We start from the raw sequence: 70713 nt of genomic DNA, 5'->3' as shown, positions 1-70713 counted from the left end.
CAACCAATTGTGCACCCACTTTATAGTAATTTCATCTAGACCACATTTCCCTAGTTTGCTGATTAGAATGTCATGCGGGACTGTTTAAAAAGCCTTACTAAAATCAAGATATATCACATCTACTGCGTCTCCCATTCACTAGGCCAGTAACTCTGTCAAAGGAGGAAATTAGGTTGGTTTGGGATGATTTGTTCTTGACAAATCCATGCTGGGTATTTCTTACAACCCTATTATCTTCTAGGTGCTTACAAACTGATTGTTTTATCATTTGTTCCAGTATCTTGCTAGATATCTAATTAGGCTGTTGGGTTTCTAATTCCCCATGTCCTCTTTGTCTCCCCTTTTAAAGAGAGGTCCTATATTTGCCCTTCACCAGTCCTCTGGGACCTCACCCATACTCCAGAAGTTCTCAAAGATAAGCGCTAACGGGTCTAAGGTTGCTTCAGCTAGTTCCTTAAGTACCCTAGGATGAATTTATTCAGGCTCTGCCGACTTGAATACATTTAACTTATCTAAATAGTCTATAACCTGTTCTTTCCCTATTCTGGCTTGTGTTCCTTGCCTCTTGTTGCTAATATTACTTGAATTGTGTCTCTGGTCACCATTAACCTTTTTAGTGAAGACTGAAGCAAAATAAGCACGTCTATCTCTTGCTTCTGATGTATTTAAGAACCTCTTCTTATTACCTGTTATGTCCCTTGCTAGGTGTTACTCATTTTGTGTCTTAGGCTATGTCTATACTACAGCTTCTGTCGGCAGAACTTATGTTGCTGTGAATCGATCTGAACAAACCACCCCCGGGCGCCATAAGTTACACTGACTTAAGTGGCGGGGTGGACAGCGGCAGGAGAGCTTCTCCCATCGACATAGCTTCTGCAGCTCACGGAGGCGGTTTTATTATGCCAGTTGGAGAGCTCTCTCCTGTCAGCATAGAGCGTCTTCGCCAGACATGCTGCAGCGGTGCAGCGCTGTACATGTAGACATGCCCTTAGCCTTTCTGATTTTGTCCCCACGTGCTTGTGCTGTTCTTTTGTACTCCTCCTTAGCAATGTGTCCGTGTTTCCACTTTTTGTAGGATTCCTTTTTGATTTTCAGGTCATTAAAGAGCTCCTGATGGAGTCATAGTGACCTCTTACTATTCTTCCTGTCTTTCCTTTGCATGGGGATAGTTTGCAGTTATGCCTTTAATATTATCCCCTTGCGAAACGGCCAGCTCTCCTGAACTCTTTTATCCCTTAGATTTTCTTCCCATAAGACCTTACCTGACAGTTTTCTGAATTTGTTAAAGTCTGCTTTTTTGAAGTCTGTTGTCCTCATTCTGCTGCCTTGGGGAGCCTCATAATCCGAATAGACAAAATGGATGACAAGGGAAGTATCTCCATTTTGTGTGTGTGTATAACAGAAGCTCAGAGAGATGAAGGCCAAGGTAAAGGTATTTAAGCTCCTAACTCCCACTGACTTCAATGGAAGTTAAGAGCCTGAATACCTTTGAGGATCTAGGACAAGGTGACGCAGGGACTCTGTGTCTGACCCAGAAATTGAACCTAAATCTCAGTGTCCCATCCATAGGCGTTGACTTTCCAATCTTCTGGTGGATGCTCAAACCCTGGCTCTGCCCCAGGCCCCGCCTCCACTCCACCCCTTTCCCCAAGTCCCCACCCTGCCTCTTCCCACCCCACCCCACTCCCACCCCTCCCCTGAGCATGCTGCATCCTTGCTCATCCCCCCTAGAGCCTCTTGCATGCAGCAAAACAGCTGATTGTGGCGGGCAGGAGGCACTGGAAGGGAGGGGGAAGAGCTGATCTGTGGGGCTGCTGGTGGGCAGGAGGCACAGAGGAGGAAGGGAGGGAGGGCTGATAGGGGGCTGCCGGTGGGTGCTCAGCACACACTGTTTTTTACCCGTGGGTGCTCCAGCCCTGGAGCACCCACGGAGTCGGCGCCTATGGTCCTATTCACTGCCTCAATCGTAAGACCATCCTTCCTCTCTATCGAGCTATTCCTCATTTTCCTCCTACTTGATGCTTGCATAGCATCACTGAGAGGGAGAAGGAGATGCACCTATCTACAGATTTATACAGCACACACATTTATATAGATATATATAAAACACTTGCAGTTCCTTCAGAAGGAAAGGCATTCAGATGCTGGTACCCAGCCTTTAGCAGCTGGAGATGCTCTTCATCATTCAATAGCCTTGCAAAAAGACAGGAATCACACTCATCCTAATAGCCTGATGTTGCAGTGTCTTTTATTATTTTATAATTATTATTTATTACTGTAGTGGCTTGGAGCCCCAGCCATGGACCAGAGCCCCACTGGTGCCGGGTTCTGTACAAAAACAGAGAGAGGTGGTCTCTGCCCCTCAAGTGATGTTGCATTAATCTGTAATGATGTTCAGTGTTATCCAGCATTGAAACAACAACAATACAGTCCTGTTAGAGCGCCTTTCATCGAAGGACCTCCCACAGCTTTCCAAAGGTAGGTGAGGTGTTTCATGCCCATTTTACTGATAGGAAAACTGAGGCACCAAGACATGAAGTAACTTGCCCTGGGTGACTGTGAGTTAGTGACAGATCTCAAGTCACCTGACTCACAGGCCCCAGACCTAGTGATTAGATTGTGCTGCTCTCTCTCTACAGTTAGCCACACCTTTGTATGCAACATGCACTGCCGTGATCAGAGCTGGATGATTAGAGCAAAAAGAGCATTTGAATGTTTGTGGGGATTGCAAATGGCTGTTGGTTTGGCTATGTCCCTGCCCCTTCTTATTGAATGCTTATTCAAGGGGTTTCAGTCTAGGGGATGGTGACTTGGGAACAGGGGTTTGTTCATATGAACAAACAAGAGTATTTGTGCACAAACAAGTATTTTCTGTTTTAAAAGTGCCATCCAGTCAGTGGGCAGAAACAATAGCATGGAGATTTAGCTGGCTGCGCAGACATCATGAGCAGCCAGTAAAAGTGACCAGGACATCAACAATCCCTGGGTTGAAAGCTGTTCAGTAAATACCTATGGACACCAAATACACTCACAGTAAACAGAAAGGAGGGCCGGATTCAGAGCATAACTTGTTTACAGTGAGTAGATCAGCAAAGCTCTAGCCACGCAATAATCACAGGATGTATCTTGTTAGCGCTGTATTCGCCCTTTCCGTGGGTGATGAGACACAGCAGGGTGTTTCTCCTTTCTCTTCCATTCTCAAGGCTGCTGGGAATGAGGGCTTGTCTACACTTAACAGGCTGGCTGCTTTAACTGTACCAGTATAGTTAAAGTGGCAAATCAAATCCTAGTGAAGACAGTTATACCAGTATAAGAGCTCTTAGACCAGTCTAGCTCATTCCAGTTCAGGAACCACTCAGATATCTTTGAGACTAACAAATTTATTTGGGCATAAGCTTTCGTGCCCAAATAAATTCTTTAGTCTCCAAGGTGCCACAAGGACTCCTCGTTGTTTTTTCTGATACAGACTAACACGGCTACCCCTCTGAAACCTGTCAGGTATCTTTGTAACAGTAACTGCATCTATATCCGGGGCTCATACTTGCATAACTATCTTTGCAAAATAAATAAATACATCACATCCCTAGCAGAGTTATACTGGTAAAACTTTTAAGTGCAGAGCAGGCTTGAGAGCAGAATGATCCACTGGCTTCTTTGCTCCTTCCCGTCACCTTTGCTCAGCTCTACCTTTAAAATAACGGGCCAGGTCCTACCTTTAAAATAACTGGTATATCAGCAAGCTGCATTGGCACTTTAGTGATTCACACCAGCTGAGGAGCTGGCCTAGGGATTTTAAAGTATAGTCTCAAATTTGTTTTAAAACAGGTCTCCCCTGACTATAAATATGTTTTTTCCCTTCCAAAACAAGCGTGTCCTTTCTTGTTTATACAAAAATTGTGGGGACACTTGATGAAATGAAAAGGTGACCACTTTAAAACAAAGATTTTTTTTTACATGTGCCATAGAATTAGCATGTGGTACTCACTGCTACAGGAAACTAAGGCAAATAGCTTAGTTAAAATTTCAAAAAGATCAGGCATCTCTAAGACTAAAAGCAGCATCTGTAGGGTGACCATATTTCCCAAAGGGAAAACAGGATTCTGCGCAGGGCTGGCCTGAGCCCTTCCATCCCCCACCCCTGTGCAGGGCTTGCCCGGTCGCTGGCCCGAGCCCTGCCTGCCTCCCCCACTGCACAGGGCTGGCATTGCCACTCACCCCTCCCCCGCACGTTCCTCTGCACTACATCACACTTTTTTGACAAAAGTGGGCATTTGTACTGGTTGCTCTTACAACTGATCAAATTGGCCAGAGCAAATGGGACAAATGCCCACTTCTGCCAAAAAAGTCAGGACAGGGCTTAAAAAAGGGACTGTCCTGGCCAAAACGGGATCTATGGTCACCCTGAGCATCTGCAGTAACATTAGCTAGGATCAAATGACAAGGGCTATTAACCCTCATGCTTCAGGGCATCACACGCTGATCACCAGCTGAAGTCAGGATGAAATTACCTATCAGCCTTTGAAAAATGTTAAGACGCTGGGATCCCTCCTGTCACAGGGGGCTCTCTCAGCTACCCAGTGTGCTCTACAGTATAGCCCAATTCTGTCAGCTCACAGCTGGTTTCCTTGCACCATGTGTGTCTTTTATTCCTCTGTTCCTCTGCCTTTTTTTTTTTTTTTTAAACACCTTGACCATGTAACTGGCACTTTCCACACAGCCAGCCTCCCTCCCCAGCACAGCTCAGCTTCTGAACTGCCCCTTCCTTCCTGTTCCTTCTACTTAGATCCTCCCAATGACATCATTAGCCCCAGTAGTTACCACTCAGGTGCTGGCAATCTCCCAGCAGAGGGTTTAATTGCTCACAGCTGAGCCTGAAGCCAACCTCATACTGCAGCAACGTCAGCGATCCGGATGCAGCTGCTAGCACTCGGTTACATTTCCCCTACTACATCCCAAGGCTCTAGACAGATGTTCCACCCACACCCAGCAGCTGCAACCAGTGCACCTCTTGCTTCTCAGCTCCCCTTTTCTGCCAGTGATACACCTTTCATTGCAATGGGTTTTAACATTCGATGAGTATACAATCTTTCATTTGGGTGCATCTTCACTCTGCCTTTCTCCTCCCATTTCTATAGTCCAAGCTCCTTTCATCCTTTCTCTTTATTTCCACATCTCTCTTTTTTCTCCTGAAGTTTTCCTCGTGTCTCTCCCTTCTTTCTGGCTTTTAATCCCCCCACCCCCTGCCCCAACATCTTTTTCCATCTTCTCTTTTACTCACCAGACTTTCCCTTTTCCATCCTGCTTCCCTGCTCCTCTCCTCTGTGGTGCTGTGTATTGCTCTTCCCCTTGCTTTGTCTACTTCTCCATGGTCCCATTCTCCCAATCCTTTCTCCTGCCAGTCTCTTCACTTGACAACTTCATCTCTCTACCCTTCCCCTCGGGATCACAACAACCTCATCTCTTCTTTGATAATGGAGGACTGCAGTTTTTGCTCGTTCCATCCCATGAGTGCATCTCCCAGGAGGCTTTCTTCGAGTGAGGATGGATTTCCAAAAGTAGAGTGCCAAAAACCCTGGATAACAATGACTAACTCTCTGCAATTATATCTGAAGGGTGTGAATCCTAAGGTATGAAAGAGATTCTGTATGGCAGGGCCAAAGGAGATCTGGTAGTAATGGAACAGAACAAATGAGATTATAAAGAATAGCAGGAAATAGCTCTTGATAGTGAGAGTTCATCCTGCATTTTGGTAAGCCAGGGCCCGGGCTAGGATCTGAATCCATCCTTGGCTCACTACTGGCAAACAGAATCCCTGCCTGGTGGCTCTCACAGGCATAAATCTTCATGCATCAGAGCATAAGCCAGTTGCTGACTGATAAGGTTAGAAAGGAACTTTTCATATGGACTGCCATATTTGGGTTCAGGAAGGAATTTCCCCCCAGGTCAGATCGGCAGAGTCCCTGGGCGGAGAGGAGATTTCGCCTTCCTCTGCAGCGTGGGGCACAGGTCACTTGCAGGTTTAAATGAGAGTAAATGGTGGATTTTCTGTAACTTGAAGTCTTTAAACCATGATTTGAGGACTTCAGTAATTCAGCTGGAGGTTAGATGTCTGTTACAGGAGTGGGTGGGTGAGGTTATGTGGCCTGCAATAAGCAGGAGGTCAGACTAGATGATCACAATGGCCCTTCTGGCCTTAAAGTCTATGATTCTATAATTGTCCACTATAGGATTTCTTGCCTCTGGAGCATGTGGTCCTGGTTGCTGTCTGAGAAGTGGTATTGGCCTAGATAGACATCTGGGGTGAACTGGTCTGGCAGTTCCTATGGGTATTGTACAATGCAAGAAGCAATCACAGTGATGGGGTGGGTTGCTTACAGTAGCTGGAAAGAATGTACTTGTTCTGTAGGGAACAATTCTGCACTAGCCAGAGTTCCATATTCTGTTTCCATCTCTTTTGATTCTATGAACACTGACTCTGTGGCTATGTCTACACTATGAAATTAGGTCGATTTTATACAAGTCAATTTTTAGGAATCGATTTTATACAGTCAATTGGGTATGTCCCCACTAAGCGCATCAAGTCGACGGAGTGTGTCCTCAATACCGTGGCTAGCATCGACTTACGGAGCGGTGCACTATGGGTAGCTATCCCACAGTTCCCGCAGTCTCCGCTGCCCATTGGAATTCTGGGTTAAGCTCCCAGTGCCTGATGGGGCAAAAACATTGTCGAGGGTGTTTTTGGCACATGTCATCAGTTGCCCCTCCCTCCCTCCGTGAAAGCAACAGCAGACAATCATTTTGCACCTTTTTTCCTGGGTTACACGTGCAGACACCATACCACAGCAAGCATGGAGACCGTTCAGCTCACCACTGCTGTTGTGAGCATTGTAAACACCTCACGCATTATCCTGGAGTATATGCAGAACCGGGCTAAGAGACACCAGCACGAGGATGATTGTGATGAGGACATGGACACAGACATTCCTGAAAGCATGGGCTGTGGCAATTGGGACATCATGGAGGCAGTGGGGCTGATTGATACAGTGGAACACCAATTCTGGGCCCGGCAAACAAGCACAGACTGGTGGGACCACATAGTGTTGCAGGTATGGGATGATTCACAGTGGCTGCAAAACTTTCGCATGCGTAAGACCACTTTCCTGGAACTCTGTGAGTTGCTTTACCCCGCCCTGAAGAGCAGGAATACCAAGATGAGAGCTGCCCTGACAGTTAAGAAGCGAGTGGCGATAGCCCTGTGGAAGCTTGCAACGCCTGACTGCTACCGGTCAGTCGGGAATCAGTTTGGAGTGGAAAAGTCTACTGTGGGGACTGCTGTGATCCAAGTAGCCAATGCAATCACTGACGTTCTGCTATCAAGGGTAGTGACTCTGGAAAATGTGCAGCTCATACTGGATGGCTTTGCTGCAATGGGGATCCCTAACTGTGCTGGGGTGATAGACGGAACACATATCCCTATCTTGGCACCAGACCACCTTGCCAACCAGTATATAAACCGCAAGGGGTACTTCTCAATGGTGCTGCAAGCACTGGTGGATCACAAGGGATGTTTCACCGACATCAACGTGGGATGGCCAGGAAAGGTGCATGACACTCGCATCTTTAGGAACTCTGGGCTGTTCGAGCAGTTGCAAGAAGGGACTTACTTCCCAGACCAGAAAATTACCGTTGGGGATGTTGAAATGCCAATAGTTATCCTTGGGGACCCAGCCTACCCCTTGCTCCCATGGCTCATGAAGCCATACACAGGCAGCCTGGACAGTAGTAAGGAGCAGTTCAACTATAGGCTGAGCAAGTTCAGAATGGTGGTAGAATGTGCCTTTGGACGTTTAAAAGCTCGCTGGTGCTGTTTGCTGACTAGGTTAGACCTCCGCGCAACCAACATTCCCATTGTTATTGCTGCTTGCTGTGTGCTTCATACTATCTGTGAGAGTAAGGGGGAGACATTTATGGAGGGGTGGGAGGTTGAGGCAAATCGCCTGGCAGCCGATTTTGATTAGCCAGACACCAGGGCGATTAGAAGAGCACAGCTAGGTGCACTGCACATCAGAGAGGCTTTGAAAACCAGTTTCATGACTGGCCAGGCTGTCACGGTGTGACAGCTGTGTGTGTTTCTCCTTGCTGCAAACCCGCCCCCTTTGTTGATTTTAATTCCCTGTAAGCCAACCACCATCCCCCCTTCGATCACAGCTGGCAAAGGAAATAAAGTAACTATTGTTTTGAAACCATGCATTCTTTCTTTATTAATTAAAAAAAAAGTGAGGTAACTGACAAGGTAGCCCAGGTGGGGTATGGTGCGGGAGGAGGGAAGGACAAAGCCACGTTGCTTATTGTAGCCACACTAAAAATCAAACTGTTTGAATGACAGCCTTCTGTTGCTTGGCCATCCTCTGTAGTGGAGTGGCTCGGTGCCTAGAGCCTCCCACCCCACGTTCTTGGGCATTTGGGTGAGGAGGATATGGAACTTGGGGAGGAGGGCAGGTGGTTATACAATGGATGCAGTGAGGGTCTGTGCTCTTGTTGGCTTTCCTGCAGCTCCAACAGATGCCTCATCATGTCCATTTGCTCCCCCATTAGCCTCAGCATCGCCTCCTGCTTCTGCTCTTTGCGCTCACTTAATGCTTTCCTGGCCTCTGCCACTGAATGCCTCCATGCATTAAGCTGTGCCCTATCAGTGCGGGAAGACTGCATGAGCTCAGAAAACATGTCATCGCAAGTGCGTTTTTTTCACCTTCTAATCTGCGATAACCTCAGGGATAGAGATGATAGGGGAAGCATAGAAACATTTGCACCTGGGGGGAGATAAAAAGAGAGAGTAAAATTTAAGATGATATATTTCTGAGAACAAAAGGGAGACTCTTTCACAGTGAATCAAGCAATTCACCAAAGACAGCACATGTGCTTTGGGTACAAGGTCGCATTTTGCCTTTTATATTGAGCGCCTGCTGGTATGGTGACACATCACAAAGGCTGGGCAACAGAATTCGGTTTCCAGGCAGCCATGGTAAGCCTTTTGGTATGCGGGATTGGCTTCTTTCGCCTTCATAACGTGTGGGAATGGTTTCAAACTGCAGCGCCATCCTTTCCCATAGCAAGCAATGCCAGTTGGGTTTCACATTTAAAAGGAGGGGATACGGTTTTCGGGTGGATGTGCAGCACACACCTTCCCCCACCCCACCACATGGCTATTCTCTGGGATGATCCCTTTTAGCCAACCGCAAACAACCCAGCATGAACAGCGTCCTTTTACTGTTCCCTTACAAAAATTCCCCTATTTCAACCAGGTGACCATTAATGATATCACTCTCCTGAGGCTAACACAGAAAGATAAAGACCAAATGTTGCTTGAATGCGACCAAAACCCAGGACCATTCGCTGCCATGCTTTGTGCTGCAGTGATTCCAGACTACTTGCTATTGGCTTGGCGTGGTAAAGTGTTCTACCGTGGAGGACGAAATCAGGCAGCCCTCCCCAGAAACCTTCTGCAAAGGCTTTCAGAGTACCTCCAGGAGAGCGTCATGAAGATGTCCCTGGAGGATTCCCGCACCATCCCCAGACACGTTAACAGACTTTTCCAGTAGCTGTACTGGCTGCGAATGCATCCCAATTCTTCAGGGCAAATCAAACATTAAACACTATTGTTTTTAAACCCTGTACTGTAGTTACAAATGTACACTCACCAGAGGTGCCTTCCCCGGCTTCAGGGTCGGGGATCCCGACTTGGGAGGGTATTGGCTCCAGGGTGATGAAAAGGTCCTGGCTGCCGGGGAGAACAGATTCACTGCTTGTCTGTTGCGCATTCTCCTCCTCCTACTCCTCTTCCTCATCCACAAAATCCTCCTCCCTGTTGCGTGAGACTCCCCCCTTGCAGGTGTCCATGGACAGTGGTGGGGTAGTGGTAGGGTCCCCCCCTAGAATGCCATGCAGTTGATCATAGAAGCGGCATGTATGGGGCTCTGACCCGGAGCAACCGTTTGCCTCCTTTGTCTTTTGGTAGGCTTGCCTGAGCTCCTTAACTTTCATGCAGCACTGCTATGTGTCCCTGTTGTAGCCTCTCTCCACCATGCTCTGTGTGATTTTGGCATATATATTAGCATTTCTTCTTTTTGATTGGAGTTCGGCCTGCACAGATTCTTCTCCCCATACAGGGGACTGCATGGTCACCTGTGCTGCTGAGCTCGACACGCTGACCAAACAGGAAATGAAATTCAAAATTTCCCGGGGCTTTTACTATGTACCTGTGCATCAGAGTTCAAAGTGCTGTCCAGAGCGGTCACACTGGAGCACTCTGGGATAACTCCTGGAGGCCAATACTGTCGAATTGTGTGTGCACTACCCCAAATTCGACCCAGCAAGGTCGATTTTAGCACTACTCCCCTCACCGGGGAGGAGTACAGAAGTCGATTTTAAGAGCCCTTTAGGTCGACGGAACGGGGTTGGTTGTGTAGACGCATTCATTTTAAAATTGACCTAACACGGCTAAATTTGACCTAACCCCAAAGTGTCATGCTGGCCCTGGGGAGGATTTGTGCCTCCTCATTCTGCTTATATCCAGTAAAACAAGCCTGGGCACTTACTGCTTGTGGTACTAGAAGATGTAGACTTTGATATTTCATGTCCACTGTTAGAGCTGTTTTCACCCCCTCTGCCAACTGGAAGAATATTTCATGCTGTTATTGAGTGGTGCTTAAAATCAATTTCATTTGGTTTCCATCCATCTCTTCTCTCTGCTTTAGTTCTTCATTTGTATACTGGCATATTGGTGATCTCAGCCTGTCGAGGAGGGGAAGTGTGTGTGTTCATGGCCTATAACAGGCTTGGTTATTAACAGTAACTGCTACAAGAGAAGCTATCAAGGAGAAAGAAACCATGGGTACAGAGCATGTTGTTTAGGTCCACTGTAATGTGATGGTGGTGGTTTTTTGTTTCTCAAATACAGAAAAAACATCTCACTCCTTCTCTGGGTGGCGTAAGTCTTGAGCACAAGAGCAGAGTGGTAGCTATCAAACCAGCAGAAGGAGGCAATCTCTGAATAGGCTCTTCTGATTAAAAAAATCAGATAAATTGGATAAATTGCCTGAAAACTTTGCACCTACTGCTTCTCTTGTACTTGCAGAGAGGGGAGAATAGAAATAGGCAGTACAGGGACAGGAAAAGCATGTGTAGCTTTGTATAAGTCAAACACTACAGTGCAAAGGACTTTAAAGTCGTACTTAATGTAAAGGACACTTATAAGGGGAACATTAACACAGGGTTATTACTCTCAAGATAGCAGCAGATTTCCTTGTATTTCTGAATAAAAACTTGTCAGTCTGATATTCTCTGTTAAGTTGCCCTGACATCCTTCCTCCAAGGAAGAGAGCTCCGCTCACTATGCTCTCTCCTTCACAGGAGTTAGAGAAAATACTTATTAATGTAGGTCACGTCTTGTCTGTACTTCCCCACCTCTGGCTAATGCAGGTCTATTCCCGATAGTATATTCTCCAGTGCTCCATTCAATCCTTTTTTAAATGAGTCAAGTCACTGGGAATAGGATCCACAAAGTTACTTAAGTGCCTAAGTCTGGGATATTGATGCCGAAGTCACAATTTTAAGCTCTGCTACATCCACAAAATCCTGCCAAACCCATAGGCACCTAAACTCACTTGGTGCCTTAATTTGCAGGGTAAAAGTTCCCTAGGTGCTTAAGTTTCTGCCTCTGGGTATACGCACTGCTGCTTCACACTAGCTGTCCGGGTGCCTATCTCCTTCCTAGGCCGTAGAGCTATTCACAAACCTGGGGAAGACAGGCATTCAGCCGCCTAAGTTGCATGGGGCTCAATCCGGTAGGTGTGTTGCTTCCCATTCAAGATGAGAAGAAGGAGGAGGTGGTGCTGCCCACTTAATAGCTTTTAGCCCAGTGGTTAGAGAACTCACCTTGGATGTGGGAGACCCAGGTTCAATTCCCCCCACTCTGCCAGAGGAGGAGACGAGACACCTCGTTCAAATCCTGTCTCTCAGCAGAGAGTTCCTCTAACCACTGGGCTAGGGGACATTCTGATGTAGGGTTCCCTCAGTCTCTCCTGTTGAAGTCATTCAGCTCAGTCTCTCTCTCTCTCTGGCCTAGTGACTATTTAACTATTTATCCCTAGTGGAACAGTCAATAGGACAGAGAGAGAGAGTGACTCTGTAGTCCAGTGTTTAGCCCACCCACCTGTGAGGTAGGAAAGCCAGGGGCAGCCAGTCCTCCTGCTCCAGGAGTTGTTAATTGTTCCACTGTAAATAAGCTTTGGCAGGAGAGGCTGAGGGAGCCTCACATCGGCCTACCCCATAGCTCAGTGCTTAGAGTTAGCGATAGGATTTGAATGGGGAGGCCAAGTGATAAATGAAGGGGCGGGAGCTCCCATTTATGGACACCCAGCCAGCCAGTTAGCTATAAGTAGGGTGACCATATTTCCCTATGCTGAATATGAGACCTGGTAAAATTACTCATATTCAAGCGAATTCAATGGCAATCAGAATTCTGCAGTACCAATATTCAAATTAACATCGAGTTGACTGAGCCCCTGTTAAAAAGAAATACTGTGTAGTTGGATTCTTTTTATTTACCTTTTATCTTTAAGGCTGTAGAGTTCACACAGGGAGACGTACACACACACTCCCGTACACCTCTCTCACCCAGGGAGGTGACTAACCGACCTGACCCTCCCTGCCTGGCGCTCTCTGCCCTCCATGCCTTGAACCTGCCTCTCCTGGTGCCTGGCAACACGTCTTCTCAAGGCAACACATGGGCAGGGGGCACACAGGTTCACATGCCCCCCTCCCCAGATTTCTGCCAGGATTCACACCAGAATGTGGCCAGCAGCAGCCTTTTGGGACTTTGTGGGAGGGAAGGGACGGGAGCTGCTTCCAGCCGCAGGGGAGTCAGGGGAAGGGATGACTTGGCCTGTGCTTTGCAGAGCTCATCTCTTCCCCCCACCTCCCCACTCTCCTATGGCTGGAAGCAGCTTGTCCTTTCCTGCCTTAACAGTGTTGAAAGGCAGCTAACACCTCCAGGCTGCTGCTGGCCACCAACATACATACACCAACATAGCCTCCTCCTGTCCCCCAGCTACAGCGCAGGCAGGAAGGGGTTAAGTCCTAAGGATGCATTGTGCACCAGGGCTCAGGAAACCTGACTGCAGGGGCTTCAGCGAATCCGGCCAGAGAGGTGGCTCAGCAGGTGAGGGTATCTAGGGGACAGAGCAGTCCAGCGCTCCCTGGGGGCAAGACCTAGGGCAGAGGGCTGGAGAGTGAAGAGGGTGCTAAGCCCCTGCCCAGGGGGCTGCTGTGGAGTCTGCAGGGTTGGGGTGCAAACAGGCTGGAAATTGCTCCCCCTGCCACTCCAGAGCTTAGCTGAGGAGCAAAGAGGCTTCCTTGTGTCAGTACTGTGCAGGGCTTTTGCACATGCAGAACTCAGCTCCTCCTGGCCAGCACCCTAAGCCGGAGGGTCTTGGGCTTTTCGGGTCACCGACCCAGCCACAGGCACTGCGGGAAGGAAAGAGTCATAACATCTGCCAGCCAGGCTGTTGGTGAGCTGAGCGCTCCGATCAGGGGCTGGTTCTCCACACAGCGCTGGGAGCGGGAGGTGCCCCAACAGGGGATGGGAGGCATATGGAGGACAGTGGGGTTGGGGGGAGTGAAGGGCAAAGCAAGAAGAGGACAGCAAGAGGGGGAGCACATAAAGGGCTGATGGGCGACACCTGGCGCCTGCCCGCACTCACCAGCCACCGCAGCTCATAGCCAGTGCTGGTCAGAAACAGAATGCGGGGGGGAGGGGGAGGGAAGGCCCTGGCACACAGTGGGGGCTGTGCTGATGGCCAGCCCTGTGCGCTGCAGCTTTGCCCCGCCACCAGCCTTGCACAACCACCCCCATCGCCGGCCACTGGACCCCCCTCCCCACTGCTCATGGGACCCACCAGTACTGAAGGGAAGGGGAGACAGAAAATATGGGACAATTTGCCAGTTTTTAAGAAAAAGTTGGGAGACCCGCAGGAGGGCTTAAATACGGGACTGTCCCTTTAAAAACAGGACATCTGGTCACCCTAGTATAAAGTCCCTCTTGGTGGCTGTTCTCTGCTTGCTTTACCTGTAAAGGGTTAACAAAGTCCCCCAGGTAAAGAAAAGGCACCTGACCAAAAGAGCCAATGGGAAGGCTAGAACTTTTTAAAATCGGAAAAGAAGCTTTCCATTTGTGTCTGTGGTTGTTCTCCGGAGAGCAGACACACAAAGAAGCAATGCTGTAAGCAGCTTTAAGCCAGGTATAATCATAAATTATCAGATCATATTTAGAATTACTTATCTGAAACTCCCAAATGTGTAAGTAGATCAGGAATGTTTAGAAAGACGCGATTAGGGTTATTTCTGTTTATTTCTTATGGCTAATGGACGCCTCTGTGCTAAGCCCAGATGCTTTGGTTTGCTTGTAACCTTTAATCTGAACCCCACAAGAAAGCTATTTTGGGTGCTTAATTTTTGGAATTGCTCTTTTTAAAATCTAGAGAAAGCCTAAATTCCAGACGTATTTTCTTTCTTTTTTGTTTTTAATAAAATTTACCTTTTTTAAGAGCAGGATTGAATTTTGGTATCCTAAGAGGTTTGTACATGTTGTTTGATTAGCTAGTAGCAACAGCTAATTTCCTTTGTTTTTTTTCTCAGCTCTTCCCTGGAGGGGGTTTGTGTGAAAGGGCTTTAGGGTACCCCACAGGGAGGAATTCCCAAGTGCTCCTTCCTGGGTCTAAGGGGTTTTTTTGCATTTGGGTGGTGGCAGCGTTTACCAAGCCAAGGTCAGAGAAAACCTGTAACCTTGGGAGTTTAACACAAGCCTGGAGTGGCCAGTATTAATTTTTAAAATCCTTGTAGTCCCCCACCTTCTGCACTCAAAGTGCCAGAGTGAGGATTCAGCCTTGACGGGAGCTCCCTTCTCCCACTCTGTCAGAGAGGGGGAAATTGAACTTAGATCTCCTACATAGAATCATAGAATATCAGGGTTGGAAGGGACCTCAGGAGGTCATCTAGTCCAACCCCCTGCTCAAAGCAGGACCAATCCCCAATTAAATCATCCCAGCCAGGGCTTTGTCAAGCCTGACATCCCAAGCAAGTGCTTTAAACACTGGGCTAAAGTTATAACATGGGTAGTGCTACCTCCTCCTCTAGACATACTGTGTGGTGCAAGGCCGGCACCTAACTCATTGCCACAAGAAATGCCTTGGATGCCTGAGCAGCCGGACTCCAGGCAGTGTCTCCCCATTCATGGATAACTAAGCAGAGATAGGCACCTCCTTAGTACACACCCTTCTTCTCAGCACCTCCATTGGCTAGCTGAGGTGGCTCCCTACCTATCATGTTGGCTTTTATGGGTCATGAACTAAGGTGCCTATTTCTCCCTATTCATTGTATAGGAGTTTAGACCTCTAAGTCAGGCTTTATGGGTCAGCTGAAATCAGGAAGAACAAGCACTCTTGCAGGGAGGGGAAAACATGCATCTCACAAGATCTCCAGCCCCTTTCATTTGTGGACCAAAGAAGAACACTCTGAACAATTCCTACTTCTCCTTGGTGTTTACACCTTTCATATGCTTGAAGGGAATTATCATATCTTCATTGGGATCCTCCCTCAGGAAAGCACTAAATTTTGGCAAATCTAGATATATTTAGGTAGTTTAGTCTTTTCACATAAGTCAAATTCCTCCAAAACCTATTGCCTAGTCCAGGGAAATGGTTCATGTTCTAAAGGAAAAGACTGAGGGCGTATTTACTTTTATGTTAAGGATAATTGGTGCCACAAGTTTTCACTGAGAATTCTGATAACTTATCTTCCCCGAGGTTCTAAAATTTGGGTATTTCATTTATATTTGAACTACTTAAGACTTTAATTCCTTGGTAACTAGTGACCAATTTGGGAAGAATATAGAGAAATGCATGTTTAGAACATCCCATTGGAGGCTGCTTCTCCATGGGAATTGAGGCTTCTTGCTCTCCTTTTGTCTCTGTTAATGTTGACTGTGGCTTTTATACCTGTAAACCCTCATCATCCTAATAGGCCAAATTCAAAGATGACAAATGGTGTAGCAGATTACATGTTGGTAAGTCAGCGCAAGCTGGTTGAAGTGGATGAACTTACACTCCAACAGGGCAGAAAGAGAGGGTGTAGCAAGAAAAGCAAGGAGCTGGAGAGTGTAGATGTAACAAGGTGGTCTGCCCCATTAAGGGTCAGGGGGCCTAGGAGCAGCCAGCCTTGTTCTGTTATCACACCCAGCTGGGAAGGAGGCAGGAGATCCCTATAAAGGACTGAGAGAGCTCAGGGAGAGCTGTGGGATGGGGGTAAGCTCCTGTGAGTGGCCCTGGAGCAGAGGGAGGCAGGCAGAGTGAAAGGCCTCTAGGCCTCTATGGATAGTTGTTGGTTAGCAAAATAACTTTGTCATGTGTTTCTTTGTGAGTTTTTGCTTGAGTTAATAAACCATTCCCTGAGGGACGGACCTGAAAGAGATCTGGACATGCTGCTGATTCCTTCCTGGGCTGGGAAGACAGGCCAACAGTTACAGTCAAATAAAGCAAGGAGAGCCATCCAGCTACTGACATCCAAAAGCTAGACCCCATCACACTCGAGGTTCCAACACCCAAGCATGCCAACACACTCTCCTGCATCCATGTGATGACAAGATGCCACGTGGATGGCTCCTCACATGACACATCTACACTCATGCTGGCACCCACCCACCAAGAGGACACACAGACCCTCAGGCACCCACCAGATGGGGCTGGATCCACAGCCCATTGCAGCCAATGGGAGTCTTTCCACTGACATCACTGGGCTCTGGGTCAGGCACATAAACAACCTTGGCAGAGTTTGATTTTTGACCATATAATTTTGACTGAAAAGATCAAGGTTTATTTTAAAGCATTTTTAATTTTTATCAGTTTAAATGTTCACAGAAAACTGGGAGTGGGATCAGATCATTATTTAATGACAGCTGATGCTGCAATTCAAAAAGTTAAAGCTTTATAAGCTGTGAAAACATGATTTGTCAACATCATGTGTCCAAATACACAAAGTAAATATCCTTAAGTCAACAAATCAGACCTGTTTTTACTGTCCAGTTGCTAGTCCCTTTATAGAAAGCCCAATTCAAAAGTCTAAATAATTTAATAAGGTCTCAAGCAGCATTTTCTTATTATTTAATTATTATTTAATGGAAACATGTTCTCATTGGTCTGTGCAGGTATAGTAAAATCAACATTTACCAATAAAAATCTAATCTTTCCTATACAATATACAGTCCTACCCATAGACATCTCCCAAACTCCTGAACACATGTGATCCTGGGAAGGCTGCCTGTGGGCTGCTATGATTTTATTTAATTGTCTTTAGGCTACCCCTGTGTATGGCACTTCAGTAATGTCGGCTAGGGGAGGAGCTGCTTTATATTTCTGCGTATAGTTATTTACCTTTAATAATTTTTAAAGGAAGAAAGCAATTCGTTTTAGACTCAGAGATACATAACAACCCCACTCATGTGTCTGACATTTTGAAACGCTCAACACCTCCCAGAAGACAAAGTCTTTTCCTATTTGACATAGCAATAAAGAAAATAAAGGAAATAGAACAAACCTCTTATGGGTTCTTATTGGCAGCTTCTTGTTGGGTTCTGATGGGTTCCTGTTGGCAGCTCTTAGCTGTTGCTTTAAAATTATTCTTATTGTATGATTCCCCACCTCCACCCCCTTGCAGGCTTGCCAATCCTCCAGGACTGTCCTGGAGTCTCCAGCATTAAAGATTAATCTTTAATTAAAGACGATGTTATGTGATGACAAATTGGCAACCCTACCCCCTTGCTTGAAGAAATGTGTTTAACAGCCCGGGCTAGGTGGGCTGCAGGGGGCCAGGTGGTGGATTCTGGGAGTGGGGCCCCAATCCATGAAGTGGCAGCCCCCGTTTGCCCAGGGAGGAGGCGATGCCAGCTCCCAGCTGGGTGGGAGGGTTCCGAGGATTGTATTTGGTCTCCTGCGCTGGCTGGGGCTGCGGTGCTCAGCAGCAGCAGCTCCCGGGCTGGGTCTCTTCTCCTTCCCCTCTCGCGCCTCTGAGCGCGGGAGCGAGGCGGGCAGCCCCGGCAGCGGGCTGCGCTCCCGGGCCGGCGCCGAACGGGTGCGGGGAAGGGCGGGGAGGGGACCCGGAGGGGCAGAGTCAGTGACGTGCCCATCAGCCCCCCCCCAGCTCCAGCCCCAGCCGGAGACACTCGGCGCCGCGCTGGTTCCAGCGGCACAAGGCAGCCGGGGGCTCCTCAGGCAGCGCCCTCTCCGCCTCGCGCTCTCTCGCTCCCGGGGCGCCCTCCCTCCGCTCCCCCCGGCCGCCCGCCCGCCTTGTTTTCTCCTGGCCGGGCCCCCCTCGCAGCTGCCACCCTGAAGTTTCTGGCCGTGCTCCTGGCCGCAGGGATGCTCGCTTTCCTTGGTGCAATCATTTGCATCATCGCGAGCGTCCACCCTGCGGCCAGCCCCGCCGGGGCTCTCCAGGGTGCTGACAATGACTCCAGCGCCGCCGCCGCCGCCCTGCTGCCGGCCTCCGCCGCCGACAAGGGGCCGGGCGCTCTCCACGGTGCTGGGCAGAGCTTCTCGGGCGGCCCCCAGGACTCCCTGCTGGAGCTGCTCTCCAGCAGCGCCCGGCCCCGCCAGCAGCAGCAGCAGCAGCTCTTCAGCCGCTTCCTCTGCACCCCGCTGCCGGCCGAGTGCCCCTCCGACAGCCCCCCGCCGGGGGACGGCCCCGCGCCCGCCGGGGACCTCTTCTTCCTGCACGCCGCGGCCGAGCAGCTGAGGCAGACGGCGCTGCAGCAGAAGGACCAGATCCTGGGCCACCAGGAGACCATCCGCGAGCTGACGGGCAAGCTGAGCCAGTGCGAGAACGGGCTGGAGCGGAGCTTCCAGGACAGCGCCTCTCTCTGGGGCGGGCCCCGGAAAGACACCATGGGCGACCTGCCCTGGGACTCGCCGGCCATGGTCCAGGAGATGGAGGATGCTGTCCGGTCGCTGAAAGACAGGATCGACAAGATAGAGGCAAGGCGTGAAACTCCCCCCCCCGATCCCGTCCCCCCGCAGCCCCGCGCCCTCCCCTGCCGATCTCCCCTCTTCCCCCTCCTCTCCTTCCTCCCCACTCCGTGCCCCTCAGCCTGTCGGCTCCCACGGCTGAGCCTTCTCCTCCCTTGCTTTGCACGGCCCTCTCCAGGCTTTTCCTAGATTGCCAATGCCTGAGGGGTTGGGGGGGGGGCGGTTTAGTGTATTGGAATACTTCATGTAATTAAATCAGAGATGTAATGTACTGTGGTAAATCAGAGCCAGCCAGGCAAGCCCTGACTGTTGGCTCTGGGAACTGTGGGCCCATGGGTGGGTGGCTGGCTGTGTGGGCGGTGGTGGTGAAATGGGGACACAGTATAATGGATTGAATATGTCTGAGTGTGTGTTTGATTCCTTGCCACCTTTTCTCTGGTTTCTCCCTACTCTTTGATGTGAGATTTCCTCTGATAAAAAGCTTCCATCGAAATAAAATAAGTAGCTTTCATAGAATTCAGAGATGGAAATTATAGGGATATTGCGTGTGTGTGTATATATACAATATATAATACATAAAAATGGATATTTCATGCCCTCCTCTCACGCTTCCAGATGCCCCACCAATGTTGGATTGTTCCCCACAGAATATTCCAGCCTAGTTTTAATTGACTCTCAGGGGATGGGGCTTTCATCACTTCCCTTCAAAGACTATTACTTATGTAAAAGACCTTAGGATATTTTATAGGTATCCATTGAAACATTTTGTAGACATCTCTTCTTCATAAATGCGGACGTGTGTCCCTTTCAACTCCACCGTCGAGTTTATTTTGAACCCATGTTTTCTCCATTCCCTACATATCTATACTATTAATTGCCCAGGGCCAGAGCAGGCCACCAATGCTCCCACAGAGTAGTACCTCACTCTGCCCATAGTCCTATTGCTGTGGGTGAGGGTAGCACCATGGAATTAGTAGGGCTAGATTCTGCTGCCTTCGCACATAATGAGTAGTTCCTTAGTTATCCAGTTATGTCACTGATTGCAATGGGACTGCTTGCAGAATAAGGCTCTGTACTGCTCACTGGGAGCAAAGGTGGCAGAATATTTCCTAACAATAATGAATATTGCTTACAGAAGAAATAATGAATTATGAAAGTGAGGCCATGGACATCAAGAAAGGGCTCTGTGTTATTTTCTGCTTGCCTGCAGTGCTATTCCTCTTCTTGTCCCTGCTTTGGGGTCACTGCCAGTGTTTCAGTCTCCAGTCTGGTTACAAGGGGATGAAAGCCAGCCTTACATAAAGACATACAACAGCTGTTCCCCTTGGTGGGTGGGTTTGGGAGGGTCTGTGTGTGGAAACTGAATTTTCATGTTGTTAGTGGCCGGTGGCAATCTCAGAGATGATATACACCTTTGCAAAGTGAGTTAAATGTCTCTTTTCTTTCTGAAATGCCCTCTGGCTAGATCTCAAGCTGGGAGATACTGTTGGATTTGTGTACCTTCAAGGCGTGAAATCCTGGCCCCATTGAACTCCATGACTTTGATGAGGTCAGGATTTTACTCAAGGTGGGTAGCATGTCGTCTGGGTATTTAATGAGGAGACATGTTTCTTATAGCGAGTAAAGGGTTTCCCCTTCCCTGTGGAATGAGCATGAATTTGCCACTCAGAACCCAAGGATCTTCCCAAGATCTGTTTGGATCTCAGGAGATCTGTCAGAGGCCAGGGCCATCTGTATAGAAACCTGGATGTCATGACTGACTCCAGGGCCCACTCATCCCCCTGCATCTGACTCCCTTGCAAGGGATTCCCCACCCTTTTCTATCTATGAATGAAAAGGGGGCTCTCAGCATGGGAGAGTGAAAAGTTAACCCAGGCTGATGTCAGAGCCTATCCTGACTCACCTGTCCACATCAATGTCTCTCAACCCCTGGAGGGCTCTCAGTGGATTCACGGGGGAGAAGAGTGTGCCATGAAGACAGCTCATCATCTTCCACACAGGAAGGGGGAGAGCTATATGTTGGGGGAATCCTATAAGCATGGAATCTAGAGATAGGTGGACAGGGATGATCCCTCTCCCAGAGACAATGTCATCAGGAATAACTTTCTGTGTGCAAGAAAGAGAGAAAAGGAGAGAAACACACTTAGGCACATACAGTGAGAGAGGGAGAGAGGCTGATACACACAGAGAGAAAGAGCTAACACAATACATGAAGCCACTCAGATTATCCGTGCAACAGATATGAAGAAAAACACAAGAAGAGATAGAGACAAACAAAGACACAGAGAGAGACAGATATGCAGGATGGCGAGACAAAGAGAGAGGCAAGGGCACACACGTAGGAACAGACTATGAAACACGATGGAATTACAGATCCACACAGACATGCAGAGTGAGAAGAACTAGTGAGCTCCCAGAGAACAACATGCACACAGAGGAGAGAAAGAGGCACACATAGGAACCGAGGAAAAGACTGTCACACACACAGTGCGAGACAGACACACCAAGACACACATGCAAGGAGACAAAGACCCATCTAGAGAGAGAGCCAGACACACCATACCCAAAGAAACCCTTCAGAATGGAGAGACACATGGGCAGAGGGTCAGAAAGATGCAAAGACTGAGTGAGAGAAACACACAAACACAACTGGACACATACAGAGGGGTAGAAAGGAAAAGTCTCTCTCTCTCTCTCTCTTTCACACACACACACACAAACACACAAACAGAAGGACAGTACAACACACAGAAACCCAGAGAGAGAGAGAGAGAGAGAGAGTATACATGATGGTGGATGTGCATTACATTTCATCTCATTGAACATCATGAGATGACAAGGTGGATAATGTGATGCCTTTTAGCTGTACCATTATGTGCCATGACATAAGTCACAATTCTTTGCCTCCAAAAAGCAGCTCCCCATATCAGGAGCTGGTGGGGTGTTGTATAATGTATGAGCTATTTTGACCTGTTTCCTGTGATTTCAAATGGCAGTTGCAAGGTGTCCGGGAGGTTGGGGGGCAAGGTGAGGGAAAGTACTGTCATTGGTGGACCTTCCTTCTTCTGTTTCTTTATTTCTGTTTGCACTGACATAGTAAAAAGAGGGAGACAGATATGCACACAGAGGGCCAAATTCTGCTCTCAGTTGCACCAGTGAAACCTGAATAGCTTCAGTGAGTGTACAAATGAAAGCAGCATTTGGCAGAGAGGCACAAACGTAAAAAGTATCCACTTGATGTGGCTAATATCAATGCATCAACAGATGATGGCAAGTGGACCAAGAGTGTGCTCTGTATTGTATCTTCTGGGAGTCAAGAGTGCTTATACTTTGCATTAAATTCTCAGCACCTCACAGACCCAGGCCAAGGGATCAAGCAATTGAATAAATAGGGTAGTATGTCACAGACAGGTTGGGATAAGGCTTCCCTGGCTCTAACCTGAAAAGCATGTCAGTTAGAACTTACTGTATGTGATGGTCCAATATAATATCAAACCCTAGAAGTCAGAGGTGGAAACAGTCTATTAGATTACACCTAATCTCCGTGCTGCAAGGCTGTTGACTGTAACGTACTATCCAGTTGTTTGTCTGGTGCAGTACGAAATGTCGGAAACTACTGAGCTTCTCCACTTCCCCTGGGAGGCTATTCCAGAGTCTGAGATTTCACTGTTCCTACAGAGCCCACACAAAGGGCTTGCACTTGGTCATACCTAATTAGGGTGACCAGACATCCCATTTTTAAAGGGACAGTCCCGTATTTAAGCCCTCCTGCAGGCATCCCGACTTTTTCTTAAAAACAGGCAAATTGTCCTGTTTTTTTCTGTCTCCCCGCTCCCGTCAGTATTGGTGGGTCCTGCTGCTGGCCAGATCTCTGCTTGCCAGCCGCCCACCCCCTGCAGTGGGTGTGGGCATCCAGTGGCCAACGATGGAGGTGGGTGTGCAAGGCTGGTGGCGGGGCGAAGATGCAGCGCACGGGGCCAGCTGCTCCCCAAGCTGGTCCATCAGCACAGCCCCTGCTGCATGCCAGCTCTCAGCCAGCAGGGCCCCACCCCCTGTCCTGTTTCCAGCAGACAGTGGCTGTGCACTGCGAGCTGCGGTGGCTGCTGAGTGCGGGCAGGTGCCATGCAGTGGCTGGTGACATGTCCCCTCTGCTGCCCACCCATCGGCCCTTTTCATGCTTCCCCTCTCGCTGTCCTCTCCCTGCTTTGCCCCTTCACCCCCCCCCCAACCCTGTTGCTCTTCCATATCCACCCCGGCCGGACACGTCCCATTCCCAGCACTGTGCGGAGAACCAGCCCCTGGTCGGAGCGTTCAGTTCACCAACAGCCTGGCCGGCAGGCTCCTTCCTTCCCCCACTGGCCCTGCCTCTGGCAGGGCCAGTGCTCTGGGAAAGTCCAAAACCCTCTGGCCCAGGGCGCTGGCCAGGAGGAGCCAAGCCCTGCATGTGCCAAAGTCCTGCACAGCTCTGGCATGGGGAAGCCTCTCCATCCCTCAGCTAAACTGTGGATTGGTGGCAGAGGGAAGGGAAAAGCAATTTCCAGTCCATTCACGCCCCGACCCTGCCGGCTTCACAGCAGCCCCCGGGGCAGGGGCTTAGCATCCTCTTCATCCCCCTGTCCCCCCATGCCCTGGGTCCTGCTCCCCCAGGGAGCGCAGGACTGCTCCATCCCCTAGGCACCCTCCCCTGCTGAGCCATCTCTCTGGCCGGGTTCACTGAAGGCCGGGCAGTCAGGTTCCCTGGGTCCTGGTGCACAATGCATCCTTAAGGCTTAACCCCTTCCTGCCTGCACTGTAGCCAGGGGACTGGAGGCAGCTGGCCTATGTTGGTGGCCAGCAGCCGCCTGGAGGTGTTAGCTGCCTTGACACTGTGCATGCAGGAAGGGACAAGCTGCTTCCAGCCACATGGGAGCGGAGGTGTGGGGGAGAGAAGAGCTCTGCAAAGGCACAGGCCAGATCATCCCTTCCCTCCCTCCTGCTCCCCTGTGGCTGGAAGCAGCTCCCATCCCTTCCTCCCTGCACAGTGTGGAAAGGCTTCTGCTGGCCACATTCTGGTGTGAACCCTGGCAGAAATCTGGGGAGGGAGGCTTGTGACCCTGCATGTCCCTGCCCAATATGTTGCCTTGGGAAGATGCGGCACCAGGTATCAGGACAAGCAGGTCCATCCCGGGGGCTCAGCCAGGCATGGAGGACGGAGAGCACTGGGCAGGGAGGGTCAGGTCATTTGGTCTCCCCGCTCCCATGTACAGGAGTGAGTGTATGTCACCCCTCCCCATGTGTGTTGGGGAGGAAGGGGTATGTGTGTCACCCCTCCCCATGTGAACCTTAAAGCCTTAAAGATAAGACGGTAAATAAAAATAATCCAACTACTCAGTATTTCTTTTTAACAGGGGCTCAGTCAACTTGATGTTAGTTTGAACGTTTGTACAATTGATTGCCATTGAACTTGCTTGAATACGAGTAATGGTTACCAGGTGTCCCGTATTCAGCATAGGGAAATATGGTCACCCTACACCTAATACAAGACAAAATATCCCATTATGAAGCAGAAAAATGATAGTCCCTCTTGACACAGCTTGATTAGTCAGCCTCTAACATACTGCATTCAATTTTCGGCACCTGATGCCAAGAAGAGGGCAGAGGAAGAGGAAGTCGTCAGCAACCTGGAGGAAGCAACCAAAATTATTGGGGATCGGAGTGATTGACCAAAGAAGGAAGATTAAAAGAGCTGAGCACATAACAGACCACAAGTATTTGAAAGGTGTTGTTTTTAAGGAGGGGGAGGAATTGTTCAATGTGGGTATCACTAGGAGCAATAGGATGGAATTGAGCAAAGGGTAAACTTCACCTGAATCTTAAGAAACATTCCTTAAGGGCAAGATTTCTTAGCCTGTGGAACAGTCTTCCAAGGGAAGTAGTGGAAGCCCTAGCAAGTTGGCACTTTTAGATAGGATTGGACAAAGCTCTAGAAAATAAACTGTATGGGGAATATTCTGCAGTAGTTGGAGATGAGGGGAGTTCGACAAGATATGGCCTAATACGTCTCTTCTAATTATGATTTCTATGCTTTTCAATCCAGATTGTGGTGCTGGGTTGTGTCTCTGCACCTCAGCTTCCAGTTTTATTTGCTTTCTGCTAAGGATTTTTTTTTAAAGATAAAAATTCTGTCTGTGTGTGGGAGGGGGATAAAGTGGGGGGAAAGGATCAATTGGTGGGGATATGTCATGTCAGAAGTCTTTCTTTGGGACTGACAGAGCTCTTGGCACTGAATAAGGAATAGAAAAAGAGCTGTTCCCTGCCCTCAGGAGCTTAGTCTCAATAGACAGACAAAACCAAATGCACTGGGAGACTCATAGGAAGGTTCTGTCTTAGAGCATCTATCTGGTAACAAGCACATTAAGCGACAGTCTTTTTATTGACATGGGTTAACATTTGCAGGTTTTGCAGGAGAAGTGAGTTTTGGGAGGGATTTGAAAGAAGATTATTAATATAATCTGGATGCTGTTAGTGTGGCTGTCAGACATAACAGGATTTATTGGTGCTTTAAAAACCCCTATTAAGTAGTTTCGTTCTTAATTTTTTTTTAAAGTGATTTAGCTGTGGTGAGACAGGCTGGCTTGATAATCCTGGAGGCTGGAATCCCCTATCCCCAAAGAACAGGGGCACAACAGACAGAACCAATAACACTTCCCAGGCACACCACCCTCAGCAACTGTGCACCCAGCTCGCTCTGAAGAGACCCCTGCCAGCTGAGGGTAACCTTGGGCCTTTCAGCCCCCAGCCTTCCTGCTGAGACTGCAGATGGAGAAGGGAAGAACAGCGTCCGTTGTGTTGGATTTGTGTGGAATGTGGACACCTGTCCACTATGGAAATGGAATGGGTTACCTAACTCATTTCACATAGGCCATCAGACAGCCATCGTCAGATGGGAACAACTCTTCCGACACTACCGACCTCAGGCTAAATTCAAACAGGTGCCTAGAGATAAAAGCTTCTATAACCAATTGTTTAATCCCGCCAGCCGCTCAGTCTGCCAACCGAGTCTTCCTTTCTTCTTCCTGTGCAGTATTTTTTTCTCATTTTCTCAGTTTCTCTCCATGTTTCTCTAGACACACACACGCATACCTATGCTTGGGCATCTGTTCTTGGCTTGCAAAGCCAGTGATGCCAGAGGTACCAGTTAAATTATTTTAATTTCAGCCCCAAACTTAAGAGAAAACAATTAACCTTAACCCAATTTGCTGCTTTCAGTCTGTGGAGTCTCCACTCCAGCACCCATCTGAGATGGGTAAAGGAGGAAGGGAAACGGACAGGCCAATCCAGAGTTTTATAAAGGAACTAACCCTTATTAAACCACAATACTATTCTACACTAATCACCCAGTAACCGCCATGTCATTGTTGTAAACTGTAATGTTTTGGCCCATTACATAAATTACTAGCATACCTTTGTCTAAGGGAATCTGCTATGGAGAAAAACGGGCACATCCATCCCATTTCAGTTCATGGCAAAGCAGAGACATTGGGCCTCTAACCAGGAAAAAAAGATCCTAGGTGGAAAAAGGCTATTTTGTCACATCTGGTCCACTCTCCACCCCCACCTCCACTGTAAGGTGGTTCTCTATGGTACATCTGTAGTGGCTTTGTCTCGGTAAGTTTTAAGTGACTTCAGCACCAGGGCTTTCTACCTCTTCCCCTGGGAAACTGGTCTGCAGTCTAACAAGCCTCTCTGATAGGAATGGTTTCTTGTCATTCATATGGAGCGAGTGTACTGAGGCAGTGCCCAGCCCCAGGCTGCAGAGTGGCTGTAGAAAGGCTGTGCTCAGGCTAATGCAGTCCTAATGCTACAGTAGCACCTGTGGCCATCTCCATGGGGGAGAGGAGGAAGTGAGGATTGGCGGGGCGGAGGGGGTGGAATCCATGTAGGAGCAGAATCTCTTTTGCTATGTGTACGTACAGTGCCTAGCACAATGGAGCTCTAGTCTCAGCTGGAGCCTCTAGGTCCTACTGTGATAACAAGAATTCTCCAGCCCCATTTTTTCCGCAAACCACTTCAATCCCACCTGTCTCCTGCATGCCAGTGTGCATGGGTCCCCACAAAGCTGAGCTCCCTTTATGGACCTCTGCTACACCCCCTTGCACAGTGGAACCACAATGGTGTTGCTTCCAGAGGAGTCTCTGCAAAGACAGGAGGAGGACTGGTCCCATGGCTCCCAAGTGATGCAATCTAGACTGAGAGGTTTCCCATGAGTATACGGGGCATTAGTCCTTGGTCCTGTCCTCCTTATCTTAGCAGTTAAGATGAACATATTGGAGGAAGAGAAGGGGGGGGGAGATTGTAACAAAAGCAGTGGGAACAGATTTTGTAATGCATTAGTTAAACGAGGGGCTTTGATCTCCTTATATAAATGAAAGTGCATTTGCTTGACAACGAATAGAAACCAATCAAGTCCCAAGACTCACAGATTGCCAAGGTGTTGGCTTCCCTCCGCCATTCCAGACGTTGACATTTAATGTGGTTAATATTAACTGGCAAATTTCAATCTTTTTGTTGGTTTGGCAGCACAAAAGCATAACGAAGCCCCCGCTGCCCACCCGCCGCTTGCTGCCTTCGCTTTGGCAGGTGGGTAGCACTGAGCTGAATGAACAGCTTTTCAGAATTCATTCCGTACATTCCCTCCTCCCAAAAGTGGAAAATGACATTAATGCAGCAGTTACGGCTCTGAAGTCATTTGGTCTGAGGGGAAAGGTGCTAGACTGGCAGCCCTGGAAACTGAAATTGCCAGCACAGGGCACAGCTCAGCCGGCGGCAGTGAAAATTTCCATCACTCCACTGTATCTTAATGCTGACTGTAGGGGAAGCCCTTTATGTTTGATGTGGGGAGTTCAGTGTCCATGGCCCTGTCAATCCTGGGCCTCTCTGGTGAGCTGGGCAATTAAGCCCCCGATGGGATGATGGTTTTGTGCTGTGAAAATCTGTCCCACTAGGAATGGGATTGAAACACCCCTCAGCTAATCCTGCACAAGCCACTGACCACATGTCAGGAGGTATTTATTTCCTGGTCCACTGGCCTGGGACCAGGCTGGAACTGCTGACCTGGAGGTGAAAGGCTGCGGGAACCATTCACCATCCAATCGTTTGGCAAATACATTTTTGTCTCTTCCCACAAAGAGTGAGGCTAACATGATAGTTCCAGGGAGAGCTGTAAATGATGTCCTCATACTCCGTAAACCTCCTGTCTTGCTTCCCACCTGGGCCAAGCAGAGTCCTTATAGGAATGGCCAGACAGATCCCACTAGTCAATCCTAACTGCTCCTCACCCTCTCCTAGAAGATGAGCTAACCCAGAGGAGCCTGTCCAAAAATCATGCTCTTTGCTGCCAACCCCAAGCACAAGCCAAGTTTTGAGGTGCAGGGGCCCTTGTTGGCATCTCCCAACCTAGCACAAACCTTCCCATCTGGCTGACCCCCCCACCTCCATGTGAAAGGTGATGTAGAGCGGAACCCTCTTTAACACTCCCAGGGACAAGCACCATCATCCAAAACCCCAACCAGCTTCTGAAGCCCTCTCTCCTTGTAGCCCCAAACTGACCCTCTCACAGCTTCGGAAATCTTCCCTCCCCGCCCTCCAGAGACAAACCCCCTCCCAGCTGCCAAAACCTTATGCTCTGCTCCACAGTGACAGTTTCCACTGTCTCCTGCCCAGTTGCCAAGCCCTTCCCACCCACCACTGATTTCTGTTGCTTTCTGAAGTTGTCTGGGGCTCCGCAGGTCTGATTTTGCACCGCCCCCTGCTAGGGTTGATTGAGGTTCTCCGCTAGGGAAGTGGGATGACATTCTTACTGTCCCTTTCAGTCAGCACACAGGGAAAGTGGTGACAAGTGAATGCTCAGTGTGTGGGCAGGTTACGAGGGCTCATCGTCCCATATGCTGGCAGTGCCAGAGCCAATACTGCAGTCTGGTTCTCCTTAGATCGGATACAAGATCATCTTTGTGACCCATCCAGGAATCAGTGCAGTCAGGGGAGAGAACAGATAAACTGAGCTAGAGAGATCAATACAAAAAGAGTCAGAAAAGGTAGGGGAGAGAGACAAAAATAATTAGAGAGAGAATGTGGTATGAAGGGAGCTAGAGAAAGAGAGAAAAGTTTCAGAGAGAGAGAGAAATGGAGGAAGCTGCCAGAAGAAAGAAAGGACGTTACAGAGAAAGAAAGGAAAGAAGGAAAAGAAAGAAAAGGCAGTCAGTCAGAGGGAATGAGGGAGAGAAACAAACCTTTATTGATCAGTGTAGGGCAGATTGTCATGATGCTAATAACAGTGACAAGAGCTCTTTTCTATTAACAGGTGGAGCTGAACATATAAACAGGGACATGGCATTTAAATCCAGAGCTAGAACAATCAAAGGGTGTAGCAGACAGTATCTCTGCAGCCTTTGTAACATCCAAGCAGCCTAAATGGATTAGAAAAGCCCTCAAAATCCGCAGCAACAGTAATAGTAAATAAATAAATAAAAGCTGAAACCAACAGGGAGCACAAGTAAATAACCCCACCAAAACAAAGCAGGGCACCCCCCCCACACACACCTGATCATAAATTATTCCTCTCAGGGGCATGTAAATGACTCATTCAGCTTTCCCTCCTCTCCATCCATCCCCTCAGCTTTCTCTTCTCCTTTCTGTGTCTTTATCAATGTGTCATTTTGCCCGCACCAAAAGCACCATGTGCCCAATGGGGAGTAACTAGAAGTAATGGCACAAATTTGAGCAAAGGGAAAATGTGGCTGGAGATCAGAAAATGTGTTCCTAACAGTGAGAACTTCAAAGGCTATAGAATAGTCTCCCAAGGAAAGTGGTGGGAGCCCTGTTGTTTGGGACAATTAAAGCTAGAATGGAAATACCACCAGGGAATAGATTTTAGAAGACAATCCTGCATTGGCTGGTGGCAGGGGGTGGAACTAGATAGCATAATAGATCTTTTTCATCTTTAATGCTTACAATTCTATGACTGTAATTGCAATTAAAGCATCTTTTGCCCTGAAGGAGGCCAGGATAGAGAAGTACTCAGCAGGCAGTTGACTAAAGAGAGAATTCACCCCCCTCTAACCATCACCTCTTTGCTGATGGATCATTTTCTTGTCAATTCATCTGTATTTTAAAAGTATATTCTATGCCTCATTTTACCCACAGTGGGGATGTTTTTTCCCTTGATAGAATAACCAGAGAAGTGATGCAGTTTGTGATGGTTTTTTTTAAATGATTATTATTCAGAAAGAGGTTCCGTTATCACCGGCTTAGCTAAAAAAGCACAGCAGAGACAGCTGGTCTTCTCCCACCTACTAGGTCGCTAGGAAGTCCATCTCTCTGCATGAGTCTTTGCTGGACAGTCCTGGAATTGTTGCTCTATTATTAATGCTGTTATTATTAATGCAAAGAAGATGAGAAAGAAAGTTGTTCACCAGTAGCCCTCCCTGCTCTTTCTCAGGAAATAGATTGTGTGGAATATGCCTTCCTGATCCTAGACCATCCCAGTTCACTATTCCAAAGAAAGGAGACACCCCAACATGCTGACGGGCAGGACTCCATCCTGACTTCTGGTCTGAGAGGAGACAGATCTTTGACCTAGCAGAACAAGACAGAGCAAGACCCAGTGGTTGGAGAATGAAGTCAGACAAATTTAGACTAGAAATAAGGTCCACATTTTTAACAGTGAGGTAATTAACCAGTGAATAAATTACCAAGGAATGTGGTGGATTCTCCATTGCTTGAAGTGTTTAAATCAAGACTGGATATCTTTCTCTCAAATGGAAGTTATGAGCTTGATTCAGGAATTACTGGGTGAGGTTTTCTGGCTTGTGTTTTGCAGGAGGTCATACTATTTGACCATGAAGGTTCCTCCTGGCCTTAAACTCAATGAATCTAATGATTTACTAAGGTGACCTGCAAAACTTAATATTAAAATGAGCTTGTGCCCTTTCTTTGCTTCTTTTGGATCAGAGCCGGTCGGCAAATTTCTGACCAAATATTTTTTCGTCAGAATTTGCTCATTCATCGAGTCAAAATGTTTTGCCAGGTAGGTTTCAAAACTGCCTCATTTCCCACAAGATTGCCCCCTCCTGGCTCCTCAGCAGCCTGCCTGCTGGACTGCCCAGGGCTGGAGACCCCAGTACTTCCTGGGTCTGCAGCTTCAGGGTATCTCGCCAGACTGCCTTGGGGCTGGGAAGCCCAGGGCTTCCAGGGCCCATGGCTCCATGGCAACACACAAGGCGGACTTCCCCGGGGCAGGGACTTCATTTGCAAAGAATTTTGTTTTCATTCCTAATTGGAATGACACCAGATTTCAAAGTATCTAAAGCCTGTGTGAAAGGGGACTCCCTTTCTCCACCCAGCTCTACTGATGATGAATAAAGAAGGCCTGAAAGTGTGTGTGTGAGAGGTTTCTGCTTGTTTGTTTACATTAAAAATTCAGGTCTTGTTTGCCCTGGAAAACTCTTGAACTAGTGACTTCACACAGCCAGTAGAGAGGAGAAGGCGATTTTAGTCAGACTGTTTAAAAACCCTTTGGACCAGACCATCATCTGAAGAGCTGGCTCTATAATTTTAGTTTGTTTATCGGGACACCTACATCACTCCTATGACTAATGAAGATTTTGATGAAGGAACATCCTTGTTAAAGTTTCAACACCACCCAACACTTCAGTCAAGATCTGAGAGCTCACAACATACATGATCTGAGACCCGCAAGAGCTCCTGCACCAAAACCAGGAAGGGGGGCAGAGAATGCCAAACACTGATCTCCCTTTCAGGGGAAAAAGACCGTGTGTGGATTAACTACAGGAAGAGACTATTCTAGCCACCACTAACTGAAGAGAGCAGGAGTGAGGAAATTCAATATGTACCTGAGCATGCTAGTGAGAGCTTAGGGAAGAGCTGGGAGGAGGAGAAGGAGGTAGAGGAGCTGTTCCATTTGTATAGGTTTGCTTGAATGGAGTCCACTTTAACCCTACAGCCTGTTTGCTTATTTCAATCTAATTACACAGAGCTGCTTTGTTTTAAATTTCCGGGCATGCTAATGAATTCTTTTGTTGCTGCTTAGCTTGAATAGCTCCTATTCCAAGTCTGTGATTCCCTTGGGAGTTACTTTTGTTGCCAGCAGTGGGAAAACTGCATGCAAGACATTCCCAGATAGGGTCTCCTACCCGTTTAAACCTTCCAGTTAGACTCCCAGACAGAGGGCCTGACTCTCCTCTCACTCACACCGGCTTTATGCCAGTGTGACTCCACTGAGCTCAGCAGCAGGACTCCTGATTTGCACCAATGTGAGGAAAATCAGAACCAGGCCTGGAATCTTCTGTGCCCGTTTATCAAATTGAATAGACTTCTCTTAGAACCCTGAGAGAGCTGTTCTCATGTTAGCCAAAGGGGCCACTACAGGGGTGCAGGAACCTCCTTCCCCTTCCCCCTGAGCCAGAGGTCTAGGATGGGAATCCAGCTGGGATCTCTCTTTGGCCCAGCACAGCAATGTATGTCACCCTTATAAAAATATAACTGCTGATAGATAGATTAGATAGATAAATAGGGCACAAGTCAAACAACACATCTGTCTATCCAAGTGTCAGCACTTTGCACAGCGGTCCAGTGGACCTTGGTTTAATTCCCAGCTCTGGTCTTTGTTCCACAGGCTGAAATACTGTGGAACAGTGTTCTTAGCCCCCAGTGCAGGAAAAGGGCCTCGTGTCCCCTTAACAGCCAATCCCCTTCTGGCCAGTAAAGGGTATGTCTACATAGCAAAAAAAAGAAACACAGAAGCAAGACTCAGAGCCCAGGTCAACTGATCTGGGCTCACAGAGCTCAGGTTGTGGGGCTAAAAACAGCAGTGTCAATGTTTGTGCTCTGGCTGGAGCCTGGGCTCCAAAACCAGGCGACTGGGGAGGGTCTCAGAGCCTGAGCTCCAGCCTGAGCCGGAACATCTACACTGCTACTTTTAGCCGCACAGTGCGAGCCCCATGAGCCCAAGTCAATTGATCCAGGCTTGGAGACTTGCTACCCCTGGAGGGTGAGGGGAGGTTTGCTGTGTCGATATATTCCAAGAAGCAGAGATAAATGATGGTGCAGAATCCTCAGGGCATTGACAGGGAAATAGAAACTGTCCTGTAGCATGGGATGAAATTATGCTGGCATTGGATTCTGGAGTCCAAGGAAAGATGGATTTCAACATGTTAATGCGTCACATACTGGTATCTACTAGCCACACTTCTGAGTCTCAGTGTTCCTCCCTAAGCTCTGGGTGCCAGAGGAGTGGAGCACAGAATGGAGCTAGCCTGGGTGGGGCCCACTTTGCGTGTGAATAGAAATGCTTGGCTTAGAGGGCACTGCTGGAGATCCCCATTTGGATTCTGGGCAATACCAGTTCTTCCCAGCTAGGGAACTGGAAGTGCTGCTGGCAGTGATAATAGAAATCAGCCAGAAATCCACTTTTGCTGGCCTTTGCAGAAGCTTCTAGGCTGTGAAAACACAGGAAGTCACCACCCTGTGACAGTTTCCAATGAAGCAAAGCAGAAAATGGAGAATTTTCTCTGGATCCCTTTCCTAGCCCACATGGTGGTGAGGTGCCTGTTGGCAGTGCAGTCTGGGCTCAGACCAAGCCAGTTTGCAGTAAAACAGCCTACAGGCCCATCAGTTTCTTTAACATCTAAGCAGGGTGGAAGGAAAATAACTTGTTTAAAAGGTTTTTTCTGTTGATGACAAATGGATTTTTGAACAGTGTGAAAAATGTGTTTGAAATGTTTCCAGTTTTCCCACTAAAGAATTTAAAAGAAAAAAATCATTCTGAGTCATTTGGTTGATGAAGTGGAAAATTCCACACACACAAAAATTAAAACAAATTCATTTCATTCAAAATATGTATAGAAAATAATTTCCTTTTTTTCAACCAGCTCTACACTGAAACTCTCACTGAACATTAGCATTCAGTTTCTAGTCTTTAGGGCTGTGGAAAAGACTTCAGAAGACAGACCCAATGCAGTGTGGAGAGAAATGATAATGCTATGTGGGGGGGGGGGTGGCCTAGTGGTTAGAGCACGGACAAGGACTTAGGACATCTGGGTTCTATTCCCAGCTCTGCCATTGGCCTGATGGGTGACTTGGGTAAATCACTTCACCTCTCTGTGCCTCTGTTTTCCCATCTGTAAAATGGGGACAGTCATGAAATGTGCTTTGAGATCTACTGATGAAGAACATTAGACATTGCTGCTGCTCTTATGTTGCAAATGCTGCCCCAATCCTGTCAGCACTGATGGTCTTAAGTACAGTGGAACTAACTGCTGTGGGTTCTGCTGTGTGTTGGGGTGGGGAGGCAGGTCATGTACGGTGACCCTATGTCAAGGTGTGGGCAGGTGGAGGTGCAGTGAAGTGGCCTGCAGATTCATAGGAGCACAGGAATTGCCAGACCGTCTATCCCAGTATCTTGTCTCTGACCGTCAGCAGCAGCAGGTGCTTCAGAGGACAGTGCAAGAACCCCAGCACTGCATGCCCAGGGGTCTCATCCTCAATCACAGTCCTGCAGAGGAGCAGCTGTGGCCCAGCCCACCATGTGGTGTGTACAGAGATTCCTTTTCCATTCCCCTCTGCTCATTGATCCTATGCACAAAGTAGACTTTTGGTCTTGAGAGTGGCATTAAGAGCTTCTGTTCCTGTCACTGGGGAGTTGATTCTAACCCTAAAGATGTCAGTTTCAGTTATGAACTATTTCATGTCTGGTCCTTTTATCAGATCTCTAGCTACTCTGGGATTGTGGGTGGAGTTGGGGATTTTTGGTGGGGCGTAGGGAGGGCTTCATCACTCCCCCTGCCGTGCCCTATCCCCAGTCAGACCTCGGAGCACAGCAACTGACAGAGCGAGCACATGGCCTGGGATAATGGAGCCTGTTTTATTGTGAGGAAAAGATTTGCTTGTGTATCAGAATTAGCCCCCGAATTTTTCCAAAAGGGCCAGAGGATCTTTCACTCCCAACTGGACAAGCCACTGGAGAGGGGCAGAAGCGACGTTGGTGTAACATCTCACTAGAGATGAGTGGAAGGGACTTTCATGTAATGCTTCATTGGAGGTGGGTGCAAGGCGCTTAGTTTAACATCCCAGCTGGTCAGTGAATGGTGTTTTGTATCCTTCCTCTCTCTAGTCTAGGTCTGTAGCAGGAATTATCAATTGAGGGATGTCTCAATGAGGAAGGTTTTTCCAACCATCAATACTTCTTGCAAATCCAACTCGAAAAGAGGCAGGAGGCGTTGATGGAAAAGCAGGACAGATGTACATGTGTATAAAAACAGACCAATATGCCACAGGCAGGGGCGGGGCAGGCAGGCAGAGATGGATTGGTTACCTGTAAACAGACAAACTAGGTGGGGGAGGAACCTGTGCTCCAGACACCTGGAAAGAAAGCAAGAGACAGAGACAGTGTTTGATCTTTCAGGTCAGTTTCCCTGCCCCTGGCACGTTTTCCTTCCTCGCCTGCCACTTTGAGCCGATATCAGCGCTCACCTGAGCTGGTCGTACCCCCAAATGCCCTCTCCCCAAGTCATTAACTAAGCAGTGATTATCCACAAGCCTTGAGTGCCATGACCTCATCTCAGGCCAGCTCTGGGGGGCAAAGGCTGAGCGTCACAGCTGTTCTTTCCCACCCGACCCTGCGTCTGTAGGAGAGCACTAAGCTTAACATAGCGAGAGGGATACACGGGGGAAATAAAAGAAGTTTGTTTCTCTGGGGGAAGAGCATGGGAGATAGCATGAGGCAGCTCCTCAATTCCGCATGGGCAGGAGGAGGGCTGGAACGGGAAGAGGGTGGAAGGTGACCACAGTTACATACACACACACATACAGGCACTCCGGCCCTGGCATCGGTAGCCTTGAGAGGATTTGTGAAGCCCAGCGCAAAGGGAGGCAGAGAGCGTAAGCTAGTCCAGAGAAGAGCTGATATTGGAGGGGGAATGAATCCCGGCAGCAGCCACCTCGCCTTCACCACGCTAGCGTTAAGAGCAGGAGGCGTGTGGGATGGTGTCGAGCGCTGACTCCCACAGCACCATCTGCCATCACCGAACTGATTACGTACAGGAGGCAGCACATTTTAGGCTAAGACAATACCCTGCCCTTGCGAACAGTGTCAGCTGGGGATGGGGTTGAATAGGAGGGTTTCTCTGGCTGAACTGAGCCCTTCTGCCAGAATGGACAGGGGCATAGACAAACGCTGTGCAGCAGGGCCCCCCAAGGGCAACACCCTTTCATTCAGCTCTCCCCTCTCACTGCAGCTTCCACCACCACTGAGTAATACCATCCCCTTCTCCCATCTGGCCTGGTGTCCGCAAGGGAGCCTGCAGGATGATGGTTGGGTCTTTTGAAAATGCCGTAACATCTTGGGACATGCCCTCAATGTTCCTGACCAGGGCTTTGCAATAGCCAAAGCAGAGCCTGCCTCAAAGAGTCCAGTGCAGGTTTTACTCTGAGCCTGGTCCATGGGGAGGTAGGACTTCAAGAGTTTGGGGTGGGCAGCACAGGCATGATCTGTAAATCTCAGCACTGGGATTTAAACTCCAAGCAACTGGAGACACTGTAGGTGCGGCCACTGCACCCCAAGATTCTGTTATACAAGTTAATACACACCCTGGTGGGGAGCTTTACCAGCTGGGGCCTTATCTCCTGTTGGGGTCCTCCCCACTCTTTGCCGTGTACTCCCTGCTGTGACCTCACACACAAACACAGAGAGAGACCAGCGACTGAGCTGAGCTAAGAGGATTACAGCACCACTTTGTGATGTTACAATGACAGTCGCCTGAAAGTCGGAGATGAGAGCGGCAGGGTGGGAGAGGATCTCTGATCTTTCCTTGCTCAGCCCCAGCCACTGTTATAGACTCAGAGCCTTTAAGGTCAGAAGGGACCATTGTGATCATCTAGTCGGACCTCCCACACGTCGCAGGCTACAGAACTTCACCCTCCCTCTCCTGTGAGAGACCCCCTAACCACTGGCTGAGTTACTGGAGTCCTCAAATCATGATTTAAAGACTTCAAGTTACAGCGAATTCACCATTTACACCAGTTTAAACCACCAAGTGACCCATGTGCCGCGCTGAAGGGGAAGGCGAAAAAATCCCAATCTGACACGGGGGAACATTCCTTCTCGACCCCAAATATGGCGATTTGTTGGACCCTGAGCACGTGGGCAAGACCCACCAGCCACACACCTGGGAAAGTAATTCTCTGTAGTAACTCAGAGCCCCCCCCCCATCTAGTGTCCAACGCTGGCCATTGGGAAAATCCTCACAAAATTTCCAGTCACAGCCCCGTGGTCTCCTGAGAAAGTTTGTCCAAAGACAGAACTGACATCCATGGAAGTCCCTTTCTCTATTCAACCCCAAGGTAACAGGGAAGGATCATGAAGGGTAACCAGTTGACGTGCTTAATGTCAGATATGTTTGTAATGAAACTAATGGAGTCTCCTAAAGGTGAGGGTCACATGAAGACGGAGGCCCTTAAAGACCAACCAGTTTGACTTGGAAGTCCAGGGCTTTATCCCCAGGTGACTCTGAAGTGATGGGGCTGGGTAATTTGTTTCCATCTTTGTGGTTATGTTTATCCCTGATTTTTGTCTTTCTTCCTTTCCCTCTCCCCTCCCCATTCTTCACCTCTCTTCCCGAGTGCAGCAGGAGCTCCCAGCACGAGCCAACATCTCCACCACCTCCTCCCCTGTGCTGACCCGAGATGTGCTCCACACCGAGATGGAGGAGCTCGAGGAGCAGCTCCTCTCCAAGATACTGTCTCTGGAGAAAGAGCACTCCTCCGTTACCAGCAACAATGACCAGCAGCAACAAGAGGTGGAGAAGGAGCTGAGTGTTCTCCAGAGCCGGGTCTCTGAGTTGGAACAGGGTCAGTACTGGTAGGGGAGAGTCTGATTAAACCATGATCTGCTCCTGGCTGATTCAAAAGATCCTATCCCCCGCCTGCCATCTATGCACATGACGGTGCCTCACCATTCTTAATCAGGAGGAAGGGTAGCTTTGGGCTAGAGATGAAATACCGTGTCACTCTAACGATTATTTATCAGTGTATCTGACTCTGTACAAATAAGTGGAAACACAGCTTGTGGCCTAAGGAGATTACAATCTAACCTGGACTCGGGCCAGGTTCAGATATAGGGCACAGAGTCTGAAGGGCCAGACATTGAGCAGTAAGGGTGTTCTTTCAAATCTCTCCTATGCACTGTGCTCATTGGGCTGTTGCTGCCTGGCCTGTTTGATTGCACCATGCCCTTTCAATGCAGCCTTGTCTATGCCACGAAACAGAACCACCACTGACAGTGGTTGTCAACAGTTGCAGCTGAGCTGGTGCTGTACATGGAGGCAGGATGGTGCTGAGCTGCAAGTGCTGTCAGTGGCCTTTGTCAGCGAGGGTTCCATTCTGTAGGGTTGATTTCAGTGTTGGATTGGTTTAATTTTCAGTGTTTCCATGTGGGACAGTCCCTCTGCAGCTCCCACTGTTACTCACCTGTAGCCTGTTTCTTTCCCCCCTCTCCTTTGTTTGCCCAAGAGCACCCAGTAGCACCAGACTTCAACCCTCCAGATGCCTACAAGGTGACCATCCCTGTACGGACCAACTACATGTATGCGCGCATGAAGAAGAGCCTGCCGGAGCTTTTCGCCTTCACAGTCTGCATGTGGCTGAAGTCCAAGGCCTCCTCTGGGCTGGGCACTCCTTTCTCCTATTCTGCCCCTGGACAAGCCAATGAGATTGTGCTGATGGAGTGGGGACACAACCCCATGGAGCTGCTCATCAACGACAAGGTCAGGAGGGGTTAGAGCCTCCGAGCAGGGAGCATAGGCGGAAGTAAGCGTATATGCCACCCTTTCCTGGGGAGAGGGAGCGGGGGGAGGGAGGAGCCTCCCACCCTACTCCCATTGATCGGGATTACTTCCATGCTTCCCCTTGTCCTGGAGAGGGGAGAGGCGTGACTACCAGATCCTACTGTTTCTAATTCAGAAACCTTACTTACCCACCCCTGCTCTTTGCTTCTCCCTGCTCCTTCCCCCTCCCCTTTCCTACCTCTCCCTTCCTCTCTTATTTGCCTCCTTTCTGTTTCCCTCTCTCCACCTCCTCCCTCCTGAGGGGATCCTCCTCTTTCCAGGCACAGTCCTGAGGATCTCTCCTCGCCTCCTCCCTGCGTCTCCCAGTTCCCCTCTACACTATCCCTGAACATCAGGCTGCTGCATGTCAGAGCCAGTGGGAGAAGGTCTGTGCAGGACTCCTGACCTGCTGCTGCAAGTGACTGCTGGGAGAGATTGTCCCACAACATGCCAAGGGTGCGCAGTGGCTTTTAAGGCAGCCCCATGACACCCCTGGTTTGGTTTTGGGTTTTTTTAAGGTTGCCCAGCTGCCCCTAAATCTGAAGGATGGGAAATGGCACCACATCTGCATCGCCTGGACCACCCGGGATGGTGTGTGGTGGGCATATGAGGATGGTGAGCAGCGCGGGTCCAGTGAGAGCCTGGCCGCCTGGCATCCCATCAAACCCCACGGGGTGATAATCCTGGGCCAGGAGCAGGTAGGTTGCAGTTGCTGCATCATCTTGGGAACAATTAACCTGGTATTCTGTGGAATATGCACAGCCTTCTGGGGTATTTGTAAGCCGCAAAAGCAGAAAACTGGTGTCCCCTCTAGCACTCTGCCCAGACTGCAGCTACCACCCTATCTGGAGCTGGTCAGGACAGCTCCTCAGCTGATCAGAGGGACCACTGTTGACTGATGCAGTGTCCGCCTCCCTCATCCTCTCCTCAATGGTGCTGGGAGGGGGTGGAGGGGAGGGTACTGAGCATACTGCCCGTGTCAGCCCTGCACAGCAAGAGCCCGGGTTCTTTTTGGAATCCCCTCCCTGATTGCTTCCAGGTTCAAGCTCAGTTATAGCCCCCGGATGGTTGTAGAGCACCTGGGAGTTTGGGTGGGAGTTCGCTTGGCAGTGCCATATTCAGTCTGCAGCCATTGTTGGCTGGGTGTGTTTACAGTAACAGCGCCCCTCCAGATCACCTGGGAAAGGGGATCCCCCAGAAGGGAAATCTGAGGTAGTCACGAGTAATGCAGTGGCCATATTCATTCATTGTATTCGCTCTACCCTTGTCTGTCTCTCTCTCACTTTCTCTCCATGTCTCTCTCTTTCGTTTGTTCACTCTTGCCATTTAATTTCCTTTGTTTTTTCTCCATTTCTGTTTGTTTCTTCTTTTTCCCTCTCTATTTCACCTTTTCTCTCCTCTCACTTTTCCTTTCTCTCTCTCTCTCTTTCCCTCCCCCTCGTTTCCTTTGTATGTCTCTCATTCACTGTCTCTCCCTCTAACTTTCTACCATTTCTCTGTTAATGGGCTGATACACCCCACCCCCAATGTGCTGGTGCAGGATACGCTGGGCGGTCGATTTGACGCAACCCAGGCCTTCGTCGGTGAGATAGCTCAGTTCAACATATGGGACCACATCCTGACGCCCACGGAGATCCTGGGCCTGGCCAACTGCACCTCCCACCTGCAAGGCAACGTGATCCAGTGGGACGACGAACTAGTGGAGGTCCTTGGGGGTGCCACCAAGTGGAGCTTTGAGATGTGTGAGGAGAGGATGAAGGCATGAGAACCCCCCTCCACCCCCACCCATGGAAAGGAGCATGACAGCGACTTCCCCTGTCTCCACGTCACCTAAGGAATGAGGCGGCAGGGATCCCCTTTTTCCCAAATAGAAACATCTTGAGTTCTGAATCCACTCCGGGAGGGAGGAGGGAGGAGCAAGAAAACCATCTGAACTCAAAGAAATTTGACGCTGTTTGTTTGATTGTGCCAGTTAAGGCCTATTTGACTCGTAACAAGTGAGTGGCAAGGCCCTCCACCAACCATCCATACAATAGCACCACCAGGGGTGGCTCTGGTGTGAGGATGAGGGAGCCATAGGTAAACTGGGAACTCCCGAGCCAACATTTCTCCTCTCTGTACATCCTATTGCTAGCATCGCATAGTCTGGCGTGGGTACTGGGTGGAACTGCAAAGGCCATGGAGCCTAGCTGGCGGGGCATTGGTCCTGGGGAAGCCACTGGCTGACTGGGAATACCCAAGCTAATATTTCTCTGGTCACTGCATGTTCCACTGGGAGTGTCATAGTGAAAAACCCTCTTCCAGATATTAGCTCCATGGTCCTGCCAGCTGGGATTCCCCTTGGATTCCCCCCGTCTGCTATAGATACCAACGCCTGGGTTCCACAGAGGACTCAACAGGTTTTGTTCATTTCCCCCACAAATGGGCCAAACTCATCCTGGGTAGAACTTAATACTTTAAGGCTGAGTTTCTCACAGCTGCCCTAGGGGCATTTGGATGCTCAAATCCCATTTAGTTTGGGCTTCTCCATCCTGTCGGCAGATCTGAGAAACTCAGACTTTTAATATTCACTACATGAAAAAGTCTTGTAGCCTCTGAACGATGGAGGACAAGAACAAGCCCCTGATCGATTCTCAAAAGCTGTCCCATTCCTGTTTCCTTTCTTAAAATAGGAGTGTTCATTCCCTCCACTCCTCCCACATCCCCTTTAAATCCCCTGAAAGGGAGACTGTCAATGCAAAACTCACAGGGCCAGATTCATTCCACTGGCCCAAGCCCTGGTGGACAGCTCACAGTAGGAGGAAGTCAGCCTGAAATACGGGGGTTGGGGGGGGGAGGAGGGTGATGCAAGGAACTCCCTGCCTGGGATCAATCCAGTCTCAGAAGTGAATGGTGCTGGGTAGGGGAAGGGTAAAAGCAGGACAGGGTAACAGCTGGTGCGGCCTCAGTGTGCTGGAGCTGCGGGCAGACTGTGTGGACCCCCTCCCCCCCGGCCCTTCCTCCCATAGAGCACACATTGGGGACACTAATTGCCTTCTCCTTGAGGTGCTCTCTCCCCTCAGCATGGTACTGCCTGCAGAAGCAGGGGGCAAATCTGTCCCACAGACTTAAAACCAAAGCCTTGACTGTGTTACACCTGCTAGCTCCTCCTAATATTGCAGCCAACAGAGTTAGAACATGCAAAGGGCTTGAGTACCCCAGAAAGTTTTGCTGGGTTAACTGTACCCGCATAGTTAAAGTAGCAAACAAAACAAATTAACCCTGACCGTAGTGTGGATGCAGTTATACGGGTATCAAAATACTTGTACTGGTGTGGCTTATTCTGGTTCAGGGAGTGGAATAAGCTCTGCTTGTATAAGGCACTTTATACTGGTACAACTATAACTACTTTTGTTAAAAAAAATCACACACATCCCCATCCAACATGGTTATCCTGTAAAACTTTTAAATGTAGACCAGGCCTTTGACTGGGATTTGCAAAGGAACCTAAGGGAGCTAGGCACTTGGTTCCCATTGAAATTCAATGGGATTTGGGCACATAACTCCTTTAGGCTCTTCTGCAAATCCCAGCCTGATTGGCTTATTCTCACTGATGCAGTTTGTTTGCTTTTTGCATGGCACTGAGCTGGGACCAGGAAACAAACCTAGTCAGTTTCACTTTCTGCTTTAGTTTCACTTCCTAATTCCCATACTCCAGCCTGATGCTGTTGTCAGGGCCAGCTCCAGGCACCAGCTTTCCACGCAGGTGCTTGGGGCGGCATTCAGAATGGGGCGGCAGTCTGTGTCCCGCAGTGGCAATTCGGCGGCAGCTCCGCTGCTCTTCCCACCGCAGCAGCTTTTGGGCAGCAGCCCGCCGCTCTTCCGGGTGCAGCGGCAATTCGGCGGTGACTGCCTGGGGAGGCAAAATTGGTAGAGCCGGCCCTGGCTGTTGTGTTTGGGTTTCCAATAGTCCAGTCCTCCTTGAAAAGCATTGTTCCCCCCCACCCCCACCCCCAATGCCCTGACATTTGTCATCGTAAATTTTGTGAGGCCGTGCTTTTACCACACTTAAATGCTGGGCCTAAAGCTACTTGACAGCATTGCCTTCAATCTATTACTGTCCCTACCCATCAACCCCCTCCAATCCTAGTCAATCAAATACATCTTACACCCTCTTGGAAAGCAGGTAGTTACAGCCAATAGGATGGGTGGCAAAGCTAATGCCAACTTTACTGATAATTTTTTTTATGGATAGCTATATTTATATAATACGACTCAAACTCCATCTCATCAGCAAACCCTTTTTAGTCCTAAGAATACAGTAAATGCAAACACACACACACATTTATACTATATAGGGAGTGGTGCTAGCCACATGAAAGATGCATTTATCAGGCACTGTTGGCTTCCTCCCCTGCACTCTGTCCAATAAGCCATCTCCACTGGAAATACTTCGAACATTCCAAACCTCTGAAGCAATTTAAACAGCTGCCTTTAAAAACCAGCCAACCTGCCAAGAAATGTTCCCTAATTCTCCCCGCTCTAGAGGTGGAATGTTCCCCCCACCAAAATTACAAAGCTGGAGGCTCAGGATGCCCACCCACGGACAAGGTCCAGTATCTTGTGACACACCAAAGTTAAAATCAGATGCTTTTACCACTGACAAGGAGTTTTTGTTTCCAGCTCTAATAGATCAGGAGGTATCTTGACCTCAAAACCATGACGTGATGGTGTATTAGAAAGGCCTTTTAGAGGTTTTAGAAAAGCACAAGTTGACCTTTCCCTCTGGGCGGTAAAAAAGTAGATGGAAACAGCACAAGGAGCTTTCTCTGCACCAGGGGAGAGGGATGGGGGAGCTGGGAGGCCGCACGTTTGCTCTAGGCAAGGAGAGAGAGGGGAGCGCTCCCTCTGCTTTTCGCAGGGGGATGGAACTGTGCTCTGTCCTTTACTTTCACCCCTGCCTTTGAGACATGTACAGTTAGACTCCTGGTATGCAGGGAACCTGACTACAAGCAGAGGGATACAAGGTAGTTCCAATAATGTTGTTAGCACCTCTCCACCATTTCTTAAAGCATTTTTCTGTGGCCTAAACAGGCTCTCTGAGGGGGTAGGGTGCTCTGAGTGTTCTCTTGGTACTGAATTAGGATGACCTGAATAACTCGCTCAGCGCCGTGCCACCCAGGAATAATGTGGTCATCCCATGCTGATCAAGCCTCTCTACCACACCAGCATGCGTTCTCTTTCTATGCTATATATTTTCATATCTGCTGTATGTATGGAGAGATTGAGCCAGATTCAACACTGGCTTATGTTAAAGCAGCTCCATTGTAGTCAACTGAGTTTCATTTGCACCAGGTCCAAATCTGATTGGCTGTAGCGTAGAAACTGGTGTGTTCTCTCTGAGCCACTCAGAATGCAGCTTTTCAAACCTGGGATTGCAGCTGGGTGTGTTCCTTTGCTCAGCCTTCTTTCTCCACCCCCCAGCCATGCAGGGATTTGGGGTGGGCATGTCCCACTTGCAGCCAGGACTGGGAAGCATGCAGACAAAAAGCAAACTGTGATCCCAAATCTTTCCCCCTAAAACAAGTTCAGGGCCTGATTCTTCTCTCTGGCACCAGCCTGATGTAACTCCACTGACTTGACTGAAGTTGCTTTGGAGTGTCACTGGTAGAGTGAGAGATGAATCAGGCCCTTTGGGGTTTGAAGGCTTCTTCTTGTATTTTATCTGACCCTGAACACTTAGATGCTGGGTCAGTAACCAGCTGTTCCCCACTCTGCTGCTGGAAAGGCCTCAGTTACAGCCCTCGGTGGGGAAAAGTGAAGCAAGCCGTTACACCCTGGTCTCAGGGTTGCAACTGGAGTCTCTTCTGAAATAGAGCCAATATGTTTCCTCTTTCCATTTGGCCAACAATCTGCATTTCCCCTTCTTCACTGACTCCCCTTGGTAGGCTGCGGGCAGAGGGTATTTCCCTTGGTGGGAGTGCTCATGGTTGGCCATTGCACTTGCTTTGCTAGACTCTGTGCTGCCTTCTGGTGGAGGATCTTTGGGGCAGAAAAGGTTCTGCATATCAAGTTCAAAGGCAGTTGGGAGTTGGGAAAGGGCCAGCATGGCTGGGTTAGCTAGGACAATGCTTTCCTGGGCTGCCCACCAAGTGGTGGGTGCCACCTCTGTAGTGAGCTAACCAAAGGAAAGGGGGAAGAGGTGCTCCCTGGGGCATGTTTTCCAGATCAACATTAGAGAGCAAGAAGGAGAGTAGGTGGAATCCAAGATGAATTCCCTGGGGCCAGAGTACAGAAAGGAAGGGAAAACAATATCCCAAAGGATAGATAGTCCAATCTGAGTAGTCATGCCTGCTCCATAGCCCCGTCACTTGCTAATGACATGTGGAGGTAGCCTGTCTGTGCTTCTTAGCTGCTCAGCAGGTGTGGGAGGAAAGGGGAGTTGAGGATGGACTTTCACCAGAGCGCAGGGAAAGAGCCAGCACCCTTATAGGGGAAGCAGCTTGGGGGGCACGGGATTGAAAGCTGCTGGACTTGAAGCTGCAGGTGGGGGAGTTCATTTTCCTTTGGAGTGCATGACCACTCAGTGTTTCCAAGCTGCGTGAAGCCACTGATGTCTGCATACACTGTTGGGCGGGGGGGCGGTACTTTGGGGTTTTGTGATTGCTCGTGTCGTGTTTTGCTTTCCCCTCCTCAAAACCTTCCACTTTCCATGTCTGGTGGTTCCACCTGCAGGATCTTTTCCATTTTCTCTCTCAACTACACAGGGTGGGGAAGTGGGGGTGCAGGGGAGACAGACAAATACATTGTTGTTTCCTGGATTATTCTAGTGTCTGTTCTGACTGGATCTCCTGCCTCTCCTCTAGCTGCCCTATGTTCACACTGAGATGCAGCTAACGCCCTGCTGGAGGGAGGGACGTATGGGGGGGGGCTCAAACACAATCATGTTCAAATTGTAAAACACTGTGATCTTAGTGCACCATGACTGGGGGGGGAGGGGAACAACTACGCCAAGCCGCTCCCTCTCTCTCTCTCTCTCTCTTTTGTACATCCGTGACATGAGATTCCACGTGCGCACGCGTGTATATGTATCATATCTATTTTTCTTTTGTAAAGCTGTGAACAATAAACGTGACGTTTATGTTTGATTCCCTCTGGGGGCTTAAGAACCATCCAGTGACTTGCCAACTTGAGGCAAAGGTGGTGGAGCTGCCGAGACACCTAGACAATGGCTAGTGAGCGCCGCGTTCCTGGTGCGGATTGGTATGAGGGAGAGGCCCTGGAAGCTAAACTTAGGGCATGGCTACAGTTGCAGATGTAGAGCGCTTTGAGTTAAACCAGCCTTCGGAGAGTGCAGTAGGGAAAGCGCTGCAGTCTGTCCACACTGACAGCTGACAGCGCATTGGCGTGGCCACATTTGCGGCACTTGCAGCTGCATTGGGAGCGGTGCATTATGGGCAGCTGTCCCAGCATGCAAGTGCTGCAACGTGCTTTTCAAATGAGGGGTGGGGGGGTGGGGTGGAGTGTGACAGGGAGTGTGTTGTGTGTATGTGGGGGGAAGAGAGTGGGTTTTGGGGGGGGCTGAGAGCATGTCAGTATGCTGTCTTGTAAGTTCAGACAGCAGCAGAACCCCCTGCCCCCGGCTTCTCTCTCTCTCACACAGCATTCCACACTAATGGTTGCTTTGTCTCGGAGCAAAGATAAGCAGCCAGCTGTCAGAAACGGAGCTTTCAAAGGACATATCTGCATTCCTGCAGTGATTCAAAAACAATGACAAGAGTGGCCACTTGACTTAAGGGGATTGTGGGACATTTCCGGAGGCTGATCAGAGTGCAGTAATGCAACACCTCCTTTCACCCTGACACCCGAGCGTTTCAGCCAAGATGCAGCAAGCGTTAATCTTCTCGCCGAGGTGGAGTACCAGGAGCTCTCTAGCTGTGGAGTCCGGGCGCTCTACATGCCTTGCCAGTGTGGTCGGATAGTGAGCGAGGGCACCTGGGGCTGCTTTAATGCGCTCTAACTCGCAAGTGTAGCCAAGCCCTTAGATTACTGGGACGAAGGCTTAAATCCAGGGCTTTTATGACAGGCATGGTAGCTTTCTCTGTAATGCTTCCAGTTCCTCACAAAGGGCAAGCTAGACAGAAGGACAATCCGGGACTCAACACATGGATGAGAAAACATTATAAAGAAGAAGGGGCTAATGTGTGTTGGGGTAGCACCTGGGAGCCCTAGTCCTGGACCAGGACCCCATTGTACTAGATGCGATACAAACACAGCACAAAGAGAGGATCCCTGCCTAAAGAGCTCACAGTCTAAATGTAAGGTTTCAGAGTAGCAGCCGTGTTAGTCTGTATCCGCAAAAAGAAAAGGAGGACTTGTGGAACCTTAGAGACTAACAAATTTATTTGAGCATAAGCTTTCATGAGCTACAGCTCACTTCATCCAAATGTAAGGCACCAGGGCACTTTTGAGAAAGGAGAGAGCTGCTATAGAAGTGGTGGGCCTCACCTTAACCAAAGTGGAACCAGGTTGCTGGTGCAGCAAAATGCCAAGATTTATTTAGCCTACAAGCAGAGAGAAAGCTGACAGTTGTCAAGGTGCATTCAGGGTGGAGCAAGGTGTCTGTTGGGGATGTCAGGCCTACAAAGTTGACTCTCTATTTGATACTAGGACAGAAATTTCAGCTGCCATGGAGGAGAAGCAGAGCTGGATCAAAGAGAGGGACTTTCTAGAAAAGTAACAGGGTGTCAGATAAAGGGGCTAATTAAAAATACGTGCACTGTCACAAATAAAAGCTATAAATATCCATAGACCAATGTGGAAAGCATAAAGACAAAACAGACATGAACTAGATGGGAGAGGCGCTTGTTATAACAGACATTTCTGAAACAAACAAAATCAATGGGATACTGTTGTGCTTTGGTATAAACTATACAGGGAGAACTGACTAGCTAGGGGCCCAGGTGGAAGAGGAACAGATTCTATAGGATCAAAAGAGAACACTTCTGCACAGAGAGGACTATCTGATGAAAGCGGTAGGAATACAAATGCTAGAATACAAATCTACGAGGAGGATGGTGCTGCCAGCCTCTCGATCAGAAAATAGCATTGAGTATGTGTGTATGTGTCGTGCTCATGTGCTCCCATGCTGAGGGAGCTCAGCTGAGCAAGAAATCTAATCAAACAGTAATAACGGGTGTTTTTAGCTACCCACAAGTAAACTGGTCATACCAGGGACAAGGTTGACAGGAGAAACTTCTTAGAACAGCTAGTTTGAAAGCAAACAATGGCTGGGTCTACGCTAAACTTTTTTCCTTAATATTTCTCACCATTGCTGTCACTGGCACAGCTCCACCAGGGGTAGCAATAGTGGGGGTGCTAGTAGAGATGAGGCAATGGCATCTGCTAGAGTTTTACCCATAGTATCATCCGAACCTGCTCTGAGCAGGGCTAGATGAGATGGTGGTTAAAATACTGGCAGCCAGTCTGCACAAGCTCTCCACTGTTGCTTCTGCTCATGGAGCTGTGTCTGGTGCTAGCTCGGGTGAGAAATTTTAAGGCTACGTCTGTGGCAGCCACAGCCAGGGAGAGGCTATTCTCAGTTTAGGCCCTGACTCAGCGAAGCACTTAGGCCCAGATGCTCAAAGGGATTTAGGCACCTAATTCCCATTGAAATCAATTAGCATTAGGTGCCTAAATGGCTTTGAGGATCTGGCCTGTAAGCATGTGCTTAGGTGCTTTGCTGAATTGGAGTCTTACTCCTCAGCAACCCAGAGAAGCTAGTTCAAGACGTAGCCATAACTGAGCCATTAAGTAATAGGGATCTTCCATATAACTCGAGCAGCATCTTCTAGGGAGACATCATCCGAAAGTGACCACTGTGGTACTAAATAGTAGAAAAGGGGATTTAAAGAAATAAAGAGGAAACCAGTCAAAAAGACACTATAGTCAAAACCCCAGGACACTACAATCCTTAGACTCATCCTGGAGGCTTCTGGGATGATATCCTGGCTCCACTGAAGTCAACGGCAAGCTGCCCATCAAAGACACAGAAGGCATGCATGCCGCTGTGCTGGGGTGTCTGCCCCACACAAACCCTGAGCAGGTTAATGTGGGCAAGGAGACGCCAATTAACCTTAGATGTTGCACCTGGAGGGGAACCAGAGACTGACAGGGCCTAATGGCAGATGAAGCCAAGCTTGGGGAGGAGCTGGGCTAGCATTATAAGCCTGGAAGTGAGCACAGGAAGAGGCTGCAGGGAGGACAACTGCAGTCACTCCCTGGAGGGGGAAAGGAGTTAGTCAGGGACAAGAAGGAGATCCAACAGAAGAGTAAGACCTAGATCCTGCCCTGGACTGGGAAGTCTGGCAAGAGGCTGAGAAGGGTGAGTAGCCATGGAGAGCAGAGGAATCGCTGATGATAAACCAGGGATAGGCTAGGAGATAGAGAGGTGGGATAGGAAGATACCCGGTAAACAGCAACTCAGGGTCTGAGTCTGCTAGTCATAGGGTCTCTGGGTTGGAACCCGGAATAGCGGGCAGCCCCAGGTTCCCCTACCAGACACTGGCAAAGGGGTCCAGGGCTGGGAAATGTAAACTGGAAGACTGTCTGAGGCAGCATCTGGACAGTAGGTCTGGTGGGACTACATCATGACCTAGTCAGAGGGCTGAGTCACAAAGAGGGAGCATCCCGAGTCATGGAGAGGGGCCACAGCATGAGCAACTGACAAACGGGGGTGCCAGACAGGGAGAGAGCTAATTCCTAGACCCAGCCACAAGGAGTTGCCCCTGTAGTGAGTGGACCCCGTCACAGCTCCTAGACAAAAAAGGATGCTGGAGAGCAAGGAGCAAAGCAGTCTGGTTAACTGGCAAGGTTGTAGGGGTTATTGGAGCCAAATAGGTATCCCTTCAGACCTGGAACTCCGACCTAAGGGAAAACAATAGAAAGGAACAAAAACTGCCACAAGTAAAATGTGAGGTGGAAATTAGAAAGGTTAGAAGCAAGTGGAACAGCAAATAGCCAAAGGCATAGAAATCAATAAGAAATTCCTTAAGTATATTAGGAACAGGCAACCGGCAAAAGATCAGGAGCATCTGTTGTATTACTAGAGAGTAAGGGAAGCAACTAAGGAGGATAAGGCAGAGCAGCCTTGATTTCTTTGCCATCATCCTTCACTGTATCCAGCGCTGCAGAGATATTTCACCCAGACCTACTTTATTCAGGTAACCAAGATGAGGCGCAATCAGACTGAGGTGTCGAAAAAGGAGGGGCTGGGGCAAACTGATCAACCAAAGAAGAGCAAGTCACCAGCACCCAATGATATTTCATCAGGGATCTCTGAAGGAATGGAGGAGTGACATTGAGCTGCTAACAAAAATATGGCAGGTTTCAGAGCAGCAGCCATGTTAGTCTGTATCCGCAAAAAGAAAAGGAGGACTTGTGACACCTTAGAGACTAACAAATTTATTTGAGCATAAGCTTTCGTGAGCTACAGCTCACTTCATCGGATGTCATCTCATTAAAATCAGCCATTGCACAAGAGGACTGGAGGTTTGCACGTGTACTTCTCTTGAAAAAGGTGCTATGAGTGATCCGGGCAAAATTACACTCACGTCACTACCAGGTAGCGTTATAATATAACTTAGATGAACATGCTCTGCTAGGGACAAACCAGCACAGGCTGTGCAAAGGAAAGCCATATCGCTCTCACTTTTTGGAATTCTTTGGGGATGTCAACAAAAAGGTGGATAAAGACGACCTGGTTGATATAATTTATCTAGCTATTCAAAAAGCCTTTGACAAAGTCCTCTCTATGCAGCTATTAAGGGAAATAAATAGTCATGGCATGAGAGATCAAATACTGCAATGGACTAGAAACTGGTTGAGAGACAGAAGACAAACAGTAGGGACAAATGGTCAATTTTCAACATGGCAAAATGTTACTAGGAGGTGCCCCAACGTGCTGTGCTAGAATCAGTGTTGTTCGTTTATTTAATAGTGATCAGGAAAGGAGGTGAAGGGTGAAGTGGCAAAATGTGCCAATGACACAACATTTTGTTGGTTAGTCAAGCTATTGAAAACAGAAATTCCAGAGGGACCAAAAAAGATAGTCGACTGGACAGCATGGTGACAGATAAGTGCAAGGTAACTCACACGGGAAGGCATCACTGGAACTACTTATACACACTGCTGTGTTCTAAATTAAATGTGGCCACTCAGGGAAAAGATCTGAGCGCCACTGTGGGCCACTCAGTGAAAATCTCTGCTCTTTGTGCAGCAGCAGCCACAAAAAAAAAAAATTAAAATTAAAATTAAAAGCAAACAAAATGTCAGGATGCATAAAGGAGGGAATAAAAAAGTCAGAGTGAAAATGTTCTGATGCAACTATATCAATTGACAGCACACGCTCACCTTGAATACTGGCTTCAGTTCTGGTCACCCCAAATCAAAAGCCATAGCAGAAATAAAAGAATCCAGAGCTGGGACACTGCTCAGAGAGCTGGTGGAAAGACTTGTACATGAAGAGAGATTGAAAAGATTGGTGCTGTTTAACTTAGAGAAGAGGCGATTAAAAGAGGACATGACAGAGAAAGAGAGAACAAGGAATGGTGTAGAAAAGATAAAGTGAACTCTCTTCTTTACCCTCTCTCAGCAAGTCATTCAATGAACATGAGAGGCAACACTATTAAAAGTGATCAAAAGAAACATTTTTGTTTACTGGCACATAGCTAACTCATCACCACAAATATCACTGAGGCCAAGAGTTTAGGATTAGATCAAACAAACGGTTAGACTCGATCACAGACCATACGGGAACCTACAGGGGGAACAAAAATTTGATAATGGGCTCTTCAATCTAGCAAACAAAGGTACAACAAAAGCCAATGGCTGAAAGTTGAAGCTAGACGATTTCAGACTAACACATTTTTAAGTGAGGGAAATGAACCACTGGGACAATTTATCAAGGGTCGTGGTGGATTCTCCATCACTGGCAATTTTTCGATCAAGATCGGCTGTTTTTCTAAAAAACCTGCTCTAGTTCAAAGAGGAGTTAATTCTGGGAAGTCCTATGGCCCATGTTATACAGGAGGACAAATTAGATGACAATCATCCTTGCTGACTTTATAAGCTCTGATAAAGAGACTCTACATTTACAAATACAAGGGACATAAACCCTCATGCTGCAGGGCATAAGCCAACCACTAATTGGCAGGGGGCTAGAAGAAACATCCCCTATTTACTATCAGTATTGCCACAGCCTCTAGAGGCCCCAGCTGCGTCTAGAGCCCTATTGTGCTAGGCTCTGCACATGCACATAATAGGCTGCCCCTGTCCTGAAGAGCTGATGGGCCGGCTATTCATTATAGACTTGCTTGGACTTTCCTCTGGAGCATCTGCTACTGACCCCTGCTGTTGACAGGATACAGGACTAGATAACCAGTGGTCTGCTATGAATTGAGGTTACAGTAACCTCTCTGCTCTGGCGTGGTGTCAATTTTATCTCTGTGGCGCTTGTTAGAGGCAGAGAGGGAGTGCTCAGCACAGGGAGCAGACGACTTTCCATTTGGGAGCAGGGTAGGGCAAGCATTACGCTGTGTTCCAGGCCTTCTGTGAGACAAGATCCCACCAGCCCATTTATCTAGGCAGGGAGCTCCCAATGTCCTGAGCTGGAGGATTCACACAGTACCTCCGTATCCGCCCGCTTCAGAGCTGCCTCTTCTTCAAGTGAAACTCGACTATGGCATTTCTGTCGGCTAGCCAAAGAGGTCCTGCTGTCCCAAGTGAACCAAGATCACAGCTCCTGCTCTGAAGTGGCTGGAGAGATCTTGCTGCCCTATGCATGACTGAATCACAGCACCTCCCACTTGCCAAGCTGAGAGTGCGTGGTGTGGGAAACACTAGATCACAGTGCCCTATCCTGACTGGCTCGAGAGCTCCCACTGCTCCATGCAAAACTGTGTTTCTAGCACAGAGAGCACACCTCTGAGAGCTGATGCTCCCTAAATGAGAAGAGAGGCCAGCACCTTTTTGAGCCAGCCAGGGTTTCCATTGCCCCAAACTAAACACAGTTCGAGAAGCTCCTGTGGAGCTTATAGAGTCAAAGATTATAAGGTCAGAAGGGACCTCTGCGATCATCTAATCTGACCTCCTGCACAGCACAGGCTATAGGAGAGGCCAAGTTCAGGAAGACGAGAGAACTTTAGGATTTCCCTCCACACTAGAGCAGAGACACCAACAGAAGTCTAGCCTTTGCTTACAGCCATTGATCAGGAGGATATCATGAACATTGAAAGAAAACTCCCATTAGCTGGAGGATCCAGAACTCACCCTCTGTGGGGTTAATAATTTAGGAGCTGACAAGCAGGCAATGCCAAAAGGCAGTGACTATTTTTCAACAGGGGCCATGAAATTTTTTTTTTTAAATCAACATTTACTGCAATTAATGGTTAAATTTCCCATTCCAAAAAAAAAGCAATTCCACAAACACCATGACACAATCACCTCCCATGCTGCAGAATATATTGATTTTTTTCTTTATTGAACGTCACTTTATCTACAAATTGGTAAGAGACTTTGGTCTGAACTAAGACTGGGTGGAATGAAGGAGCTGATCTAGGCCCTGAGCTCCAGAGAGACCCCCAAGTCCCGCCCCCCTCCCAAAAACCCAACATTTCAGAAAAGGAGTCTCCCTCTATATGTGGCCACTCCACCCACCCCACTTGGAAACATGCACATGTGAGTACACGTGTTCCCAAAGAAGCACCTATATTTTGTGGCTGCCAATGACTAACTCTTGCAAGTAGGCCCCAGGATACCCTGAAAAGCATCCTCTCTGGCCACTTTCTTTGAATGCCCAAAGGAGCCTAGTCCCATCTGTCATATCCTGAACCTTCATACAGTGGGATCTATTCACTCGGCAGCATCAAAGATTGAGGGGGGAAAAAAGAAGAAGAAATCCTCTCTAACTTGCTGCTTAATGACAGGGGTGGGTGAACTACACAGGGATTAGAGCATTTAAAAAACAAGTTTCAGAGTAACAGCCATGTTAGTCTGTATTCGCAAAAAGAAAAGGAGGACTTGTGGCTCCTTAGAGACTAACCAATTTATTTGAGCATAAGCTTTCGTGAGCTACAGCTCACTTCATCGGATGCATACTGTGGAAACTGCAGAAGACATTATATACACAGAGACCATGAAACAATACCTCCTCCCACCCCACTCTCCTGCTGGTAATAGCTTATCTAAAGTGATCACTCTCCTTACAATGTGTATGATAATCAAGTTGGGCCATTTCCAGCACAAATCCAGGTTTTCTCACCCTCCGCCCCCCCTCACACAAACTCACTCTCCTGCTGGTAATAGCCCATCCAAAGTGACCACTCTCTTTACAATAAGAAAAGGAGTACTTGTGGCACCTTAGAGACTAACCAATTTATTTGAGCATGAGCTTTCGTGAGCTACAGCTCACTTCATCGGATGCATCCAATGAAGTGAGCTGTAGCTCACGAAAGCTCATGCTCAAATAAATTGGTTAGTCTCTAAGGTGCCACAAGTCCTCCTTTTCTTTTTGCGAATACAGACTAACACGGCTGTTACTCTGAAACCTCTCTTTACAATGTGTATGATAATCAAGTTGGGCCGCCCAACTTGATTATCATACACATTATAAAGAAAGTGGTCACTTTGGATGGGCTATTACCAGCAGGAGAGTGAGTTTGTGTGAGGTATTGTTTCATGGTCTCTGTGTATATAATGTCTTCTGCAGTTTCCACAGTATGCATCCGATGAAGTGAGCTGTAGCTCACGAAAGCTTATGCTCAAATAAATTGGTTAGTCTCTAAGGTGCCACAAGTACTCCTTTTTTAAAAAACAACTGACTCTAGAGTTCATGGCATCCCTGGAGAGGTTACAGCAGCTGCCTGGAAACAAAATCGCAATAAAAAGATCTTCTTCCTCCCAGTGATCCTGTTCCTAATTATCTATTCATTGCAAAAGAGACGATCTCCAGCTTTTACCCATCCTTGGATGGCCAGGGTGCTGCTACTGCCTCATTCCAAGAGAACAGTGACATTAAAAAGGGGGAAGAGGTGAGTAAAACATCAAGTGGTGAAAGGAATTGAAGTGATTGTAAACGAGTGAAGGACAAGAGGCAGCATTAAGTTTCTATCCTTTATGGTGGTGGAAAAAGTTTCCTAATGTGAATCAAATGAGACCCACTGCAGTATCATCTTCCTGAGTCTGCAGACAGACAGCTCCAGTGCCTCTACTGCTTTGTCAGGAAACAGGAAAATGATATTAACAAAGCTCTGATCGGTTTCATTGCTGCTATTTAGAAACCTGTGGCCAGCAGTTAAATTGTCAAGAGTCAGGGCACTCTACTATTGCTTGGGAAAGGCATAAGCAGCAGCCTAGATGAGCACTAAAGTTATTCAGAGGGGAAGAAGACCCATGTGGAGGCTGGGGATAGGGGCATCTGACTACACCTTTCATGTTCTCTCATGCTCACCTCTGTGCCTTCTTTTGGGTGGCCCCTTCCCTCTAGAAATCACTCCTGGACAGAATAGCAGAAAGAACTCCTAGCCACTTATCTCTGGGGAGAGAGAGCTCCTTCTTCCAGCTGCTAGACAGGGGTGGCGGAAGCTTCAAACACATGCTAGCCAAAAGCTGATAGGAAAGATGGAGCCTGCAAGCAGAGTGCGAGGACAGCATCCCAGTAAAAAGGCCTGTACCCTGCCTAGCAGTTGGGCTTGGGGAGCTAAATTTCTCCTCGGGGTGTTGCTGTTGGAGCTTGCTGGTGGTGACGCCATTCATGTATTGACTTTGGGCTAATCTAGCCCAAAGGCCCTATTAAATTGTTCAACCTCTAGTTTAGAAGGGAGTCAATGCTTGGCTACCTGGACAGTAGAGCTGATCAACATTTTCTGAAGGAATAGTTTTCCATCCGAAAATGCTGATTCCACATAATCAAAATGTTTCACAGGAACATATTGATTTTGTCCAAATTTTCAATGGGAAATCATTAAAACTGTTTGATTACTTAGTATTATATTATAGTTAAAATGAAATGTTTCAACCTTATTGAAATGAAACATTTTCATAAGGTGGCGACAAAATATTTTCAGAATATTTCATTTTGCAAAAAATGCTGAGCTTTCAACTATTCATCCCAATTCAGGACTAAATGAAATTTCAAAATCTCAGAATTTCTGACAGGACAGAAATTCTGTTGTTTTTTTTACCAGACCTACTCTATAGCGAGAGATGCATCACTTTGGGGACGTAGAGGATTTCATAGACAATTACGGGTATAGAAAACCCTCAAAGCAAGCAGAAATGAAATGTATAAAGGTCTTTGCTGAGGCCGGGGGGGGGGGGGGGGGGGGAGGGAGGGGGAGAGTGGTTAGTGTCACGCCAGCCCCTTTTTGAACCATAACACCCTTCCCCCACCCCTCCTCACCCCCCCGCCCCCCAGATTCATACAGGCATTTTTCTCCTCCCCAACATGAAAGTCTTAGGCTTCTCCCAAATGAGTTTACAATGAGAAACTCAAAAGCTTGAGATTTTCCAGACCCTTCCCAGCCGCACTCTCTGCTATTTAAAAGGGGTGGAGGCCTAATATCAAAAATGTTTTTTTAAACCCGAAAACATTACATCCAAAATTTAAGTGGGTTCAGATAATGGTAGAGCTGTCTGATCAGAATGCACAGTTCAGGGTCTTTAGGTTTTGATGGCTGATTAGAAAAGTCTCCTTCTCAAGCCAAAAGCCTGAGGTTAGGTAGCAATGGCCCCTTCCCTACAGATCTGGTGTCCAGGGGCATCCCTCTCCCAGGCCACAACCGTCCATAATCATGCTAAGGAAGTGGCATAGCCATGGGTGAAAGTGGGTTAAAGCTAAACAGGAACAAAGCACTCATATTCCAGACTAAGAGAGTTATTCAGGAACAGCTATTGGTCTGTAAATTCACAACTTGCCTTAATCTTAATTAACTTTCAAGTGTAGACAAGCCCTAAAGTATTGGTTTGCAACCTTTTTGGGCTCACTACCCATTTGTAAACCTTGATGGCCTTTGGCAATGCTGTAAATAGCTCATAAAGCCCTCAAGTGGCCCCAGAACTGCCCTGATCTATTTGAAGAATTGTCTATTGAAAATATTACACTCCCCACCTCCAAGGGGGAAGGAGGTGACATTGCAGCACTGCTGCTAATGCAATGATCTTGTTGCAGAGGACTAATGAACAGGGATGTGAACCTCAAGGTAATGTCAGCACGAGAAGACAAGGTGTTGGGGTGGCATAGAAGTGTCATGACATCACAGCATGGCAGGTCTGCACATTGCAGCAGCATGAAGGCGTCTTGGAGTGGGTAGTGCTGTGGCACAGTGATGCCCAGGCATGATGCCCTCACAGTGTTGTGACGGTAGGGCAGTTTTATGAATTGCCAGTCTCAGTGGCGCCGTGGCATGGATAGTGTTGTGGCATGGACGTGTCACAATGCCATACTGTCATGGCATGCATTATGCCATGGCATGGCAATGTGATGGCATGCAGGTCTCACTGTGCCATGCAGAGGCTGCTCTAGCTATATATCAGCTAGGCACCTGCCTAGGGTAGCAGATTCCTGGGCAGCTGCCAAGGGTGGCAGATTTGATCCAGCTGGCCCCTCCATCATGACAGAGGGGCCGCCGCGCCAATTTGACTGATATTGCAATACCGCACTCCAGGGTGTGACGCCACTTGTAGCTACCTAGCAAATCACATTTGGCCTGGCCGCACCTTTGTCATGACAGATCGGCAGCCGGGTCAATTTGAGTGTTATGGGGCACATGGAAGTGTTGCCTAAGGCTGTAGATTTTGTTGAGCAGCCTCTGGTGCTATACTGTCATGGCATGGGTGGTGCCAGGGCATGGAAGTGCACGGTGCAGCGGTCTCCCCGCACCCTGGCGCCATGGCGTGGAAGTGCACGGTGCAGCGGTCTCCCCGCACCCTGGCGCCGTGGCGTGGAAGTGCACGGTGCAGCGGTCTCCCCGCACCCTGGCGCCGTGGCGTGGAAGTGCACGGTGCAGCGGTCTCCCCGCACCCTGGCGCCGTGGCGTGGAAGTGCACGGTGCAGCGGTCTCCCCGCACCCTGGCGCCGTGGCGTGGAAGTGCACGGTGCAGCGGTCTCCCCGCACCCTGGCGCCGTGGCGTGGAAGTGCACGGTGCAGCGGTCTCCCCGCACCCTGGCGCCGTGGCGTGGAAGTGCACGGTGCAGCGGTCTCCCCGCACCCTGGTGCCGTGGCGTGGAAGTGCACGGTGCAGCGGTCTCCCCACACCCTGCTATCCCAATGTGGGTGGTGCTGTGCACACCACTGGCATGGCACGGCAGCCTCAGTGTCATGCTCTTGCGGGCAGGGTTTTGCTATGTGGGTGGCACTGTGTTGTCAGGGTGCCGTGCCAGGGCTTGGGAGCTATATCCCGTGACGCTGAGGGGCTAGTGCCTGCTCTGAGCACAACCCCCCAAGAACCTGAACCAATGACACAGGGGCTCCCTCCCTATACTCTGAGCTCACATGTGATCAGGCAGGTATTGGACGCCTACCACCCCAGCCCCGAGGAGGAGGAAGGACCCTTTCACGCCATCGACAAACCTTGGAACCAATAAGACGTTTCGAATTTTCCAAACCAACCAATGAGAAAGGGGAGGCGGGACTTCCGGCGCTGGTTGCTAAGGCAAGCACGTCTCTCTCCCTAACAACCGAGCGAAGCTGATATTTTGGGGTTCAGAGCCGAGGAGGCGCAGGTGAGACCGAGTCCCTCCCCCGCCCCCCCCAGCCAGGGCTGTCAGCGGGCAGACCCCCGCCCCCCAGCCAGGGACTCCACCCAGCCGGGGCTCCCGCCGCAGCCAGGGTCCAGCCCCCGCCCGGGATAGCGCCGTCCCCTCCCCCCAGTCCCTTCTAGGTTCTGGTGATAGCCCCTCCCCCGGCCTGTGCGATCTGCAGGGCCCCTCCGTGTTGGGGTGTGGGGAGGCTCTTGTCCTTCTATGGCTTGATGGCCCCAGCCACCCAGTGGGGGTTTCCACTGTGCTCTGTGCGGGGGATGGGGGAGGGGCTCTGATGACCCGCCCTCGCCCATCACCCAGTGAGGATCCCTGCATAAAACACCAAGGCCCAAAACATTCTCTGTGTGTGTGTGATTATTTTTCCTCCATCCAGGCCATCTTTGCCCTCTACCCCCCATCGCCCCCATGACAGGTGGGTCCGATACCTGGAGCAGGGGGCGTGTGAAGGAGGTGCAGTGCTCAGAAGTGGGTCTGATGCGGCAAAACAGGAACGGGTCTCCAAGGACGCTTCCATGGGGTTGTTGTAAACCAGCTCTATTTAAAATTAAAAGACTTATGGGTGAAATGCCTCTCAACAGCATTTCTTCCCAACCTGTTTGTGTGTTTAAACTGTCTGCTGTATATGAAGGACTCGGAGCTGGATTGTGTATGTCATGGGGCCTGGGGTTGTGGGTGTGACGTTTGGGAGATAAACCTGAAACACCGCAACAACTCAAAGGAACTGCCTCATTCCAGCCATCTAGTTTGCTATCCTGTCTTCCACCATCTGTGACTCAGTGCTGACTGAGTATTTCAGAGGGATGTGTAAAACTCCCACAGTCCCTTCTGGGAGAATCCGTAGCACTAGTACTTGTTACTTCAGTTAGTGTGTCTGTAGACTGGCTTTACTATGGCCTCAAAGAGGTGCTGGGTGTGTCATTGCCCAGTGATGGATCATTAGCTTGTCAGGACCTCTTATGATGCTCCTGTTTTCTCTGAGGGGATAGGTGAGTGTCTTATGCCAGATAGGAGAACCAGAGAGGAGACCAAGGTGAAATGTTCTGAATTTGCCCATCAGAGAGTGCTGTAGGACTGTGTCACCTTCTGAGCGACTAGCCAGGCACAGGCCCAGAGAAGTGGTGCAACAAAGTCTGATGTGGCACTTCCCTGATTGGCAAACCCTGGAGTTGAAAAAAGAAGTCGAAAAACAAACCAAAACAACCTATTAACTATTTCCATCCTGAAATGCACACAAAATCTGTTCCTGTTGCATGCATACTTTGGCCGCATTGCAAACTGTATTGTGTCCTGAACTGGACAACAGCCTAAGGCAGGGGATGGTTGATGCTATGCTCTCTGTTCGGCTATTGGAAAGCACTGCTGTAATTTCACTGTGTCCTGCCCCCTCACTAGCAACCAAGCTGCCATCAAGTCAGAGCCCTATGTCTCTTTATGGAGTTGTGCCCCTGAGAGGTGCAGCACATTTGAAGTCTTGACTATGGAAAGTGACAACTTTTTGTAAGCTCTTTGTCTCTGTAATATCTTGTAACAGAGTTCTCCGGGTTAATTTATATACCCTGGAAAAGGTATGGAGAAGCAGTAAGCAATGGAGGAGATGGCAGGATTCACATCTTGCTTCTCATAGTGATCAAACTGAACGTTTTTAAAATTAAACTTTCTTCCCCCCCCTCTTTTAACCAGTTGGGCAGAGAACCACCTGCTTCTGCTGAAACTGTGCTCTCCCTGATTCTTGAGAGTTCCATCCCTCTCGCCCACCTGCACTGCAGCATCTGGCTGGTCCTAAGTAGGCACCTCTGCCCCCTCTCAGGGTCACGGTGGAAGGACCATGGCAGACACCGGGGAGGGGAAAAAGGAGGAGGCAGATTATAAAAGACTTCACAGCTTCCCGCTGATCAGGGTAAGAACAAGGGTGGGCATGTATGATCATGAGAATGTCAAGGTACAAGGATGGGAGATAAATGTATTTCATTCGTACCTACCCTCCAAACCAGTTTGTCCTCAACTTCTGAGTAGCTACAAGAATATGATCGTATCATACCAATTCTGTCTGAGGACTGCACCCTCCTACCATTTCCCCATGTTCCACTCTACTGTGAGGCAACTTAGAAGCAGCCTGTTCCAAAGTTTACTAATGTTGCCACTCAGTCAGCAACAGCGAGCTAGGGCAATAGAAAGCAATCCCTTTCTGACCCCACTCCTTCAGCGCTGAACATGCTGCCTTTACAGCACTCCCACCACATTCAGGGTACTCTGTGCAGCTTGGGGTTTTTCAGAGGAGCTTAGAAAAAAGACCTCTCTAGGCAATGAGATAATGGAACAGAGGGGAAACTATGTGTAACTTAGATTTCCCTGTAGGGCTTATTGCAGTAATATCCAAGGGCTGCCTACCTACTTTTACCAAAATATGAGCACAAAATATTATGATCTATGAGGAAAGGTTAAGATAAATAAATCTTAAATTCAGCTTGGAATAAACAGGTGCAGTTCCATGGGAGTGTCAGGGCTATAATCACCAGTGTTGTAAATAGTAGTATAAATTGTTCAGAAACTAGTTGTAAGTAGTAACGGAGCATAACTTTTACCTATTTGGCATTGAGTGGCTATGCAGAAATGAGTGCAGCTGACATGTTGAGGCCGTACAGGAGAGGGTGGGATGTATAGGAAAAAGACATTAGAAGGAGAACAACTAACACACCTTCCTTTTATCTTAATTCCCCCTTTAGTTATTTTTTTCTCATATACCTCCCTCTTCTCAACCCTTTATTCTGCCCTCACTTACTCTGGTCTCCCATTGACTACGCTGATGCAACTGAGAGCAGACCTTGACTCACTGTATGTGTCACGCTTGTCTTGGAAACACAAGGAATGCCAAATTGTTACAAGTCTCGTTGCTTTGTCACTTACACCCATTTTCTTCTCCAACTCTCCCCACTGCTCACAACACTCCTGAATTTGGCCCTAAATATGTCTAACTTGGCTATGTGGCAATGAAGCACACCAAGAAGGGAAAGGAATGGTTTAGGAGGATCCCAGAGGTACAGCTAGGAGTGAAAGGATGAAACTGAGCGAAGGGAAAGCCTCAAATAGCTATCACTGCAAGGTATGTTAGGCTGTGGAATACTCTCCTAAAGGAAAAATTGGAAATTTCATCACTTGTAACTTAAATCACTGAATCTTTGGAATATAAGAAGGGAACAATTCTGCATTGACTGGGAGGGAGGGATGAACAAGAGGTGACCTAATAAGCCTCTTCCATCTTGAACATTTGCATTTCTCCAAAGGCAGAGCTATTTCTGATCTCAAGCCCTTGGCATTTGAGCTCCTATTGGTGATGCTCTTGCGTCCTCTGTGGTACAGATCAGAGGAGCTAGCATGTGTGATTTGTAGGGCACAGCTGTGGCATGATGGAGGGAGCAGGTGACACCAGTTTATCTGCTCTTCTGTCTTGTGCCCAGCTCTCTGGGTTGCTGAGCTCCCTCTTGTTTGCTTGTTTTTCCCAGCACACAGACATGCCAGAGGAGATGCGAGTGGAGGCCATGGAGCTGTGTGTCACCGCCTGTGAGAAATACGCCACCAACAATGAGGTAACAGTCAGTGCTAAGAAGGTTATTTTGCCTGGACATGCTGGTTGCAATCACTCTGTCTATGTGTCTCCATACTTGGAGAATCTTCTGGAGCAAGAGTAAAGGGGGAGGCAGAAAGGAGGTCAGACACTCTGGTCCCGATTTTTTGCTGCTTTGTTCCTGCACTGGGCACAAGGAGAAAAGGGATGGGGGAGGAAGGGTGATTGGAGTCTCAGACTAGGCTCCGAGCATTGAGAGAAGCTTCAGGCCTGTTCTAACTTAGTCTGCGTCCCATTGGCTCTTGTAAGCCAGTTTTCTGTATTCTGAGCGAAGTGGGAGAGAGGTCTCTGATCCAAGTATCACTTGGGGGCGCTGCACAGGTAAGGGGGTTTTGCTCCCTCCTGAATTAACATACTTGGTCTAGTACATCCCGTTATCCCTTGGACTCAGATGATTTCTGGCTGAGCAACAGGGGACAGTCTGCTTATTACAATGCATGTTCAGTGCTTGGAATGAGTAAGAACTAGAAGGGAGAGTGGGGGAGTTTTTCATATCTTCCATTTGCCCCCCAGGCTGGGAAAAATGCCTTGTGCCACTCTCCAGCATCTCCCCACATCTCCCATCCCTTCTCTAGCTGATGCGTGGTGTAGGGGGAAGGAGGTATTTACAGCCTGGCCCAGTCACAAAAGTTGTGTCTTGCTGATTCACTGCAAGGAAAAAGGAATTCCCTCAAAAACAATAAAGAATAGTGATCTGTTTGTCCTGTCATACTCATTCTTGTGTGACTTAAATGGGCCAAGTCCTGATTCAAACCAGTGTGAGTGAGAGGAGAATCAGGTTCTAAATACAGACCTCTAATATCTCCTACTGGGTTTTCAGAAGTCTGCAGCAAAGGAGTCTGGGTACTCCTCAGTGGAGCTCTGCTGTACTGTAACCTCACCCTAGCTCTCACCCTCCTCCTGAAAGTCATGTTAAAGAGAGGGCAACAGTGGGGAATTTGTATGCACAAACACACCCCTCCCATCTCTCTGACCTGCTGCTCCCTCTGCATACTCCTGGACTCTTTCTCTTTATTCCTCAGAGTGCTGCTAAGATGATCAAAGAGACAATGGACAAGAAGTTTGGCTCTTCGTGGCATGTAGTGATTGGTGAGGGCTTTGGCTTTGAGATCACCCACGAGGTGAAGAACCTGCTGTACATGTTCTTTGGCGGCAGCCTGGCTGTTTGTGTCTGGAAGTGCTCCTGACACATCTCCTCATGTCCAAGGCTCACCACAAACAAGGGATTTCTTCATTCCTTTCAAGGTTTTTGTACAATCTTGAGGCAGGGCTTTATTTTTAATAGGAAAATTTGGGGATTTTTTTTCATACGCTGTGTCTGTGCGTGTGTAAATCTGCTGAGCTATCTAATCCAAGTTCAAGGGGTATCTCACTTTGATCTTGTGTGTCTCGTTGCTTAAACAATAAAGTTAGGCAGGAAGGGATCTGGTGGGTAGGTTATCCCGTGGGGTGCTGTTTATGAAGCCATACATCAGAGCTAGGAGTGTGTGTGAAAGGGAAAAGGGTGCTAATCCAGCCATGCCATCTTCTTCTCCTGTCTTTCCACGCTATTTTCTCTCTTCTCTGAAGTCCCTCCTACAGCACGGAAAGGTGATGATCAATGTTGACAGTATTCCTCCCCTCTCATTTTCTTTCTGTCCCTATCTAGGATGACCTTTTGGAACAGGTCATGTGAAGGATCCTCCCCCACTGTCCCAAACAGTGCTGGGGGCTAAATCTGCTGTCCTGCACCTCTCTCCCACTCTCTGGGACAAGAACATGACAGCTGAGCTGCCTGGGTGTGAGAAGAAAGTGACAATTTAGAAATCCAAACCCAGTGGGTGGTTGCTATGCAAACTGACCCCTCCTTTTCACACCCACTGAGCAGCGGCATAGCTCTAAAATGTTTGCAGTTTCTGGCACACGGGGGAGTGGGTGAAAACTCAATACAGCATTTGAATGCATCCTTAAGAGAGGCAAAAACTCTTTGCACACCATAGGTGCCAGTGTTGTGCACACTCCGTATCTTGTTTAGAGGCAGGTAGTAGGGGGGGGCTCCATGTGAGCTGCCAGTTTGTCAGTCATCAGAGATTTAATATACATTTGTTCTTGAGTCTGTTTTATCTTTTTGAAGCTGTGGGGAAGGTGTTAAGAGAGAGAATGAACCTACTTGTATTTTACATATATGGCTTATTTATATGAATATGGGGATTTTTTTTAACAATAAAAAGTTTATTACAATGGTGGCTTTTGTGTTTGAGGTTTTCTCTTTAGAATCCATCAAGGTGGGGGCACAAAGGGAAGGCAGCCAACTGTGACTTAGTTCAGACTTCATGCTTGGGATATGTCTTCACTATTCTGCTGTTGGCTGGGTGACTTGTAGCAGTGGGAGGAAGGAGTTCTGTCCTCTTTAATTTTGGTTTTGTGCTGGTGGAAGGATTCAGTGCTGAGGGAAGGTTGCCAGATCAACAATGCTGGAGAGCAAAGTCGTCTGTTTATCTCTAGAGCAGGTTCAATATGGGCAGCAGCAGGGCAAACTACTCACGCTCCACACCTTCTGCCAGTCTGCCTCAGTCCTGATCTAAAGGGGCAACCTCTAAAGAGCATTTGAGTCTCTGTGGATCATTGAATTGTTGGCATTCTCAGACAAGAGCCCAACAGTGCTACAGTCCCTGCCAGTTCTTGTCTATCCACAAGGCCTTTGGAAAGAAAAAAGTGGAACTAATTGACTTGCGTTTTAAAAAAAAAAATCCCCATTTGTCCCCTAATCTCTGTTTTGCTTTAGATTGTGAGCTCTAAGGACAGGGCCCATCCTTTCTTGAACATCTGAAAAATGTTTGGCATACCATGGGTTCTATTGTAAACAAATAATCTAGTAATACAAAAGCCATCAGAATTTATTTTTTAAATGAGACTATCTGTGCCACTTGCAGTAGGAGCAAAGGCCCTGTGTCCTTTCACCTGTCAGATGGGAAATAAATTTTCCCCTCCTGCCAATGTGGAAGTGGGGACTAAGAGTAGCAAATCCCCATATCCCCTGAGCCATCTACTCCCGTTTCTCTTACCTCATAGAAACTACAGGCTGCATCCCACAAATGAGCCAGCTCCCCCTTTTTTAAAACGAACGTAGCGCTACTAGAAAGGGCTCCAGGGTGATCCAGACATTTAGCCAATGAAGATCTTGGTCCTTTTGTTCTAAGTCTTCCATCCTCCTCAGTGCTATGTTTACGTTCCTTAGGGCCCAGAGGGTAAGTAAGGCAAGTGACTCTGGAAGGCCCTGCCTCTTGTGGGTTTGCAAGCTGTTATGGTGTTTCTGAAACGACACTTTAGTTTCTTTAATTTTATTTCTTTCATGCTAATGAATAGTTAATAGCTGTGCACGTGCGCGCACACACACACGCATCCCGGTCATGGGTGCCCATGCTAGGGTCAGGTTGACCTGTAGAGATCAGACAGAGGGAGGGGGGTTACCTCAGCAAACAATCTCTTGGCCCCACCAGTCATCTGTTATCTGGCCGCTGGTCATGTGGCTGTAGCCATGTCTCCGTGACCTGCACAAAACAAGCACATTCTGCTGAAGTTGGCTGGTCCCCAGCAATTAGACCCCACGTCAGGAAGATAAAACCCCTCAGTTACCCCAGTTGCACTTGCTTTAGGAATCTGGGAGGTTCCCATGTTCTCCTATGCCTTTCCCAACAAGCACTTCCCTCTAAAGACAGCAATCTTGGGCCTTTCTGGGGCCTACCCTGTTCTGGGAGTAGCCACAGTCATTTTCACTATTGGCTGGCGTGCGTACCTTGCAAACGTGTTCCATGAGTGCGTCAGCAATGGAGTTTCAAGGAGATGCCTATTGGGCTGGCAGCAAGTGTATTTCTCCTGTGTTAAGGGGCAGGGAGAGGAGAGGTTTGTCCTAGTGTACTTTTCTGTCACCCAGTCCATGTGCTGTTACCATCATCCTACCATCAAACAGTGCTTGAGTCACAGGTGGGGAGGGAGGTGGAAAACTGCAGGGTGGCATGTGTCGGCACCAACCAGCATGACCCTTCCTATCTGCCAGTTGGGAAAGGCCACAATCCTTCAAAATCCAATTATAAGCAGTGAATCATTTGTGACTTACTTTACTGCGAAGGGGAGCAGGGATCCATAACGTTCTGCTATTGGACTGCATGGTGGGGAGTCCCTGAGTCCATGAAAGCACTGGAAAGGTCGCAGAGGGAATGACCATCGTGGACTCCCTGCCCCAAGGGTGACTCAACTCCAGCAGGCAGGGGATGGGAGGCAGGAATCTGATCACTTCCCTGCAATGATGTCATGGCAACCAGATGCACTGCTACACAGCCAGATGAGGAGTGTTGGCTTTGAAGCGCTCCATCTCTCGTTTCGCTGCAGGCTCAGACCTGACTCCATGAAAAATCTTTTGGTTAATATTTAATGCTGGCATTGAAGTGATGCAGAGCCTGAGGGTTGCCAGCGCCGTGCCCAGCCTCCTTTCTGCTTCCCACTGTGACACTAACTCACTGTTGTCACAAGGGATGAGGGTTTTGAACACTTCTCGCGTAAGGCTGGGATCTTTGTGAATGGGCAGGCTCCCGCACATACACTGATGATGATGATGAGCCCACAAGCTGGGTATGGGATCCCTGCACACAGACTGACCTCAAACCCAGCTCTGTGACCCGGGGGGGGTGTGGGGTCCCCACACACCGACCCAGCTCGGACCTGGCCCTGTGACATAGGAGATAACCCCACTGCTCAGTTGTGGGGGGTCCCCATTCACAAAGCAGTGACCAACTCATTTGACATAAGCCACTGAATAGCTTATGGTGGTAAAAGGTTTTGGGAAGCAGGAACCTAATGGGTCTGTATTCCATCCACAATCCCTTTGAGCCACTTTGTTCCCCCAGGCCAGGGCCAGCTTGGAACCAGTGGCCGCCCTGTGAAGGGCTCTGTAGCCCTTCCCCAGTCCTTCAGCATTATCCACTCCCTGCTGCCTGGCTAGGTCAGCAGGACTTTGAAGTCAGTCATTTTGCTGGAAAGCTCTGCTCATGTGAGCCCAGAACACGGATGCACTTAAGAGTTAATGTCTTTAGCAGAGACTAAAGGGGGAAATAAGACCTGTGCATTTACTATCGGCCATGTTATTACTGCAGCGCCAAGGAATGAAATATAGCATTGTCAGAATCTGGGGCGGCCGAAAGCGTCAGCTGGAGACCGTTACTAGGCAACCATTGCACCATGGGACATGAGCAAGCAGAGAACTCATCGTTCTCTCCACAGCAGCTCTGTGTGTATGTGTTCAAGAGAGTGTGCATGTGTCCTAGAGAATGTATGACTGTGTCAGAAAGAAAAGTGTGAAAGGGAGGGAAGTGATACTGAGTCAGAGGAATGTGTGTAAAGAAAGTGGGGCTCTGTGTGTGCCCACTGGCGCCATCCAGCCCCCTGGACCTGGGCCCAGGTTGGATCTGCTGACATGGCCATGAAGGGCTTCACATCTTAGCCCCAGGCCCCTGAGTTATCTATTCTCCTTTTCCCAGATCTCTTAGGTGAAAGGAAGATTTAAAAGGGAAAACTGGCATCTCTTTGACTCCTGTACCCCAGTGCTGGCCTTTCACCCACAAGATGGTCTGGGTCCCACTGCCTGTTGCATTAAGTTTGTGATTGCAAGCTTTGCAGGGTTGGTTAAATCTGAGAAGCTCTCCCTTCTGCTTACCTCCTTGGCCTTCCTGATGGAACCAGCTTTGTGTGACTATACGTCACTGGAAAGGTGAATTTCCTGCAGGAAGGTTTCCCAGGGTTAAGGAACTCTTCAAAAAGATTGAAATCCTCCATACCCATTTGGCTTAGAAAGTTGCTAGCAAGCTCATTTGGAACGGAGTGAAGATGCAGCTTTCTCTCTCACACTTCTGATTCCTACTTGTCCCATTCTGTAAAGTGCGGTATCAGCAGAAACAATGTAGTGCAAGGGGCAGGTATCATATAGTGCAGGTACTTGAATAACTCTTCCATGGCACCTTGAGCATGACATCAGCACCCCTTGCTATTCCAGTGCTGCAACCCCACCCCAGAATTGATGATGTACCTAAATTCTGACCCAAAACATCCTCTATTATTCCAGTTCTAGGATTCCCCAAAGCAGGTGTACCATCCACCTTGCTCCTAACTTACAGCAACAAGCCTGGGACCCCTAAAGCAGCTTTGCCAGCACACCTCACTCCTGATCTGCAGCCACCCTTGATGTGCCAGTCCCGTCCCTCTCTTCTAGCTCTGCCAATACTTAAATTGTTGATATATCCAGTATGAGTGTCTCTGTGTGTACATGTCAGTGAAGAGGTTGGTATGTTCAAGAGGCCTTGTAGGTATGAGGGGGGATGTTAGTGTATATGTGGTTGAGTGAATATATTTACATATGTGTGTGGTTATCTGTGAGTGCCCCATTGTGAGCAGGAGGTGGGAGCAAGTTCTTTATAGGTGGATGAATATGTAGGTGCATGCACGTAGATATAAATGCAGATGTAGATGGGGGCATATTAGTGTACATGGCAAGGTGACTGGGGGGTATGTGAGTGGGTATGTCAGGGTGAGTGTGTGGGGCTATGTATGATTGTATGTCAGTGTGAACAGAGGGGGGTACTTGAGTGAGTATGTGAAGAGCAGTCTGGGAGAGAGGCTGCAGGGTGGATTAGGTGAGGGGATTGTCTGCAGTCACTTCTGTCATTGAACAATTTGCTGAAACTGATCTGGAACTTGCCCTGTTCACTCTAACCTTGGCACTGCCTGCTCTTCTCTTATCAACACTGATAAACCAAGCTGCAACCTCCCTTCTTCTCTCTGTCCTGCTGACAGCTGCCACATCCAGGGGGTCCTCTCCACAAGGGACCTTGGAGTTGCTCCGGACTCACTGCCATGGAGAGACACAATCACCTTTTGTCCTGAAACAGCAACAGCAGCAGAAGAGAAGGTGACAGGTGTTGCTAGCTTAGTTTTCACCTGCAAACCCCAACTTCTGCATTGCCCTTGTTTTTTAACGCTGAAACTCTAAATCCAGGGTGCTACACTGCTTGGGGCTTCTCCATCCTTCTTGTTTTTGGCAAGGGGATCACACCGCATAAGTATTAACTCTATCCTACCCACACGTGGATGTTCGCTCCTTGCCACGTGTATCAGCTTGGAGAGGATGTTACGCCGACTGCAGATTCTGCTCCAGAGGAAGTTTAAAATTTTGCTCTTCTTTCTCCTCCTCTTGGCTCTCTTGATGCACGTGGCTTTGGATTTGGCTCTCCCAGCTGCTCCCAGCTCCTGCAGCTGTATCCCAAAAGCAGCAAACCCCTTGGGCCTCCCACCAGCTGGCCCGTTAGTCTCAGTTCAAAAAAAGCTGAGCCTGCGGATCCTTCAGGATTTCAGTGGCAGCAATGGCTCCTTGGAGAAAGGCTCCCGCTCACTGGAAGGGAGGCCACCAGCAGGTGGTGGAAGCAAGATGGTTCTCAGAGATGGTGACTTTGAGCACCAGTGGGAAGATGTGAAGTCGGCATGGACAGGACGGTCAAAGATGGCAGCACTCTTTGAGCATCCCCTCTATAAGATCCCAATCCCGGAACTGGTGAAGAAAGACAAGCTCTTCAGTGTCAACCCCAAAGAGAAGTTCACGCTGAAAAACAGTGGGAGTGATGAATGGTGAGAGACCACCTGACCCAGTGTATTCTTTAGGAACACAGTAACCAGACCAGCCTATGGTCCATCTAATGTGGTATCGTGGCCAGGGCTGGCCCTAAATGTATTTGGACCCTGGGTAAATAATTATTTTGATGTCCCAACTCATTCTTCCCCCCTTGGTTTAGAAGAGCCAGGTCCCAATCCCAGAATGCGAGGATGCAATGCCGGCTGGCCAGCCAGCCTTGCAGGGCTTGTGTTCTAGCACAGAGCTGTGACCATAAATGTGGCATCCTAAGCTGTTACCCATGTATAGATAAAGCCAGCCATGGGCCTTCCTCCATTAGTGGCCACTGTCAGATCCTCTGCAGGAAGGCACAAAATCCCCATAATGCACCTAACTGTGCAATACCATACCATATTTTGGTGGGGGTGGGGATGTTTTGAATTCAATGGGTGATCAGCTTCTGCACAGGAGCATAAGCCATTGTAACTTTATCCTAGTCAGAGTCACTGTTATTCCACATCTCATAAAGGGCCTCCTTTTGAACTTTACTAAACTATTTGCCTCAGCTGTCCTGCGGCAGTAAATTCCACAGGTTATTGGCTATGGCCTGTGTTTTCAGAAGTGACTAGTGATTTTGCGAGCCACACTGGAGGCTCCTCAGAGGGCAGGTGCATGGCACTTTCTGACAATCAGGCCCCTTTAAAGTGTCT

General features: G+C 48.6%; 3 protein-coding genes across 8 annotated transcripts in view; all 3 read left to right on the top strand.

Moving 5' to 3' along the window:
- Window positions 1-18119: 18119 nt before the first annotated feature.
- Window positions 18120-46077, top strand: NPTXR (neuronal pentraxin receptor; the record flags this gene model as incomplete). Its single annotated transcript, XM_037881872.2, has 5 exons — window positions 18120-19082; window positions 37754-37976; window positions 38637-38890; window positions 39469-39648; window positions 40491-46077. Coding segments are annotated over 5 exons (1845 nt in total), but the record flags the coding sequence as incomplete, so codon positions are not given.
- A 12502-nt stretch (window positions 46078-58579) lies between these two features.
- Window positions 58580-64595, top strand: DNAL4 (dynein axonemal light chain 4). Of its 6 annotated transcripts, XM_037881861.2 has the most exons (5): window positions 58603-58709; window positions 59122-59160; window positions 60429-60645; window positions 62249-62332; window positions 63393-64595. In XM_037881861.2, exons 3-5 carry the CDS (start codon window positions 60574-60576, stop codon window positions 63555-63557), a joined length of 321 nt encoding a protein of 106 aa, XP_037737789.1. In that variant the 5' UTR covers window positions 58603-58709; window positions 59122-59160; window positions 60429-60573; the 3' UTR covers window positions 63558-64595. The 6 variants fall into 6 exon arrangements, with proteins under 6 accessions (XP_007069149.1, XP_037737781.1, XP_037737789.1 ...); XM_007069087.4 differs by lacking the exon at window positions 59122-59160 and having other exon boundaries at window positions 58580-58709; XM_043543559.1 differs by having other exon boundaries at window positions 58605-58709; window positions 59122-60645.
- A 3529-nt stretch (window positions 64596-68124) lies between these two features.
- Window positions 68125-70713, top strand: part of LOC102938791 (extracellular serine/threonine protein kinase FAM20C) — an 18799-nt gene continuing 16210 nt past the window's right edge. Inside the window, exon 1 of the mRNA XM_007069126.4 lies at window positions 68125-70020. Coding sequence (XP_007069188.2) covers window positions 69524-70020 — 497 coding nt within the window. The 5' untranslated portion in view covers window positions 68125-69523. The remainder of the gene's footprint in view (window positions 70021-70713) is intronic.

This window comes from Chelonia mydas, chromosome 1 (assembly GCF_015237465.2).
Source record: "Chelonia mydas isolate rCheMyd1 chromosome 1, rCheMyd1.pri.v2, whole genome shotgun sequence".
NCBI lineage: Eukaryota > Metazoa > Chordata > Testudines > Cheloniidae > Chelonia > Chelonia mydas.
Note: the sequence above shows the minus strand (reverse complement) of the source record. Positions and strands in the feature narration are given on the sequence as shown.

Excerpts from the sequence above, each read along its gene's own strand:
- DNAL4 (XM_007069087.4), top strand. The coding sequence starts at position 60,574 with ATGGCAGACACCGGGGAGGGGAAAAAGGAGGAGGCAGATTATAAAAGA. Across the intron at positions 60,646-62,248 it reads ACAGCTTCCCGCTGATCAGG|CACACAGACATGCCAGAGGA; the intron begins GTAAGAACAAGG and ends TGTTTTTCCCAG. Across the intron at positions 62,333-63,392 it reads AATACGCCACCAACAATGAG|AGTGCTGCTAAGATGATCAA; the intron begins GTAACAGTCAGT and ends TTTATTCCTCAG.